Source organism: Phaenicophaeus curvirostris, chromosome 3 (assembly GCF_032191515.1).
Source record: "Phaenicophaeus curvirostris isolate KB17595 chromosome 3, BPBGC_Pcur_1.0, whole genome shotgun sequence".
NCBI lineage: Eukaryota > Metazoa > Chordata > Aves > Cuculiformes > Cuculidae > Phaenicophaeus > Phaenicophaeus curvirostris.
This window is the reverse complement of record NC_091394.1, coordinates 7,012,844-7,073,791: the sequence shown is the minus strand read 5'-3', so window position 1 is coordinate 7,073,791 and position 60,948 is coordinate 7,012,844. Positions and strand designations below refer to the sequence as shown.

At 45.3% G+C, this 60,948-nt stretch overlaps 1 protein-coding gene across 1 annotated transcript; it reads right to left on the bottom strand.

Moving 5' to 3' along the window:
* Positions 1-12,731: 12,731 nt before the first annotated feature.
* NR4A3 (nuclear receptor subfamily 4 group A member 3) lies at positions 12,732-42,377 on the bottom strand. Its single transcript, XM_069853305.1, has 8 exons — positions 41,999-42,377; positions 39,690-39,821; positions 35,688-36,571; positions 33,232-33,361; positions 32,109-32,281; positions 26,515-26,714; positions 25,129-25,307; positions 12,732-15,705 (listed from the first exon to the last, which is right to left on the bottom strand). Exons 3-8 carry the CDS (start codon positions 36,567-36,569, stop codon positions 15,443-15,445), a joined length of 1,827 nt encoding a protein of 608 aa, XP_069709406.1. The 5' UTR covers positions 36,570-36,571; positions 39,690-39,821; positions 41,999-42,377; the 3' UTR covers positions 12,732-15,442.
* Between the last annotated feature and the right edge of the window lie 18,571 nt (positions 42,378-60,948).

Sequence of the window (60,948 nt, the reverse complement as noted above, 5' to 3'; positions counted from 1 at the left end):
ATGAAAAAAATTAAAAATAGATACAGAAACTTGATTTTTAAGTGACACACCCCCAAAACTGATGGTGCTTAGAACGCCTGTAGCACTTGAAACAAATTGCAAGTGCGATGCATATCAGGATAAACCTCAGAATTTTCCCAGATAGCTTGAAAAGTCTGGAAAAAGAGATCGATGCCTACTTAGGCATCTGTTTGCCATATGTTTTCACTAAGGAAATAAAATAAAATGTTAGAAAATCCGCAAGAAGTGAAATGTAGGAGGCACCAAACTAAAAATAGCAAGGCTTACATGGAGACTGGACAGCTGGGTCTTCATGGGCTTGAAGTGGAGTATAGTTAATGCAGTTTTTACTAAGTGCTTCTGAAGCGTGGTGGTATGGGTCCTCATAGAAGCCATATCTGGTCCATAGATTTCCACCAGTTCCAGAATATGGAAAGAATAGATCTCCCACAGACTGGTACAGGGCAGACTAGAAACATAAATGAGCTCAAAGTTATATGTGTGTGAGATGCAGGTGTCAGATGTAAAGGGAGACACGACGACACCAGTGAACTATCATGAGATAACCCTAGGAAACGAGAGTGTCAGTGTCTACTAACTGCTACAGACCACTAGCAGTGAAATAAAGATAAAATCTGTGTGCTCAGCTAAATGGGGAACGACTAGAAAGACAAAGTAGCCCAAGGGAAAATTTGCTGAAGAGAGACTTGCATGGAAATTATGTGAACAAAGAAAAAGGAAACTTGGAGAAACAAGTGGGAAACATTGTGGAAATCCGAAGGTAAATATGTAAAGGAAGCTGCATAACTATGGAAAAGCAGTACACAAAGCCTATTAAACCTAATAAAAGCTAATAAACATATGTCCTTCAGAAGATGAACAACCCATGATATTTAATTATTACTGTGGCTATTGACATTATTGCTCAGCTCCAGGTTTTGAGCTTTGAAACTGGAGTAGCTGTGTCAAAGCTAACGGAGACAGCAGTTTGCACCAGAGGGAGGGTTGGGTCTTACCTGTTTGTGTGGCACCTTTATCAAGCGGCTGTGAAAAGGTATCTCTGCTGGTGCCTGAAAACAGAGGAATCAGTTCAGTAGTGATACAGCATTAGCAGGGATGTTACTAGAACTGCATGAATCATTCCTTGAAAATGGACTATAGGATAATTCTAGCCTTTTGATTGTTATTCATAAATCATTCATGATCTTGATTCCTCAAGATAGACTCATTTTCAAAGTCCTCATCTGAAGATTTAGAATGAAAATATTGTCCAAGCCTGTGAGGTTTTTATCTTTGACCATTTGCTGCTTGTGATGTATAATTGGTCACTGCAATTGCATTGCAGTTTTTCTGCTCCATGGTTGATTATTGGAGTTTCGATACAGAACTAGAACATGATTACTGATGATTAGTCAACAGAACATAATCTAATTATGTGTGAATAGCCACATTTGTATGTGAGAACCCTGCTGAAGGCAGATATTCCTAATGCATTTATGCCAATAAAAATCAGAGATAAGGAATAAAAAGGACCGTGAAGTTGGCAAGGGAAGTTACATTCAGAATTCGAACACAATTCCATAAACTTTATTTTGCACCATTTTGTATCATCATTGACACATTTAGGAGTTCAAGAGCACCCTTCCTAGATCAGAATTATATTTGCAGTTTGATCTACAAAGTTGTCGTGAAAATATAGATCCTTGTCATTCAGTGCCAGAAGAAAAAAATGGTCAAGCGACTCAGGCTGACCTTGTGCGTGAAAATCATGAAGGTTCATCCTTAAACCAAGCCCCACAACCTCAGACACGCTGGAGCATTTCTGACTGCCAGAACAATGTTGTTAAGTTCCACCAAGGCTTGCATCCCCTGCCATCCTTGGCAAGTACTTAGCTACACCTGTTTCAGCTTAATTTTTGATGATCCATACGTGCTTCTCTAAGATCCTGCTCCGAAGCGAGTATTCAGTATCATTAAGACTTCATTTCTTACTTTCCAGTGTATGTCCTCACATCCCTCTACATTTTTTTTTAATATGCTCTTTTAATCAGGCAATTCAGATCACTACAAATTATCTGTTCTCCTTGTCTGCCATCCCACTTGTTTCTGTATTCTGTGCAGATTTAATCAGTGGGAACTGTGTAGCATTGACAAAATGATTCACTAACAGACTGTTAGGAACCAATTCCCAAGTTATGTCCTTTAAGTTCCACATAATATGATGTTCAAAATTCATGGTCAAATGGTTTGAAGACTCAGACCTATGAGTATAGTGTATGAACATAGGTATCTTTGTGAACCAGAGCTATGAACAAAAAGAAAATTGAAGAAAATTGAGAAGATTTTTTAAAAAAATACCCACATTCCATGAAATACTATTGATAATTATTAATTTCACCGTAAGCATTCGGTTCTACATTAGTGGGCTCCTAAGTGAAACTTCTCAATATATATCCAGGTTCAGTGTCTGACTAGAAGATCTGTATTTTCCTGGATCATGTCTCTATTCTTTTTTAATATTTGGAATACGCTGACAGTTCAAAGATCTTTGAGATTATTCCTGTTTTCTATGCTGCGTGTTTCCCTCTAAGCTGCTTGATCTGTACGTGTGTATAACTGCAGCTGACTCTGCATCATATTTTTCTTCATTCCAGATGCAAGGTTTTCTGTTCTATCTACAATATGTTATTGGGCAGATGTATCCTCTTTTTCTTCTGAAATCAGAAGAGAAATATTGACAAACTCATCTAACTTTTCTGAGCCTTTGTTCAAAATTATAATACCTGTTTCTAGCAGTGGAACAATATTTGGTGCAGAAATTTTTTACTCTAATGTGTTTCTTGTATGTTCCTTCTAATTATGTTGCCTATTGATCTTGTCCTATATAGCAGCTTTAAGCAGAGTATGCTTTTTAAAATTTGCAGTTTACTGCTATTCTCTTTTCTTACATTCTTTATACTTTGATTGCTAATGTTTCACTAACATTTCTGCATCTTCTATATTTCACTAATTCTTTCTTCCCCAGCGTGAATTCTTTTCTACTTGCAAATTTGTGGCACATTTTTTTTTATACTCACTAGAATGTTCTTGAACAATTTCCAGTTCCTATTAATATTTCCCACATTAAATTGATGTTCCTAGCTTGTTAAAGCAATAGGTTTTTTTAAGCTTGGACAAATTGTCTCTTTCTGTTTCTAACTGGTATCGCATTTGGTATCGCATTCAATGTGCATGAAGTAAATGCAAGAGGGTCGTGATTACCAGTAGCCAAATAGAGCAGGTTTTTACTATCTGAATGGGGTCCAGTAGCTAATGTGTCCACACTGGCTGCAAGATGCCTTGTGTTTAAAAAATATCATTTATTGTTTTGAGAAATGCTACTAAAATGATGTCATGTCCTGTATAACAGTGGTCTCCAAAGTGGTGCACCCCAGGGGATCTGGAAGATGATTTACTGGGACCCAGGAAGAAAATAGAGGACTTCATTAGTGCAGGTATATTGTTCATAAATAAATAATTATACATATATTGGGGTGCGTGCTTAAAAACCTTATAGTAGTATGGGTGCATGATCAAAGAAAATTGAAGACTACTGCTCAATAGGACACCTGGTAAGTGCACTCTTATGCTCCAGTGATCCAAAAAGCAAAATTAGTCCACACAGCCTGTTTCAAGTTCATCCCGGCCACTGTCAGGACGCTAGGCTAGATAGACCCTCACCTGGAACTGGCACAGGAGTCCTTATACAGTCTTAATACATTAAATTAAAACCTTCTGTGACTGTGAACTCTCTGTAGCTTTCTAACAATGCATCATTTTTGATTAATTTTTTTCCCTCTTCTATCCTTACTGAATTACATTTTTTAAATGAATATGAATCTCTATTCTAGTAGTGAGTATTGAAAATCTCACATACGACATTTTCTTTTTTTTTTTTTACCTCTTACTCTGATCATAATCACTATACAGACAGTTACAGTAACATCTCACATTATGCCATGCAGGTTTGTGAGACCAGTTTGGACTCCACTGGCTGGATGGTGACAGCTCTTCACAGCAGGGAGGAGGGCTGCAATTTGAAATTCAAAGCAGTAGTCCACTTCCAAAAAAAATTTCTAGGTTTAAAACCAATATTGAACTAATAACTAGACTGTTCTTTTAGGGCAGCCTGTTAGAAACAGCACCCTTTTCAGACTCGTGTGTCTTTCTTTAAGTTCAGAACACACAGTAACTTTTGGATGATTTGCTTTTTAGACCATCTTAACATGCATCCTAGCCCTGTGAACCTGATGGATTTTGCAGTCCTGGCTGAGTCTGATCAAAGCTGACATCTGTGGGTTTCTATGATGGCTGTAGGAAGAAAGTACTAAATATAAGTCAGGTTAGAGTCTCCCCAAGCTATCTGATAATTGTTAGTCTGAAAGCACCGTTTTGGAAAAGTGTGCTGACTCATGGCATAAGAAAGGAAGGATCTATTCTTAAAGCAGTAAGGTAGTATGGTGGGATCTTGATTTATTTCTTAACTTTTCCATAGTCCACATGTGCCAGAGCAAATCATAGAATCATAGAATCATAGAATCACCAGGGTGGAAAAGACCCACCGGATCATCAAGTCCAACCGTTCCTATCAAACACTAAACCATGCCCCTCAGCACCTCATCCACCCGTCCCTTAAACCCCTCCAGGGAAGGTGAATCAACCCCCTCCCTGGGCAGCCTCTGCCAGTGCCCAATGACCCTTTCCATGAAAAATTTGTTCCTAATGTTCAGCCTAAACCTCCTCTGGCAGAGCTTGAGGCCATTCCCTCTCGTCCTGTCCCCTGTCACTTGGGAGAAGAGGCCAGCTCCCTCCTCTCTACAACCTCCTTTCAGGTAGTTGAAGAGAGAAAACTGTTGCCCCTTGTCCTGTCACTACAGGCCTTCATAACATTCTCTCTCTGTTTTTCTTACAAGCCTCCCTTATAGCCTGAAAGGCTGCAGTTGGGTCACCCTTCTCTTCTACGTACTGGAAACTTCAAGTCTCTCAGCTTTTCCTCTTAAGAGAGGTGTTCCATCCCTCTGGTTATTTTTGTGTCCCTCCTCTAGGCCTGCTCCAGTATGTCCACATCTTTTTTTGTGCCAGGAGCCCCAGAGCTGGATGCCGTACTCCAGGCAGGGTCTCACAGGAGCAGAGACAAGACCCCAGCTGGGGAAAGCAGGTTAGTTTTCACCTAGGTGAGTTTCCTGCTCTGTTTCTTCTCCCATCCACACGATCTGTGCCACTGGCCTAAGGAAGATGAGGCGGTGCAGAGGCGAGGAGCAGGCAGGAATAGCGTGACTGCTGCTTAGAGAAGTTTTGCTTTATGCCACCGTGTCACGTCTGCGAAGCTGCGGCCTAAACCACGTGGCAGCCCAGGCCAAACCAGGCCTTGTTTCACCTGAGCTGGAAGAATAAAGCGCTGTGGAAAACTGGGAAAGGCTAACACTGAATCACGTTTTCCACTGTATTTATTTGATTTCTGTGATGCTGACCCTGAGAGGCCAGCAGCTCCGTTCTGCAGCCTTTTCAGGTCGTGTTAAGAACCCTGCCTCGTGGAAAGAGAAGCTGCTTTGGAGGCATGAAGTAAAACAAGCTTTCTTACTAAAATCTCATGTTTTCTAAGAGAATTTGAAGATTTCAGTTAAGATCACGATGTCTACTTTTTAGTTTCTGAGATTCAGCCATCCTTGATAACTTATTTTGAAAAGTCCTTCACTAAAAGCTATCACTTAGGTCTAAAGCGGATGCAATTCTCTGTCTGAACGTGTGATGGATCCTGATTCTTTTTCCACACACTGAACTGTGTCATCTTGCCCAGTCAATGGAAATACTTAGAATCATAGAATCATAAAATAACCAGGTTGGAAAAGACCCGCCGGATCATCAAGTCCAACCATTCCTATCAAACACTAAACCGTGTCCCTTAGCACCTTGTCCACCCGTCCCTTAAACCCCTCCAGGCAAGGTGACTCAACCACCTCCCTGGGCAGCCTGTTCCAGTTCCCAATGACCCTTTCTGCTTCCCTCAAGAGATCAACTCAAAACAGAGCATCTGCACTTCTGTAAAATTTGAACCCAGAGCCCCCCCCACCCCTCTGGCATTTTATTTTCACGACTTAAATTTGTTCCCCAACTCCTTAGTGTCAAATAGGCAGAAATCCACTAGGTTTTCCTTTAGAAGTCAGATGAAAAGCAGATGTCTGTTCTGGATATTGCACAGTTCTGTACGGGGAAACTTCATGTAATAAAATCACTGTGTGGAAATTCATGACTGTGGCTCAGTTCGCAAAGTTTATGAAGAGCCCTGCCATGAGTCTGATTATGCCTTTTGAAATTAAGGGTAGGGGGAACAAAGCAAAGTCATGAAACTAAAGTCCCAGCTGCTGGAGGGGGCTGGGTTCAAATTTCTCAAAAGCATTAGGACTAAGTTTTAAAACTGATTCTTGGAGTGTACAGCAGTAGGAAGTGTCATCAAAAACTGGGCAAGCTGGCACAGCTTTCCTCAAAAAAAGGGAAGCAAAATGTGCACTTAGGAGGCAACAGTTTTTTTCAATAAAAGCTTTCTTTAGATGTTCATGTTAGCTTGTCTTAGCATTTGTTGGAATACAAGGCTTCTTTCAGTGGTTCACTTTCAACTTGACTCTCTAAGCTAAATCCTTTGTTTGCTTTTTTAATGCCCTATACTATTTATTTGAATAAGCACTCCTTATCAAGTATAATAATTCTGCCCTGGTTTCAATCAAAATCTCATAAAAAGATTCAATAATTTACCATCACAATAAACTCTTAATTTCTTCCTTCCTTATGAGGCATTTTTCTGTCATTTAAGAGTCTTTTTCCTCTCCCAAAATGTAGGGAAAGAAGATGGTGGTCAGACTCAAAATTTATTATTCAAATACTAGTCTTCTGTTAATAATATACAAAATCCTTTCTAAATTAGGGACAAACAACATAACTTTACCCATAACCAAAAAAAGAAGGCTCCAGTTAGTACATTATTTTTATTTCTAGTCATTTACGGTGGCTTATACTACGAATATCCTCTAACAGGTCTGATTTGTCATTTTCCTTTCCAAATACAGGGCAATACTGGCATCTTTTCTCTTCTGCTTTTATTTGGATACCTTTGTTATTGGGAAGGTGGTTTGACAATGTCTGGGATTCATTCTTAAGTCTGCAGAGTAGGAATCTTTTTCTTTGTTCAGTAGACATGCCTTTTCTTACCCTGAACATGCCCGATGAAGTAAAACCTCCCCTCTTGCTGGTGATGCTGTCGTGAGTTTGCTGTCTTTCTTTGTTAGCAAATTAATACATTTTTCTTTGAGAGAGTCTCAGGAGTTCACTGCCAGCATGAAGCTTGATAAGCCTTGTCAGTAAATTAGGGTACTAACCCAATTGGATAACTGTAATACGCAATTGGTATAGAATCATTGACTCATAGAATGGTTTGGTTTGGAAGGGACTATTAAAGGTCGTCTAAAACAACCCCCCTGCCATGGGCAGGGACACCTCCCTGTAGATAAGGCTGCTCAAAGCCTTATCTAACCTGACCTTGAACTCCTCTTCTCTGGGCAACCTATTCCAGTGCCTCACCATCCTCGTGGTAAAGAATTTCTTCCTAATGTCTAATCTAAATTTACCCTATTTGGTTTAAAACCTTTGAAACCCCTTGTCCTATCACATTTCCCGATAAGAAGTCCCTCCTCATCCTTCTTGTAGGCACCCTTAAAGTACTGGGAGACCACAATAAGGACTCGCTAGGTCCCACTCTAGGCTAAACAACCCAAATGCTCTCAGCCTGTCGTCATACGGGAGGTGCTCCCGTACCCTGATCATTTTCGTGGCCCTTTTCTTGACCCACTCAAACAGGTCCCTGTCTTTTTTATACCAGATGTCCCACAACTGGCTGGAGGACTCTAGATGGCATCTCACCAGAGTGGAGTAGAAGGGCAGAATCACTTTCCTCAATCTACTGGCCATGCTTCTTTTGGTGCAGCCCAGGATACGACTGGCTTTCTGGGCTGCGAGGGCACATTGCTGGCCCGTATTCTGTTTTTCATCCACCAGTACCGCTGAGTCCTTCTCCACAGGGCTGCTCTCTATTGACCCATCGCCCAGCATCTATCCGATAGCCCTGACCCAGGTGCTAGACCTTCCACTTGGCCTCGTTAAACTTCATGAGGTTCGCATGGACCCACCTCTCCATATTATTACATGGTAAATTAAATCTCTATAAATAGATATACTTGAATTAAAATATTTCACATGATCTTTGGACATTCACAGAACTTAAGCTACTGTGAACAGAAGGCTTGTACTCTGCCTTGAGCAAGATTTAGCATCTACCTTTAAAAGTATCTTGCCTGGGATGATGCAACTGAGCCTCCGTACGTTTCCTTCACTACTTTTGCACATGCTGGCATAGAAACCAGCTGGTTGTACTGAAACTTGGATTAATTTGAAGTGTAAGAACTGGAGCTTAGCACAAATGCAGGTAGGGACTGCAGTTACTTCTTAACTGGTTGTGTGCGGAGGTGTAAGGAAGGTGGCTGTAAAGCAGAGAAGGTATCAACTGAATCCTGAAGACATGGGCTACAAAAAACTGTATGAGTACTAAAGAACTCAGTTGTTAAAGTGAGGTATAATGAGAAATGGATAAAAGAGGGAAAATTATATGGGACTCTACTGAAAACATTCCAAGTTGCCAACCCTAATTAATGTTTGTGAAATCCCTGACTGTTGCCATGGCAATAAATGTGATACTACAAATGCAGCATTCTGACTTCTTCACAGGATCAAGAGAAGTTGGAAAGGAACAAATCCCTGTGTAAACATCAATATCGTCAATTAATTAGGAGACACAGCAAGATAAATAATAAGACCCCATGAAAGGTAAATTAATTTCTGTTTTCTGTCTTCCATGTTTGAAAGTTTCCTCAGTATCAAACCATCTCTATAATTCACTTTTGTGCTACAGCAGAGCTTAATCACAGACCACAGTGGACGTTATTGTGGAAGGTGTTTTTTAATACATTACTTAGCAGGTTAAAGGCTTAGAATTATTTGAGATATTTTAGCTACTTAAGCACATTTCTTTCTTAAATGTCATTTAGCTTGTTAATTTATTTATTTGAGATAAAATTCCACCTGAACAAGCCTAGGATTCTCTGTTGTTTTAAGAAAAAGTGAGAAACTATTTAAAATGGAGCAGATCATCTTGAGTGCCACCACATGGCACATACAGGACATCCAGGGGATCAGGCCCAGTCAGCATGGGTCTATCAATGATCTGAACAAGAGGACCAAGTGCTCCCTTGGGAAGCTTGCACTTCACTGAGGTGGGAGGGATTGTCAACCTGCTTGAGGGTAGGAAGGCTCCACAGAGGGATCTGGACAGTCTGGATCAATGGACTGAGGCCAATTGTACGAGATTCAACAAGGATAAGTGCTGGGTCCTGCACTTGGGCCACAGCAACTCCATGCGGTGATACAGGCTTGGGGAAGAGTAGCTGGAAAGCTGCCCAGCAGAAAAGGACCTGGGGATGTTGGTCAACAGCCAGCTGAACATGAGCCAGCAGTGGCCAAGAAGTCCAACAGAATCCTGTTTGAATCAGAAACAGAGTGGCCAGCAGGACTGGGGAAGGGATTGCCTCCTTGTACTTGGTGCTGGTGAAGCTGCACCTCAAATACTGTGTTCAGGTTTGGGCCCCTCAGGACAAGAAGGACATTGAAGTGCTAGAGTGCATCCAGAGAAGTGCAATGAAGCTGGTGAAGGGTCTGGAGAACAAGTCTTGTTAGCAGTAGCTGAGGGAACCGGATCTGTTTAGCCTGGAGAAAAGGAGGCTGAGGGGAGGCCTTATCGCTCTCTACAACTGCCTGAAAGGAGGTTGTAGCAAGGCAGCTTTTGACCTATTCTTCCAAGTAACAAGGGATAGAACAAGAGGAAATGGCCTCAAGTTGCACCAGAGGAGGTTTAGATTGGATATTAGGAAATATTGCTTCACCAATATGGTTGTCAAGCGCTGGCACAGGCTGCCCAGAATAGTGGTTGTGTCACCATCCCTGGAGATATTTAGAAGTTGTGTAGATGTGGCACTTCAGGAACATGTTTTAGTGGTGGAGTTGGCTGTGCTAGGTTAAGGGCTGAACTCAATCATAAAGGTCTTTTCCAGCCTAAATGATTCTTTGATTCTATAATTTTCTGAAAGTGTTAAACAATAGGGAAAAAGCAGCATTTTTCCCCATGGTCTTGTCTCTTGCACAACTTGGGAGTCTAGTGCTTGACTTTAAAGTAGTTCCACTATACATATGTAAGTATCTTGCAATATACATCATATCTAATTACAGTTGGATTCCTACCCTTCTCTTTAAAGAAAATGCTTTTGTGAGTTTAGGTCAGAATCTTGATCTTGTCTGACTTTCACAGTCATGTCGTATCTTCATGTATTCAAACTTCTGTAATTAAAAGCAGCCAGAACATTCCATACTATGAATATCGATATAAAGGTGTCATGTTAAAAAAGAAAACAGAAGAAAAATTTCTGGAAGTGTTTCCATACAGTAAACAAATTTCTTTTTTTTTTTTATTTGACAAATCACTGTATTGATAACTCTCACAAATGTATGTCCAGAATATAGTCCTCAAATATGTCATCCACTTCTAAGAATTTGATTGACTCCTCATTTACTCAATTACTGCATCAATAGTTTGGCATTTTGTTGAATGTAATCTTTTTTTATCCATTAGTATTTATTTTTTAATCCATATCTTGAAATATTCCCAATAGTGAGTTGCATTAATTCAATAACGAACGGCTACATATCTCTTCTCTAAATACTGTCTAGTTTGTATCACAGCTTAGTTCCAAACACGTGATTGACCGGGATTTTGAATAGTCTCATGGATGACTTATATATGCAGGGTAAACAAGCAACTTGAACACATGGCTTACATTGAATTTGTCAATGCTTTTAGCCTGTTTGCATAAAATTTGATACAGTGGCAGCATAAATTGCCCAGGGAAAGAAAAGGAAAACAAAATAAGAGCATTCACTGGACGCTAGCTCAGTAAACAGAAGTTTTTATGCCTGACTCTGTGGCTGAAATGCTATTTGCCCTTGGGCATGGCACTCTGCTCCTTTAACCTGTTTACCCTCTTTTGTTTTCTTCTGTCTGTTTGGACTGGAGCTTCTCCCGGGTGGGTACTGGAGGTGCTAATTAGGATAGCTAGCAAAATGGGGTCCTGATCTCTGTTGTGGCCTCTAGGTGCTGCTATAATACAAATAATTAATGAAAAGGCATGTTTCATAACATCCACAGAGGGAGTTGCCAATTTTTGCCAGAGCCATGCTTAATTTTACACAATTAAACCTCTCTCTCTCCCACATAACTAAAATTTTTACCTTTGTATATTGGACAAATGAACCTGAATGTGAATGGTAAAGGCTGGAAAGCTGTAGAAAGGCATTTGACTCACCTCTAGTTCAAGTTGCTCTTTCTGGGCTGCCTTGGTGCCAGTCTCCTGACCAAGGATGGTCTCTACTAGAGGAACCGCTACCACACTCCTGGCTCAGGCCAACCTTCCAACGGAGGAGTCAATCCTTGGGCATCACCTGCTTTGCGAGGACTCTGCCACTGATGTGGTTTAGGAGTGGACCTAAGGCACATTTAGTGCAGGTGATCTAGATCAGGACACAGTTCTGTTCCCATGTCTAAGGATCCAACTTACAGCCCCTGAATTAATTACAGTTTGAGATACTTGCAAGTTTAGTGAGGATAAGCTTTTCCACGCATGGTGAAAATTCAGACCCTGGTGCACGTTGGTCGCAAGATCTGTGTGTTTTGCCTAACAAGGGACTACAATACAAAATGTATTGCCATTTTCAATTTAATTTGAAAAATAAGGCATAGGGAAAAAGCAGCCTTTTGTTTCGTTACATTTCCAAAGAGGGAGCTGCCAGTCCTGCAGCCCACCAGAGCACATCATTTGATGTAACCTCCAGCTGAGCAGTTCCTGCAGAGGAACAGCTCTCGCGAAGCTGTGCCCGAGCCATCGGTGCTAATGACAATACCTGGAAGAGTGGCAGGTGCCTCTCGAAACTCCATTTGTAGAAAATGCATTTGTAGCCAAACATTTGTGTCCTCTGGCAGGGGATAAGTGATCCCTCCTACAAGGCAGAGGCATGGTAAGGAAAGGTACTAGATGCACATTTAAAGAAAATGCTGCAGGTGCCTGCAGGATCGATGTCTTACCAGGATTTACTGACACAAAGGGGCAGAGGATGTTCTCTTTCCAGCCAGACGTAGGTGCTATACGGGATCATGAGCCCTACAGCTTTCCCCTCCCTCCCTTGTGGCCATCATAATTTGTGAGTTAATTATAATCCCTTCCCAGCATGGAGAAGGAGGCAGGTAAGGGGCAGGTAGTCTCTCAGCTCTGGTCTCTTCAACCTCTGGACATCTGTGGTCCAGCTCTCAATATCTAATTGAGATTGTAGAGCCAGATACTGCAGGTCTTATTATATTTATGTAAAAGCTGTTTTAATCGAAAGACTAGCCATTAAATTGCCAGTGTTCTTAAGCATGCTTCACCAATTTTTCCACTTTTAAGACTCAAGTAGACAATTTTTTTAAATGTTTTATAAATGATAAAAAATTCACATCAGATTTTAACAGAATTAAGCATACTTATTCAACACACATGGGGCCTCTGAAAAAAATGTTATTCAATTTAATAATTTTAATTTACATTGTATATGTACAAGAGCATTTCTTTCAACCCACAGGTTAACACCACAAAAAAAAAAAGGAAAAAAACAAACCCCAAAGTACTGCGGTTAGCAGAGTGAAGAAATTCTTTAAACACTGTTGTCTGAAATAAAAGCAAGGCACTCTCCCTTAACACCTGATATATTCCTGAATTCTGCCTAGACAAAGGCATGTTCACACTGAGAGAGCTCTAAGGAAAGTAGTAGATTTATTCTGCATTAACTCTTTCTTTTACCACTGTGACCTGTCACTGGCTGTACTCTAGGATGAATCTGTGTATCGAAGTTGACGTGAAGGACAATTCCACAGATGATGGGATTTGGGAGAGTATCACAGTTAGGACTAGCTATGGAAGACTGGAGGACACCAGCTACATGAAATCTCACATGGGGCTCTAGACCTGCTACCTCCCACTCACATCCCACTTAATAAATAAACCTTGCTCAACAAAAACCCAATTTTACTGTACTATGCTGATTCACCCGAAAAGTCTTTGTAAGGGCCCACTCGCAAGAAGCGCCTGCAAGCCCTCATCTGGTTGGTGCTCAGCACCTGGCAGGATTCGTCCCTAGATAAAAGTCATTTTTCAAGGGACCTTGTGTCTTACACAAGGAGACAAAAGTAAACATACTTTTGGATTTTCTGTCTGTATGTTTTTGTATGCGCACATGTGTATGACTGTGTATATATATATACGTATATATATATATTTAGTATATACAAAAGCAAATTCAGTCAAAATATATTTGTCTTGCTGGTCAGGCTTGTTACAGCAACCTACAAGAAACATTAGCTTCTCTGATATTTACTTATGCTATTATGCTTGCACATAAGCTTAAAAGTCAATACAAAAAGCAATACTTTTCCAAATATTATCTGCAGGTAAACCGGAAATATTAACTATAGTGATTAGAAGTCTGTTTCCCTATTGACACTACTATAAATCTTGATATAAGAATAATTTTCTCATAAAAGCACATCCAAACATAGTAAGTGATAAAATACCAGATTACTATTTGAAAACCATACAGTGACTTGATATCTGGGTTATCCTTTGCAGCAATTAGGCAATTCATTTGGCATCTGTTTGATTGTATAATTTAATTTCCATATAAACAGCATAGTTTAAAAAAAGACAAAAGCTAGAATGTTTAAAGCTAACAAAAGATACAGTGACATCAGGTTGACATTCAAAAATTTCCTTAGCAAAATGACCAACAAAATTTTGACTTAATACAGTGCATATAAAGATTTTTTTAGAACTAAATTTTTAAATATTATTTGAATTTAGCAAAACATGAGCAAGATTTTAATATCAAAGTGCTAAACAGTACTGCCTTAGAAGTCACTGCAAATAAACTGTAAAATAACTCTGCTTGTGATTTGACAGGTATTTTATATACAAATGGTTAATAAAAAGACACGCGCACACACACGCACACATATATAGTTATATACATATATATATACACACATTATATATATGTATATAGTTTTCCAACTGGTGTATCTGAGTCAGTGTGAACACCCCATTTTGTTATCATGTGTAACAGGGCTCCCATGAGCTGGCAGTCATTGCAATAAATACAGGCAAAGCCATTACAATATACCATGCATACAAACATTTATACAAATAAAGACACTATGCAACAAATTATTTCATATTAATATGGCATCAACAGTATAAACATACAAAAAGGAGTACGAACACGGAATGTTTAAACGCAGCTCACTATATCCTTCCTAGCACTTACATTCATACTATTTTACAAGACTTGCTTGTTCTTGAAAACCATCTTCTGTCCGTTTACTAACTAGTCACTTAGGTTAGAAGTCCAAAACTGAACTATCCCTGATGCTGACCCTGTATGCTCCTATCACCACTTACTTGGATTTCCTTAGCTAAGGAACAACTGAGCCACAATTGCTCCCGTGTCTTCCACATACATTTGTCAAGAAGTCGCGCTACATGGAATCAAGTTTGGAAAACTCTGTCAGGTAAGTTAGTGCATGTAATTTTTCTCACTCGATTTCTTCTGTCTGTTTTCATAGTAAAATAAATTAGTTAATAAACAAGACTTAGTAAGACAGCACTTTAAAAAATTGCACTTGAACATGGGAGCTAACAGCCATTGTCATTTTGCTATATTTGATTTGTATGAAATGTTCAATTGAATGTACTTTGCTAAAAAAGTGAATTTTTGTTTAGATTGTGCTGATGTATGTGCCCTTAATGCAGGAAGTATGCTAAAGGTACCCTCACAAAACACATACCGCCCTGGCAAACAACAATTCGCTGTTCTTGTTTTCAAACACAGCCTCTACAATTTTATTCCTCATATACCGTGAGGTGTTAAACAACAGATTTAAAACAGTCATGTTAACTTTTTACTGCTGCTGGGATAGCATTGTCCAAAAGTGCCATATTAGCCATTTGAAAAAACCCAAATCACACAAAAGAAAACAAAGAACACAACCCCAAACCAGTAAGCCAGTAAGTTTCAGGCCTCAGGTTGTAAGGACAAAGCGCCAGAAAAGACCTCGTTTTAGACCTGGAGCTGCTTTTCTGTTAAGTGAGGGCAGAAATGTTAGCTGTAAGTCACGTTCCATTTGCCTGCTCTGGTGGGCATTTGCCTTTCAGGAGGGTGGTTTGACTCAGAAAGGTAAGGTGTCCAGAAACAGCCTATCGATAATGGAAGGGGCTGGCACCAAATCTTCCAGTTTCAGGTAAAAGATGCGCTGCAGTCCCAGTGTGCAGAGAGAACGCAAGTCAGCCAGAACACCCAGCACCTTCGGCTCTGCAGACTCGAGCGGTTGTCCTTTGTTTTGGCAACTGAAAGTTAAGTGATCTTTCAAACTGCTTGTGATCTTGTTGCATAGCTCTTCCACTTTCTTTGGTTCTTTTAATCCATGTCGTTCTGCAAAGCCAGAGAAAAGACACACATCAGTGTACCTACCAACAACTGAAAGAACTCGTTTTCTTCGGTATAACCCAAATCCGTACTCTGGTACTCAAAGCAAAAAATGCTTTGAAAGTGTAAAATTTCTCAGAGCAGTTGGGGTTATACGATGCCAGTAAACCTTTCTGCCACAGAAATTAAGAGATGGCAACCCCCTCTTCTCTTTAGTTGCTAAAGCTGGCATCAGAGACGCTCAATTATGATTGAAATTCTAGTACAAGGAGTCCAAGCATCCTGCGTATCTCACATAATTTTCATGATACGTGACAGAATTAATTGGGTGATTTTCCAGCAAAACTATCACAGGAGGTGTTTTGGAGATTTCCGTGCTTCCCCACCAGTTGTGAATGCTCAATAACTATGGCAACCATTATTTATTCAGTGAATTCAAGTGGCGATCGATATCCTTAGCCAGCTCCATCAGCGCTGGGCCTAGAATTCCACCAGGAATTTTCAGACACTCTTATAAGAAACTAAAGGCACCTTACTACCCTTTGTTATTTTGATCAGCTGCTGCTTTTTAGTTTATTCATCTTTAAAAGGTCTAAGATAAAAGAAGCCTGAAAGTTAACTATTCTGCTTTGAGTGAGCAATGCCTAAAGTGAGAAGGGAGCTGTGCTACCCACTGCTGATACCTCAGCATTCCTGAAAGGACAGAAAGCTGGGGTTTGACCCCCTCCAAAAAGCCTTTCAAAATGCTACAACCGTGTGAACCGCATCCACAGTTCTTTAAGCATAAGCAGAATGAACCAGATCTGTGATTCATTAAAAGCAGTCTCTTTACTGGTATATGAAGAAAGAAAATTTTGTGCTGTTTGCTATCAAGACTTAGTGGATAAATTCATATAACATTTCAGAACAAATCATTTGACGGTGTTTTCATTTGCCTTTGAAATTCACAGGCAAGGAAGAACTCGCTTAACAGCAAAGTCATTCTCATTTACACACTAAGAGTAATACCGGATAGGGCAGCGTAAGAAAATACAGGTTAAATTAATTTTAACCAACTAGATACAAAAGCAGTGACAGTAGAGGACAAGGAGTGACTAATTGTGGCAGATTTCACGTCTGATGCATTTGAGTTGTCTGCCTCCCCTGGCATCCTGCCCCATCCCTGGCAGCCACGTGCCATATTCTGCCCATCACGCCCAAGCCTTGTTCCTCTGCTCTGGGAGAAGCGGGTAATAGATACTTTCTCTGTCCATCCCCTAGCGAACAGTGGAAAGAGCACAGTCTTCTTTATTTCCAGAAGCAGGCATAATGTCTGTGCAAGAAGCCGGGCACGTGTATATAAAGTCCTTGCTGCTCCCCTTGCCTCCTGCTTTGGCTAGATGTTCTTGACAAACCAATACAACAGATGGAATTCAATGAAGGCAGTTGGAAATGTAAAGGTCTGATTTTCCACTGATATTCACCCATTTTACAGCTTTTTTCAGCTTTATTTACTTAGGCAGAGGGAGCTCCTGAAGAACACTAGTTTGGGATCAGAATCAGAGATGTGCAGCCATGAACATCTCTAGTCAGAAGTGATTGTGCTCTATCATTTAAGCACCACCAGTCTGCCCTGTTGCTTCAGAGCAACGCTCATCCAAGCAGTAACATCTGCTTCAGACATCTTTATCACCTTGCAGGAATTAAAAACCCTAGGTATTCTAAATGCCTTGTTTACGTTAAAACACGAGAAGTCAATGAATATTTAAAGCCTTTCCAGTAAATGGTGTATAGTCTAATTATGTAAGCCTTAACTACACAGGTCACTGAGAGTAAATACTTAGGCAGATTCTGCCATTAAAAATCTTGGCAGATAAATATTTTATACAGATTTAAAAAGCTGTAGGGCTTTTTTTTAACCACTAGCCCACTGAGAGAATCGGCAGGACATTAAATTAATCTTGCGGTCTTTGAAGAGTTCCCATCTTTTAATCTGTGTTGAGGTTGTCTCCTCGCTGTGTAAGTGAAGGTATCTTTATAGACTCAGGAAGGAGAAATACTAGAATGGATGCAAAAGCTGACTACAAATTAGCAGAGCACATTTTTAAACCAGTGCCTCAGTAGGTGTGCACCTTGCTGCAGAGTACGGAAAACTATCTCTGGCTCTGGAGTATACAGCCACATGGTTAAATTTCCAGTCAGAACTAAGCAGTCTTTGTCTCACACTGACAAGTTCAGAAGGTTTCATGAACAAATTGATGCAAAATACAACACATGCACAGATTATAATATTAGTAGCCTTACTTTAAATAATAAAATAATGGAAATTCAGAATGATTAGATATTCTGCCCTTAAGTCATTCTACAGTGCTATAATATTAAAATAGTCTCTCTTACAAACCAGACTGTCCTCTCCTGCTTGAATTGCCATACAATGGCCTTTGCCGCTAGCAAATCTCTTCAAAAGTAATTTCTCACACCTCAAACTGCCTCACTGGAAGAAAGGCTTTTCTGGCTTCAACTCCTAAGTCATCCCTTGTAGACCCATCGAAAGTCAGAGCCATCTACGTGGAAGCCCTTTTGCTAGTAAGGGGCATTGCATGCACTGGCCATTTGGTCTAATTTTCTAAAAGATTTATATTTAATATTTAGTGTTCAAATAGCAGGAACCACATTTTCTTGACTTTTCCACAGAACTGGTCTCATTTGGGCAAAGAAAAACCCACAGCCTTTCTCACTCAACCTTAAACCTTAAGCCTAAGCACAAGGCACCTGTGGTGAGCGTCTGCGCTGGCGCTCAAGCTGATATCCTCTAATCATTTGTTGTCTTCCACAGGATGTTCTTATCCACAGCCAAGATTTATCCCAAGAAGGACAGCTAGTCAAAACCAATAGATTTTCTCTAACTGATTGAGAAGGTGTGTAAATATTATTGTATTCAGACTTTCTTATAATGATAATTAAAAAGGCACCAAGTAAAGTGAATATAGGATTTCTCAGCCTTGTGTTTTAGGATACCATTGATTTTTGTAAGAAAAATGGTGATTTAGGGCAAAGATGCTCTCCATAAGCCTGTCAAAATGATTCATTGGAAGTCTTGCCTCTAAAGCTCTGCAAACTTAGCAACTGAACCTGGCAAACTGAACACAGCAAGTTTTTTACACCTTTCTCCTTTTCCCAGGAATGTCAATGCAATTTTATGCTATAATTACACTGATCAGCAACCACTTGATAGCAAGAAAGTAAATTAGCAGGAAAAACTGTCATCAGGTGTGCTAGTCCTTCTTTCCATAATCTCTAACATGGGATAGACTGAGTGCTGCCTTTATGAGAAACATCTCTCAAAGAGTGCAAGTACTTCAAAGACCTTGAGTATCTCAAAAGACCCTTGAGCTCTGGGCTCTGTATCAGGGTGATCACTTTTAACCTTAATTTATTGTGAGGTGTCAGTCCAATCAGAAAAGCAAAAGATCTGTGTTGCAGACTTAAAGTAGGTCTCGTTTGTCTTGGTTTCAATATAGTTATCCGGTTTTCTCTTCTCCCTTCACAGTCCTCTTCCCCTTCTATAACTCAAATAAACGTGAGGCTCTGTCGCCTACAGCCTTCTGCTTGTCTCGTGCACACCCTGTTATGCAGAGACTGCAACTCAGTCTCCTTTCCTGTTGCCTTCTGGCCCTGCCTGACCTTCAGCCACTTCACAAGGGTGCCCAAGCGAGGAGCATGGACTTCTCAAGCTCCTAACATCAGTGGAAGGGTGGGAATTTTTGGAAGATGATCATGATTTTAGGTGGATGAATCATATCCTGAAGGTGCCCTATAATCTCCATCAGCTCTGCAAGGTACCAAAAGTCAGATAAGCTGAATGACCACAGCGAACATCACGGTTTGCTCCATCCTTTAAGAAAACCACAATGTAGCACAGAAACTACCAGTTGCTGTAGGAGAGAAGAGTTCTTGCCTTAGCAAAAGGGTGGGAGGGGAGAAGCAGGAGTGAGTACTTCACTTCAACGCTGACAATATTTCCCTCAGCAAAGTGGCAGGGGGAAGACAGACAATGCAATCTGGAGGGTTGGGGTTTTTTTTGCTTAACTGGCTCTCCTACACTCCTCCAGTCTGCCACCTGCTCGTATGTAGACCCAGCACATGAAGCACCCACTCCAGAGGATCCTGGCAACAGGACTGAAGGATATTTGCTGCTGAAGAGTAGGTGAGCCTCCCTTCCATAGGGAAGTTGGACAAACTCATCTTCAGAAAAGAAGTGCAGCACCCAGACACTTCTTAACCAGACCAGACTCCTTACTATTTCTTAGCATGACTGATGGTGCTGAAACTTGTGTTTGCAAACTGGAACAGAAAGCCCAACAGCAGGAAAACAAACACAAACTCATAATTAATTGAAACCTCACAATATTCTTCAGTGCTCTGGTACCAGTCTAACAAAGCATTAAAGTTGTGAATAAGTCCAATATATACAGCGGCTCTGGGCTGGTGTGTAATACACTTAAAATAAAACATATGCTGAAAGAGCTTGGCTGAACGAGGGCTAGAACGCTCTGTGCTCAGCAGCATCCCACTGGCAGTGTCCAGTGGGCAAAACAATAATATTTTGATGTGGACAGAGAAAGGAAGAAGCAGAGGGGAAAGGAGAAATGACAAGAGGGAGGGAGAGACAAAAACACTAGCAGTTTTAAAGCAGGCAGGGCTTCAAGGCTAAATTAGAGTGTGCCCTTGAGACGATCTGCATTGGGGTCTCAATCTGTATATTCTGACACTGTTAGAAAAAACTCAATGCAGAGCATTACAAATGATCTTTTGGGAAGTTAAGGAAGCATTTTCAAGAACAGGCTGAGCCAATAGCTGGTCTACTCTGCAAAGGTTCATCATCAACATTACCCAGTTCAGCATAGAGTGCTTGTGCAGCAACACTAAACTGATAGGAATCACCCATGTGGAACAAAGGACAGAACTTATCCCAAGATGACCAGCATTTTATTTCCATACTGGTGCTTTTCTTTAGCTCATTAGATCCTACATCCCAACAGAGCGAGTGATCCAAAGAAAAGAAGAGGACAAAACGCATTTCTTGCTTTCATAGGGATGTGGGGATGAGTGTCATGCGTTGTTTCCTAACTATTTTCTTCTGGCTGATGCTTAGAGCATCGCTGATGTTCTCTAGAGGAAGTTGTGTCCAGCCCTTCTTAACCAACTGAAGGAGGTAAAAAAAGAGAAGAGAGACAGAGAGAGGAAGATCCTAAAGGACTATCTTAAAGAAAAAAAGATGCGTTTGGGCAAAAGTTAACTGTTTGCAAGCCACCCACAATAAACAACACACCACTTCTTTTACTCTGGGTGCTCTTTCAAGCTGATATCCTATCTGAAAGGACTTGAAAACTCAGCAGCAATCCGACATGATGGTTTTCCTTCTGGAAAACATACTGCAAATTCCCAGGAAACATAAAATAAACAGAAAAAGCACAAATATATGGACTTTCTCATGGATTGTACAAAGCAAAATATTACAAAATCTTTTCCTGTTTATTTTACGCTGTGTATTACTCAAAGCAAGCAATGAATTAGCAAGCATTGTGATACTCACTAAGTCTCCTGCCCTTTTCTTCAAAATTACTGAAGAGAATGAATAATCACATATGCCTATAACCACGCATCCTATGCCGGGTTCTGCAGCTGTGGTTGAAATAGGACGTGGAGCTTTGGAGCTTCAGATAAGTTAGCAGGGTTAGTTAGAGGGCACTGGAACTACTGGGGTTATTACTGGGAGCTGACTTGACATCCCAAAACGAGAGAACAGCCTTCAGTATCTTGGGACAATGGGAAGAGCAGAATGTCTTTTAGTCTCCAACACTAATTTTTGCATTTATTCCCTCTTCCTTCACTGGGAGAGAGACCTTAATTCTCTCTGTCACTCTCGCCGAACAGAAAGAAAACATGTGTAAGAGAGTAACAACTTCTTACTCTTCTTCAGCAATACTGCCAATGACTAGAGGGTTTGTTTCCAAAGAGCATGTCTTTGGGCTACAGAGCACACTCATGAAATCAAGAAGAACAAACAGATTGTTATTTCCAGGATTGTTTTCCTTTAACTGGAGAGACAATTCTTGAATTTGGCGCTACCTAAGAAACCACATATACAGCATCAAAACAATCTATAACTATTATAGAACACTAGGTTGTTGCCTTTTTTTTTTTTTTTCTTGTTTGAACCATCAAGTCATGCAAAGTTGACAAATGCAAAATAAGAACTGGAGCAATTTGTGTAATAATGAAGAAAATTTTGCTCAATTCAGAATTTCAGGTTTGCAATGTCGCTAATAAAAGCGAACAGCTAGATTCACAAAACAGAGCTTTCCAGCCTCTTCTGCTCCTGCAATGACATGGATATCCATCTGGGACATGGGAGATTCAGGGTCAGATTCTCTTCCTGTTGGAATCAGACCAGGGACTGGGCCTTGGGGGTCCCTCTGAGCTTATCCTCAAATAATCAGACGTAACAGCCAGTCTGCAGCCCGTGAAATATGTCAAATAGCCACAACACAAAAAGAACAGTGATACTCAATAGCCATATATCCTGTGTTCCTGGAAAAGGTCATTCTCTCTTGCTCTGACTCACAAAAAATGGCTTGAAAAAGAGTTTGCTAACCATCCATTTCCTCCAACATTCCACTTCAGGAGAGAAGAATCCCTTCTCCAGAAACAAAGAATAGTACCTAAAACATCCACCTAACCCTAGCCAAACCTCAAAACAATGCTTAAAATTGCTCAGCAGATTTCCGATTTCCAAAGTTTACCTTTATCATTTTTTCTCTTTTGGTGGCACTAGCTGAAAACCAGCACATGGCTTGTCTTGCTCAAACTGTAGGGATAAGACAAGAAGCCATTTCTCATGGGATGCCACGTGAGAAGCAAATCTCAGGGCTTTGCTGAATATAAAATGTCAATATACTATCACTGAGAAAGTCTGAAAAGATTTCTGTCCATCAGCATTTTGTGCTGTAGTGCTGTCTTAGCCATAATTACCCCATTTCCTCTTCCAGTTTTTTTAAATATTGTTCAACATTATACAATTCTATCCATTTTCAGGTGACCAGCTTTCTGGCAGAGGTCCCTAAGCTAGCTAGCTGCCCTTGGAGATCCGAAACCTGTGAATATAAATCACTAGACACGGGAGCTTCAGTCTAATTTAGATCGCATGAAAGCGTACTCTGCCCTTACGGCCGAATTAGCAGAGATATACTGGCCTTATAAAATAAAAGAAGCAGAAAACTACAGTAATTTTAGGCACCATGTCATACAGGTGAGAAAAATCAAGAATAGTTGGACAAATACAGACAATCTTAAAGCTTTTATGGACAGAAACAGTGTTCTTTTAAAGGCAATGGTCACTTTCATTTGTTTAGAAACTTTGGGAAGACGTGCACAATGTAACCAACTCCTGAAAGGATTAATATCAAGGAAAGGAAGAAATGTGGGGCATTTTCAACTCAAAGCTTTTTCTGTTAAGTAACTTAGGGTGACCTGGGACAGACGCTGGACAACTTTGACTCTTTATGCCAAACACAAGTAAACGCTGCCGAATTGAACAAAGAATTATCACAATAAAACAGGGCATGGGTTTGTAAGGAGAATAACCTTTCTTCCTATACAATAGCTTTTACTATATTCACTTAGAGAGCTTGCTGGGGATCCTGTTAATTTACCTGCATCCCATCCAGTCTGCAGGAAAATAATCAAGAACAAGCTATCTGTGTCTATCTGAAAAGGTTATGTCTAATATACAGTAAATAATCTAAATCAATGATATGTGCTCTGTATAGATGAGCATATATGCCTGTATGTAAATATATATGGAGAGAGAGACAGCACTTGTCCTTGATTTATAGATATTTAAATGCACACAGATACATATCTTCATTGTATATGTATATAGGTATGTATATACATACACATATATATGTATTAATAATAAGTATGCATATACATGTGTCAGTGGATGTTTACACACAGGAGTAAAAAAAAATAAGTTGGAAATGTTAATTGTCACTTTAATATCTCACACAAAGCAACTCCAACGAGTTATTCTGGACTTAAAAGTTTTATGAAAGTAACTAGAATATTGACCTTAAAGTACCCTTTCCAACTGCAGAAAAACTGAACAGAAATAAATGAAGAAACTGAAAATACTTTTCTTAAGAAACAGTTACACATACACACTCAGCTTTCACCAAAATGCAGGAAGAAAGCATATGGTGCAAACTCTGAAGCCAAAATGTTGGCCCCATACGTTGGCCCCATGTCAGTGGGAACTGGCCTATTTTAGTTTTTATATTTGCCATTGAGCATTTTATCTCAGTGTTTCCCTAGCATCATCTCATCTTAGATAAAACGAAGTACGCGGCTGATGCTGTTGAGGCCACTGCCTGCAAACTGGTGAACGCTTGAAACACAGAAGGAAATCAATATCCATCTCAGTGAAGCTTATAGCATCCCTGGGAAGATCCAGCTCAAGGCATGCTGAAGCCCTGTCTCACACTGACAACACAGTTGTCTCTTTATACTACCAGCTTTTCTGAAATGATTGTGAGGCTCTCTGTAGAGATGACTGCTGCTCTGACTTCTGCTGTATGGCTGTCAGACATCCTTACTCCCCACCCTTCCTGCTCCCATCAGCCATGCCTCTTCAATTGCAAGAAGCCCAAGGTGTGTGCTGCGTCCTTGAAGGGGCTTTATTGCTTCAGGAATGAGAAAATCACACTCTCTAAGGTTACGATCCCCAGTTTGTACACACTGGCCAGATTCAGCAGATTCTGACATCAGTTTCCTGCTGTTCACCCCACCAGGCAGAAGGGGTGATATGGCCACATACACACACAAAAGGTTCTGTACTACTGCAGAAGAGGATTTTTTTTCTTACTATTCTGCATTTTTATTTCTCAAAAAAGCAATACACCGAATACCTATAGTAGCTTGGCTACCAAAAGCAGCCTGCCTGCATTCAGGAAGCACTCCTTCTGGTCTAGCTATATTGCTGATGAGCTATATTAGCCGTACAGCCTCTAGCTCTCAAGCCACCTTGATATTAGCATTCCTACACAGAAGACCTACTTCTGGTCATTTCATTAGGCTTTTCTGGAAATTCTGCAAGAATTTTGAACATTTCTGTAGAAGCTTCACAATCTGCTTGGAAGTGGTGTGCTTTTTAGAGGCTGTTTCAAGAAAACAATGGTACCATGAAGAAACAGAGATACGTTACATTTTAATAGGGGTATCCAATAGCCTAATGTTTGCCCAAAATTTCACTGTGGTCATTCCAATGCTTAAAACATCATACTCACTTTCCTGTGAATATAGCTAAGTTAACGGAAATTGCTTGAATCTACACATTAAAGCAAAGCACGAGACTCCGAAGCTTTCTATTACCAAAGGAGCACTTACCTGTAATCATAGTTAGAGCTGATAAACTTGCTAAGGCTGGGATATCAAGGTTAAGGCTCTTTAAGTTTAAGGAAAAGTCTTTAATAGAGTCGAGCCACTCCCCAAATCCACGAAGGCACTGAAGTCTATGAAGCACGAGTCCATTGCAGAATACAAACTTATCCTCAGCAGTATCAGACCTCGAATAAAAATAATTGAAAAAATTATAAATGCGTCTTCTACTTTACAGCAAAACGCATAACTCGTATTGAAGTGTCTGTCATTTAAAATCCAAGGCATATTATCCTGAGACATATGTGGGCATTCACGTTTGACAATATGCTTCTCCCTTGGGGCCAAAGTACAATAAACAAGCTTCTATGATTGCTTACTTGGTAGAGTTATAAGCCTGAGGTTAGCTGTAGCATGTGGTGTAGACTGTCTAATTAGTTAAGATTTTGGTCCTGCCCAAAGGCATAAACAGAGAAGACATTTTACATTAAATACTGTTATGTTTGAACCAAAGGAATACTAAGTGAGTGCATTTTGAAATAGAAAACTAACAAAAACCAGAGAAAGAAGCTCTCAGCATTTATTTAGCCTCATCTGCATTTTTCAGATTGTAAAAATCGATAAGGAAAAAACAATGGAAAATCCACACAATAATGTGCCACAATACACATAATATCATAAACTCTTTTATATGAAAACCTGTGTGTAAGAGAGATATTACAGTCAAGCTCTCCTCTCCTTCCCTTCCCCACTGCCAATATCCCTGTTAAAAAAAAGCATGCAAAGCTCATTTTCAACCTAAAGAAACAAGGACATAATTCAAATCACCAGTTTGGAATTTCTCCAGTCCCTGAAAGTGTTTTTGGTAAAGTGTCTTAACTAGTGTCAGACTGACAAATAGCACCTCACTCTATTAAACGACTTGGTATTAAGAAGAAAAACAATCTGAAAAGGATTTTAAAGCTTCTTCATCCCTTTCAAAAACAGATGACAAAGATGTGCATGCACAAAAGAAGGGGTGAAAGGAAAAAGGTTTCATACTGAAGGTGCTTTTTGGTAGTTTTTGCTGTTAAGTATGAAGCAAACTTGCTCAAATATAATCTGGCGATCAATTTTGATTACTATGGAAGAAGAGGATGGGGTATAAAAAATAAAAAGAAGCACATTAGCAAGACCTATGCTCTCTTTTTAAATCTCTTGACTTTTTACACAACTTTCCTGTTGTGTAAAACAAATTAAACAGCATGTCCTTTGGATGCAGATACTGCTGATGTTTTGTGGGGGATTTTTGGTACAATTGACAATGTTCAAAGACAGCGCCATATTCATTCCTTAAAAATACTTAGATGGATGATTTTTCACATCAGCTGAAGAGGAAACGAAATAAATAGTTACCTGATGGAGAGTCTTAGTACAAACAGCTCCAAAAAAGCTGATTCTATGAGTAATGTCTGATCTTCTTTTGGGAGGTCAGTAAATCCTGGGATTTTTTCTGCCCAGCCTCTAGTTATGTCAATGGAGGCAGTCAGAAGATTATAGAACTGTTGTACATGTTCTGCATCTGTGCCTGCAGCAGCCTGATCAGTGGAACAGTACTAAAATGAAAGCCACAGAAAGCAACGTTACATGCATTTAAGGGCATTCTGTGAAACATATGACACGACTTGCCCGACAACATTTCCTTCTGTGGCCAAGCTGGTATTATTATCAAAGGCATAATAAGTAGGTTCACGTCTATCTACCTATTTGGCTACCTACAGGCATTTTGCTATTCAGATGTATATTGCAAAATGATTTCTGCATGTTTAGAAATGATTAAAAATTTATAGATAAAATATAATATCACATTTTTACAAATAACTATATGCTATTAGTAAACAGAAACAGAAAACTGGTGGGTAGGATAATTTCCATCACAATAGAAGAGGAACACTATTTAACTTAGAACAATTAAACACTTTTCCCATTGATGAATTTGTCTCAGTATGTCCAAAATGCAGATTTCTTCCAAAACCTCTCAAACTGCATTTTATCTGACAGTGATAGAGACATGTAAGATAAATCATGTTTTATCTGACACGTGCAGCATCGCCTCATTTGAATACAGAATTGGTTCAAAGTAAAACAGCTGCCCCATATCACCTCTTATCCTTCAAATAGAAATATTTAAGTTTCAGGGGAACCTATTATCCTGCTTATGTGGCCATAACTCTTCCAGACAACAATTTGACAGGCTCAGCTTGCTCAGCTTCCCTGTGACCCTCTGACAGCTCCCTCCCTGCTGTCTTCTTCTTCCTCACCAGTGGATCCCTGTCTCCGCTGTCTCTCTCAGCAGAAAATACAACAGGAGTCTTTTTCTGGCTCCGTTCGATTCTGGGCTTGGAAAATGCTGCTGGTCTTTTGAGCAGGACCTGAATGATTTGGGATTTGTGGTAATAAGAACCTTGCCATAAGGCACCTGGTAGGTTATTTCTGGGAGAGACTTCATACCCACCCTGTCTCTGGGACTCAGCCAAGGGAAGGTTGAGGTGGTCTCTATGGCTGAAAGAAACGTACATGCCCTTTGGAAACAACTTTCCACACGCAGTTAGGGCTTGAGTCCAGCAACCTAAAGGTCTCCTTAGCAACTCCCCAAGCCAGAGTGGCAGCAGAAAGACTCACATCTCTTTCCTGGCAGCCTGGGCAGACCTTATTACAGGTGTTCGACTTGAGCTGCAGATATTATCCAAGTCACTAACTGCAACACAAAAGTCCCATCTGCGCAGGAAAGAAAGAAGGGGCAGCAAGCAGAATTTCTTGGATAGGTGTCCTGTTCTCTCTCGGTCTTAGTTGGAACTGATTGCTGATGGTAGGTAAGGGATGAAGGACACAGTGTCAGACTGACTGACTGAGAGGAGAATCCCAGCAATGCTGGAGACCTCCTGCTGTATTTGGGGTATCGGTGCTAGCCCTGAATGACTTTGTTCTGCTTACCCAACATTAACTCCACAAGTTTCTCATGGTAAGCTCCACCTCACATCCCTAGTCAGCTAGGGAAACATGTGTGATCCGTCTTACAAAGTTTACGTGGAGACAAATTCTGCCCCTGCAGAAGGATCCCGTGACAGTGAGGCTGGTAGAGGCCAAGCTACGGAGAGGGAGGGTGGGGAGCAGCAGTAGAAAAATCCGTATATATCATCAATTATGTGCTCAGTCCTCATCTGGATGGAGCAGCTCAGGATGCTCAAGCAGCATGATCTAACTGCCCCTGGCACTGGACTGCGGCAAGAGGCACTGGAGTGACCAGTGGGTAGAAAAAGACCATAAGCTTTTTCAAAGACCTTGCAAGTTCTGGACCCTCTTAAAATGAAGCTGTGGAGCAAGCCAAGGTAGCATACGTCTTGACTCTGGGAGATGTGCTCTGCTGCACGGGGGCAGACCTATGACTCCTTCTTTCTACCTGGGGAAGCCAAACAGGCTGATGGAAACTCCTCCCTCACCACAGGTACTGTTAAAGCAAGGCACATTCTTGATCCTTTGAGCAGTAAAGAGGAAGGAATAGAAAAGGAAAAGAAAAAAAGCTACCACCCTAAGTTCATTCTAAATATAACTCATCACAAGTCAGCGTAACTATGACAGGTATTAATTTGTTCCCAATATTTATAAAACATTCCCTTGGCAAAAGCAAGGCAAAGTTTTAACATTTTCTAACAAAGCCGAATGCTGCATTACGTCACAGAACTATGAATGTTACTGTACAGTATATCCCACATGGGACACTTCATCAAACTGAATGCATCTAAGAAACCTGTAATCTCTATTTGCTGTTGTAGTTTAGCCCATGAGACCATTTTTAGAAGAAAGGTAAACAATTATACGGAATTGTATAATTTTTAGCTGCTATAATATGTCACTACTTGCTACAAAGATCTAGCACTTACAAAGACTAGCTTAAATAAAATTTTATTTACTTGTAACAGACCTGTGAGTATATAAGTAGCCATAAACAATTTGTGTGGTTCTGTTTTACACATGAAAATCTGTGGGGTTTTCCACAATTATTTAGTTAAGAAGAGGTGATGTTTGACCTAACTTCTGACCAAGACAGCTGGTAAGCTGGTAAACCCCCATGATCAGGAGACCATGGTCCAGAAGAGCTCTGATCTGTGTTTCTTAACCTGCCCCGTGCAAACTGGAGGCATGCCAGGAGAAAGCCAGAAGACAAAGCTCTGCTTTACTCCCTTCGTCAGAGCTCCTTTGAGAATTAAATGAAAACTGACTGTTACTTGAGGAGGAGTGCACGTGTAGCAAGCAACATTAACTAGTACAGTGCAGCTGAAGAGATTCGCAAAGTCTGATGTCGGGGAGCCTGATAGCATGACCCAGCTCTACCCTTTGCGTGCTTTCATCAGACCTTCAACTGCTACAGCTGGAAAAATTTAACAGTAACTTCTCTGCACAGAGAAGAAGCTACGGGGACATGATTTAGTAGTAGACAGGTACAGTTGGAGTTCATGATCTCTAAGGTCTTTTTCAACCTAACGATTCCATGATTCTATGCTTGTTTTCAAAAGTCATGATATCTGCTTAATTTTTGGCCGGGGAAATGTGTGTGGGGGGGATTATCAGCTGAATGCTGTACTCTCCCTCCAAAAAGACAACACTTCTGTTTGAGTTGGTAGCTATTCCAGAAGAAAACGGACAGCAAGACATAGGGTCTGTGTCTCAGCTCACTTACTTAGAAGCATAAACTCGTGGAATTGTACCAGTAAAACAGGTGTAAGACCAGACTGCAGCCCTTGGCCTTTAAGGAGTTCATAAACCAAATTCTCTTCCTAGGAATCGCTTTTGGAAACCAAGTACCTAAATATACCATTGCCATGAACTGGTAAGTTAAAACCAGTGCTAAAATGAAAAGTAGCCATGTTCTGAACAGAACTGGATCCGATCTGTTTTGGTTTATAATGCACAGCTTGTGTAATATTTTTTTTGAGCTCGTTGTTTGGTTTTAGGTTTTTTTTTATGTATAGTGGTTTTTTTTGCAGGAAGGGGTACATGCTCCTCCCTGAAACTCTTATCAATACTTTCAAGACGGCCAAGATATTACGGCTTGTAAACATAAGACTGTGATAAACATGAAGATTGTGTCTGCACAAGTGTTAGGACTGACTACAAAGCCAGGTTTCCAGATCAACTCATTTGTGGTGCGCGGCAGGGTCACAGCCTAACTGAACATGCCATAAATTAGTCTTTACAGGCATAGAATTATTCTTCAAATGGCTTTTTTAGCATTGCAGTATGTTTACTGTACATTTCATTTAGTTAGTCTCAGTTTTTGCAGACCATTTGTTTCTGATCTCCCTTAACTTTTCAAAATAAGCATAAGGTTTATAAAAAACATAAGAACCTATTGATTTCTCTTAGCATTTTTTTGTCATTTCAGTACTGCTGAGCATAACAGATTATTATATATTTTACTGTCAAGAAAAACCTGGATATTAATATGTTCTAACAACAATCATACTTAATCTTTTAGCTACAAAGGCTAAATTAATTTATTGTCAATCATCTGCTTCCTGTAATGTCCAAGAGAATTGCTCAACAATTAGATCTATTTCATTACAAGAGAAATAATTACTGCATGAAAAAGAAAAAAGTAATATAAAAATAGAGTATTCATTCAGGTTTCTGTATATGCAAAAGATCTTTTTATCGCTACATAAATAAATACATAAGGTTAGGTGCTGCTTTCATGGCCTGGGTTATTAAACGCCTGTAATTCTGTGGAACCCAGCAGATTTCTGTCAAAGGGCACACCTCAGCATTTGCAGAATGACCCCCCTGAGACATTCTGGGTAAGTTAAATTACATGTAAATATGGCTTATGCCTTCTCCCCCTAAAAGGCTGTCAGATACTGAACAGCTAGATTCTTAATAATAATTTGGAAAATTACATGAATGTATACTTACAGAGTAGCTTGAAGGAAAGATGTTACACCATGCTTAAAATGGCTAAATTATATAATATGCAAGTATATTCTAAAACAAAATAACGTACTGTTTTTCATAATCACAACCAAATATGTTTTAGTATTAAATATTTCTTAGCAACAAGTGATAAATGGCCAATGCATATGTTGTTTGAGTACAATTATTTTTTTACAGTCTCAGACTTAATCTTTTTTCATTAAGGGGAAGGAATTTGTTTTTCCTTAGCTGTATTTTTTTCTTTTCCTATATCAACCTGTCTAAAAATGTATTTAAGAAGCCATTTCAATGCTGTATTTTAACAACTATATAAGTTTTCTAAGCTTTCAAAATATTCCATGAAGATTTAAATGGAGAATATGATACATGAAAGAACAAGGCTGCAAAAAGGTATAATCTCCGCTAAAGCTTTGCTGAGATAAATTTTTAGAAATTTTATTTCAAAAGGTTTGGTTTACAAATGTGAATTTTACTGAAGAAATATTTATGCTGAGGTCTCCAAAGCCAGACCCTGGTCCCATTTAAACAGAGGCAAAATTCCTATTTATTTCGATAGAAATGGTCCTATCCATCCAGTGTTACTTTACACAACCCCTATATCTGAATATTAGGGGAGTCCTATTAGATTTTAGCCTTCGTAACCTGGCAATTAACATACTGGACACAGGAGCACTGTTCCTAAGTTGGGTAAATTAATCAATCATATCACTATTGCTAGTGGTTTGGCACAGCCTTTTGCAAAAAGAATGCTCTATTTATCCACACATTTTTGCTTTCACTCACCCATGGAACATACTGCTGATAATTTTGTGACTGAGATCCTCATGATGGCTACTTACTAATTTCTACTGTACCTCCTTTCCACTCATTGTCCACCTACCATGAAAAGACATGGCTGGCTGGGCAAATTTCTACCTTCATCCAAATTTCCCATTTTATTCCTTTTTAGAAAGCTGGCTGGTAAGCAGAAATGCAGCTGATGAACCATTTCTATGTAGAAAACAAAAGAAAGCAAGACATACTCTTGAATAGTCAAGCTCCCTGGGCGTGGAGTCGGTTAAAGCTCGAACGAGGGCGTTCATCATGCTGATGGGAGGAGAAGGCGGGGAGGGCTGAGAGGGTTCTTGCTGTAAGGGGCTCTTTGGTTTGGAAGGCAGCCGACCTCTTCTCCCTTTCAGGCTGTCGGTACGGACAACTAGGTAAAAAAAAAAAAAAATAGGGAATCAGTTGTGAAGATACCAGCAAGCGAAAGATGAGAATGAACACCTGCTTTTCTTATGGTGGCTAGCCCAGTGAAAATAAGAGCATTCTCCAGTTTCAGCACATGCTTTTGATGCCTTTTATTGCAAAAGAACAGAAATGGTACCAAAATTGTGTCACAACTGTGAATGTAAGCAGCAATGTAGCTGCTTACTTAAAGCCCAGTCGTGTTCCTAGTGTTTACACATTGTTTGCAGCACATCTATGTGCCCATGCATGCGCGTCCATGGGCGCACACAGACACTCTCTGCTGAAAGAAAACTGAATCTGAAATACTCCTACTACTGGTGCAACTTTTAAATGGCAGAGTCACTCAATTCAAATTAATTCTAGTCTTCTTGCAGCATTTGAAAATACATGGTCCTGCTATATAGGTTATATTATCCATGTTGGTAATTGCAGTGGGACTGCTCACACGATACTACTCACATACTTAAATATTTGCAGAATTGGGACTAATGAGCTCATCCCGTTTCCATTTAAATTAATTGCAAATTTACAATCAGCTTTTGGGAGCAACGCAAGATGCTATGTCAAAATGCACACAATGCACTGCAGCCCCCCTCGGTGAGATAACAGGGGGAAGCCAACAGCATTATCGAGCAACGTTCAAAGTTAATAAAGGAGATATTTTGACCAGTGTCAAATTATCCTCTCGTGACCTTGCTGTTCTTGAACTCTGAGCTCTAAAGTCTAAATATGATAACACCAGCGAAGAAAAGAAAATCAATATATTATTACACAGATGCACATATTTTGGGGTAAGTTATGAATCCCATCAGTGTAAAAATTCATTGTAAAGACACCCGTGGCGCCCCTCCCCGCCCCCTAATTCATTAAATGTAATATTTCAGTGTCTGGCATGACAATGGCAATAGTCCTTACCTTCTTTAACCATGCCGACGCTGAGACACTTCTGAAACCGGCAGTATTGGCATCTGTTACGACGTCTCTTGTCCACTGGACAGTTTTTATTTGCCAGACAAACATATTTTGCATTTTTCTGAACTGTTCTCTGTGAAGATGCAACACAAAAATAGCAAACTGATCATTTCTACAACAACTTAGAACCTGACAAAATGTGTTTTAATTACAACATGAAAAGCGACAGTGCAATTCATATAATTAGATAAAATTAATTTCCTAACACACTAGCCTCCAGGAAAAACAATTTTATTAGTGTTAGCTGCTGACAATGAAAATCATCTAGGATTGTTCTGAAGCAAGTCTCTGGAGACAGGCAACTTTGAATGATAAAATCATATCTGAAATTACCAGGTCATCGCATCTACCTTTGGGGATTAGATTATCTCCGCTTTTAATATCCCTTTGGGAACAATTTTCTACTTGGTTCATTCCCTTGATTATTGCTGACCTTATTAAAATAAAATCAAAACGATCTGCGATGTACTTCTTTTGCTATCGCTATTGTTAGTCAAATACCACAATAACTGGTTTGTTTAGCCATTAAAACCACCAGGGAGAAAAGTAAAAATACCAGAAACCTCTACAAAATATGTTTAGTTAAATATTTTGGGGAAGCTAACCTGACCTGGGAAAAAATAGACAGAATTATACTGTAGTAATATACATTCAATGAAATGTAAAATGACCTTAAAACTATACAATAAATTTAAAATTTGTAAAAACCTGGTAAGCCTTAGCAGAATGTAACAAATATTGATGAAAAAAAATGTATTATGTGTTTCCATACTTAAAACCAAAGACATAAATAAATAACAAAGGAGAAAAAAAAAAGAGACATTAATAGGCAACACATCAGAACAGGAATAAATTTATCAGCTCAACATGCAAAATTAAATCTTTTACTGCAATAAAATAAATGTAAAATTGTTGTTTCATAATTTTTTTCAAATAACAGTCTCAATGTATTAAATATAAAAGAGGCAGCAAATATTGGTCATTGTGCTTCACAGCTAAAAGCTGTTCAGTTCTGCAGAATAAGCTCTAAATACTGCTCCCAGTCAAGGATGTGCTACTGATTTCCACAGGGGCAGGATTGGGCCCCTGAAGAGCTGCCACTTCCAGGTTATTTGTGTTTCCTTTACTAATTATATTTGAATAACAAATGAGTTTTACAGGAGATGTGTATTTTACCATGCCGTCAAACGATTATTATCAAGCAACATTAGCAGATCTGTGTACAATAAAACAAACGTTATAAGCCCTCCCCACCAACTCCTTTTGGGCTATTTTTGTTCCCATCCTATCTTTTACCAGAGCAGGGGCACGACTGTTATCTTTGCAGGAAGGAATATCCCAAATCAACCCCAAACACATCAAATCTCAAACCTGCTGCCCAGAACCCTTAAAAGTCTATCCCAAGTTCTCCACTTTTTACAAGCTAATCCCGAAAATAATACTGGAATCTAAACTCAAGTATGTTGAAAAGAAATTATGAAGCGCTCAAACCTAAGAGCAGAAAGAGGGTATTCAAATCTTAAAAACATAAGCACAGAGCTTCCTCTGAGAAACTGCTGTGTGTAAGTTATTCATGCTGCTGTTCAGCTGCAAAACCTTCTCTGTTACAGAGTGGGCACCAGGACCCTGTGCAGTGCTCAAAGTCACTGCTCTGCAAGCAGCTTTCCTCTGGTGGGGACTCACTGGGCTCCTGAACTGGAGAGTAACCACAAGGCAGCAACCAAAGAAAATTAAGTGTTTGGGTCTGTCCCACATATGAAACCAGTTTCCTCCCAGCACTCACCCGACAGCCCTCCTCACTCCAGCCGGCCCAGGGTTACAAATGGCACCGCTGACATCAAGCATGTGGACTTGTACATTTTTCCTTATTTTAAATCAAGGTTTTATCGGAATGAGAGATTGAGCAAATCCCAAGTTGGATGTATTCCAGGTGTGTTTTGCCACGGAATAAATGCAGTTTATAGCCCAGAGAGGGGTGACCCCTGCTCCATTAAGAGATGCTGGCAGAGCCGGGACCATAGAATCATAGAATCACCAGGTTGGAAGAGACCCACCGGATCATCGAGTCCAACTGTTCCTATCAAACACTAAACCATGTCCCTCAGCACCTCGTCCACCCGTGCCTTAAACACCTCCAGGGAAGGTGACTCAACCCCCTCCCTGGGCAGCCTCTGCCAGTGATGTGGTTTGCTCAGGCTCATACGAGAGTGGCTGATCCTTTTATCCTACAGAGGGCTCGCTTTGGCCTTCTTCAAACACTTTGGCTGGGTGTTCAGGGGCTCTAAACCCCAACACAAAGTCCTTGAACCCCCCGGCGAGGACCAGGAGTGTGTTGGGGCAGGTGGGGAAGGAGGGGAAGCTGGGGAAGTGGGAAGGGGAGCGAACCGTCGAGCTCTCACCTTGAAAAAGCCCTTGCAGCCCTCGCACGTCCGTACCCCGTAGTGCTGGCAGGCGGCATTATCCCCACAAACGGCGCAGGTGCCCTCCCCGGACGAGGAGCTCCTGCTGGGTGGAGACGGGAGGCCGCTGCTGCCGCCGCCACTGCTCTCGCCCATCAGGCTGGAGGTGGCTGCGTTGAGGCCGAGCGGTGAGAAGGCTAAGGTGGCTGGTCTTTTGGCCAGGTGAAGCCCGTAGGAATGGCTCTCCATGGACGCCTGGCTGGCGGCGGGTCTGTCGGAGCCCAGGGGCAGGCTGAGGGAGGCAGGGTCGTAGCACATGTGGGCCGCAGCCGGCGTGTGGGGAGGCGAGTGCTTGAAGTGGAAGAGGGGGAAGCGCGGAGGCACGGTCTTCATGGGGGCAGCATCCATCAGGTGGCCAGGAGGCAGGCAGGTCTGCGTGGGCTGCAGAGGGGGCTCATCCCACAGGCTCTGGTGAGGGGGGAAGCCGGGCGTGGTGGGCGTGGAGGGGGGAGATTGCTTGAAGTACATGGAAGTGCTGGGCATCCCCTCGTCCGTGGAGGGTGGCAGCGAGGGCTGGTATGGGGAGAGACGGGTGTCTTCCATCTTTATGAGGGGCCTCTGGCCGGAGGAGGCAGACTGCATTTGGTAGAGGCAGGAAGGCTTGAGCTCGTAGCTGCCAGAGTAACCCTCCATAAAGGTGCTGAAGCTGGGAAGGGAGGTGGTGGCAGTGGCAGTGATCTCGGTGCTGCTCAGCTCCATGGTCAGCTTGGCATAGTCAGGGTTCATGATCTCCGAGCTGTACTCCGAGCCATAGGCGTAGGTCTGAGCCGCATAATTCGAACCGGGTGGTGAAGGGCTATACTGCGCTTGCACACAGGGCATATCTGCAAGGGCAAAAGGGGGACATCAGCAACAAGTCCAGCACGCTGCGGCCGTGGCCCAAGCCCTCACAAACGTCTTTCCTACAAGCTTTCCAACATTTCACGGAGCTCAGTTAACACACCCGACTCCCATTCTCGCCTGGAAAGGGGACATATAAATTAGCCTCCAGTCTTTGCCTTTCAACAAGAAATACGCGTCCGGGATCGACTAAGCATTAGGTATTTGGAAGCCTGTTCTCATCTAGTCATGGGAGGAACTCAAATTTATACCAGTGTCAGTGAGAGAAGAATCCGTCTCGAGCTGCCCTACGTCTGCTGCTTAATATACATAAGTGTCAATGAGAATTAGATAAGCAGAATGAAAACAGTTTATGGCTCTAAATCTATCTCGGTGCGCGTGCAAGCGTGCCGTAATATTTTCATGATGGGTAAATGAGATTATCAAATGCATAATATTAAAAATTTTATTTATTTTAGAAGAAGCAGCATCTGCAGCACGTGGCAGAGGGACAACTCAAATCACAGTGTTTGCCACTTAGGACTTGCAAACACCAATTTTGCTTACTCAACTCTGGGCTTTTGAAGCATAATTCTGGTCAGCTAATAATTTAAGGTTGGTGTCTAACTAGTAGTTTTAGGGCTTATAACGTTCTCCTAAAAATAAGCAGGGGATACAACATATCCTTAAATTTGCAAAAATGTAAGAGGAAGTTGGATTTCTGTTTTCATGGGGAAGCAAAGTTGAGGATTCTAATATAATTGCTTTTAGCCATTAGTCATAAAAATTAATGTGGTTCTCTGATAACTGGGATAGTTGAAGCAACACAGTGCCTGGCAATAAAGATTTGATTTTGGGTCCAATTCTGCAATCCATTTGAGGTTTGCCTGACTAAATGCTGTAAGATTCTAGCCCAATATTTGCAACCCAAACTAAAAGTGTGTGACGTGTTCTAGTTTCACAATAGGGGACTAAGATCCACAGGTTAGCACAAATCCTTTAAAAAAAGAAAAGAACAATAAAAATGGAGAAAATGTATATCAAAACTAAGTGCAGTTCATCTCTCCTTAATCATAGTAACTTACATTCCGAAAGCACTTGAGAAAATTAATACTAAAAAAGAAAAAAAAAACCCACTGTTCAAAGTAATGGGGTTTTCCCCAGTATTTAACAACTCCTTCAGCTACAATTTTAAAAATTTCATTTGAGCCTGTCATGCAGGAATTCAAATTATTTGTGTTAAATCAACTTTTAATTCTTTCCTGCCTGCTTTGCAGATAAATATATTTAAACTAAGCACCAGATTTCAATTACCATACGTCACAAACCATTCAGATCTTTCTTCTTCTCCAGAAAACATTAAAAACGAGAAAAAAAATAGTGCTGTTTTCTGAAATTAAGACTTTCTTGCTTGTAAATCCAAATACTTGAAGGAAAGAAGCAGAGCAACTCTTCCACAAGCCTTTCCTCCCTGTGTTCTTTACACAGTTTTCTAACATTCCCTTTTTCTCCTACCAATTTATGTCCATGCCATTCCACGTACACACATTTCATGGCAAGTCCTATTATTATCATTTGTTAGTTTAAGGGCTGCCTGTTATAACGTAGTGACAAATGCTGAAAAGGGAAAGAAATCCTTCCCCACACCTTGTACTCAGAACTGACTGAGGAACAACTGAATGAGCAGACAGAGAATGTCACGAGCAGATGTGTTGATGCACAGCCCTATGGAGGAAAAAGGCTTTTTTTGCTAGCTCAGAAAATGAGCAGGAGTTCAGGCAAACAGATCATTATGCTTTATTCCTGCTTTTTTTTTTTTTTTCCCCGGAGCATAACGGGTTTATGTCACTGAATTCTGTGCGAAGTGGAGTAAGAAAATAGAAGTCTAAAAAAAAGTCTGACCTGAGGACAGAAAAAATATCCCTAACCTAAAGGTCTGGTCTGCTTTGCGGGACTCCTCCTACCTCATCCTTTGCCAGCACACTCGACTGACTAATTCTAACCCCTACTTTTCCACTTATTAATTACCCTGCAAAGCAAATAAGCTGGGATTTTCTTTTCTTTACCCAACATCATTAAAAAAAGAAAAAAAAAAAGCAGCCCCACAGGAGGCGCATTGAAGAGCAACCTGTCATCAAAGCCCAAATGAATGGGTAGAAAAAATCAGGATAGGGGAATCCAGAGCTATTAGCTTATTATTTTGCTGTCTTTGCGAGAGCTCCACATAAGGGATCATAGAATTATAGAATAACCAGGTTGGAAGAGACCCACTGGATCATCGAGTCCAACCATTCCTATCAATCACTAACCCATGTCCCTCAGCACCTCGTCCACCCGTCCCTTAAACCCCTCCAGGGAAGGTGACTCGACCCCCTCCCTGGGCAGCCTCTGCCAGTGCCCAATGACCCTTTCTGTGAAAATTTTTTTCCTAGTGTCCAACCTGAACCTCCCCTGGCGGAGCTTGAGGCCATTCCCTCTCGTCCTGTCCCCTGTCACTTGGGAGAAGAGGCCAGCACCCTCCTCTCCACAACCTCCTTTCAGTTTAACGCCAGGGAAAGGTGGGCTTCTCGCAGGGACACTGACATCCCACTCATTTTCCCCTTAAAAGCTGACCCGTCTTTGATTAGGGGCTCACAACCCGCACAGCATCGCTAAAAGCTCAGTGAAACGCGGGCGCTGCCCCGATCCTTTTAAGATGTAAACACCCTGCGGCCCCGCTACGGGTGATGCCGAAGGGATCTGGGAAGGGCAGGAGGTCCCGCATCCCCCCCCGGCACCCGCATCCCGAGCATCACCTGCATCCCGAGCATCACCTGCCTCCCGAGCACCACCTGCCTCCCGAGCATCACTTGCATCCCAGGCATCACTCGTATCCTGAGCATCACTCGTATCCTGAGCATCACTCGTATCCTGAGCATCACTCGCATCCCGAGCATCACCCGCATCCCGAGCATCACCTGCATCCCGAGCATCACCCGCATCCCGTGCATCACCCGCATCCTGAGCATCACTCGCATCCCGAGCATCACCTGCATCCCGAGCATCACTCACATCAACCGCATCGCTCTCACCGCGCTCACCCCCCGCATCCCCCCCTCCCCTCCCGCCGGCGCCGGGGCTCACCTGGCGGGTATCTTGCGCGCTGAATGGTGGGGCTGGAGGTGCGACCGGAGGCGGCGGGCGGCGGCGGCGGCGGGGTGGGAGCCGGCTGGGACCTCTCTGGCCGCGGCGGGGGGCGCTCTTCCGACCCGGGCTCTGCCGAGAAGCGCGGTCAGGAGGGTGGCAGGGAAAAGGGGAGACCCCCATCCCCACGCCTACCCCCCCCCCCCCCGCATCCCCCGGTGCGGCGCGGCGAGAAGGAAGGCAAAGACACCCCCTCCCCCCCGCCCCCGCCTCGCCCCGCGGGTGGGAAAGGGGGGTCCGGGGGTGGGATGCTCGTCACACAAAAGGCGGAGAGAGCACCGCGGTGGAGCCGCCGGTTCGCTCTCCGGGAAGGCGAGGGGAGAGCCCCGCGCGTCCGCTCCCCCGTGGGAACTTTCTATTTCTAAGCCGGGGAGGGAGGCGGCCAGCGGCGGGCTGGAAGTTTCTATGGAAGGTACCGGCCCGGCCAGCCTGCGGCATCTCCGAGCCCCGCGGGACGCCCCGCGGCCACCAGCGCGGGGGATACGCGGGGGATGCGCCCCCGGGCAGCTCTTTCGCCCGCTCCTCGCGGTTAGGTCGTTTTGGTTTTGTTCTGTCTTATTTTAACCTTCCCCCCGCCCAGCTCCCGGGATGATGGGTGATGATCCCGAGCTCATCCCTCTCTCTCTCTCCCCCGCGGGTTTTGTTCCCCCCAGCGCCCCGGGGCTCCTCTCTCTCCACCCCCCCCTCCCCGTGCCCTGAGCCGCCGGTTACCTAGAGACACTCGCTGCGCTTTTAACCACGCAAAACCCCCTCCGGGCTGCAGCCGCCCGAGCCAGGAGCGCAGAGCCGCGAGGGCTGTAAATTAGGAGGAAATAACCACCCTTGTCAAAGCTCTTTTCTTCCTCCGTGCACTTTACATTCAGCCCCGAGTGACACCCCTCCCCACCCTGTAATACGAGGAGGAAACCGTGAAACACTCCATTGTGATTGTGACTTCTTCAGGCGAGTTTCGAAACCTTCATTTACCCGGGAGGGACCGCGGAGGGGGAAGCTTCATTGAATTAAAAAAAAAAAAAAAAAGTTTCCAGCTCCATTTCCACCGCTGGTTAGCTCGCGATATTTTTTTTCTTTTTTTTTTTTCTTTTTTTTTTTTTTCTGGAGGGGAAGGAGGGATCGCTCCGAGCCGCAGAGTCACTCCAGCAAATGTCCAGGAGCTCGCCTGGGATTCACCTCCGAAGAAACCGTCTGGTCTGCTTTAATCCATTGTTGTTTTTTTTTTTTTTACCGGGGCCTGATTCCAGCATGCAGCGGTCTCCACGGAGGAGAGAAAAATAGGGCGAAGAATGTAATCGAATGAAGCGGCTTGGATAAAAGTTAGCGATTCATTCTCAAACTTTTTTTTTTTCCTTTTCCCTTGGAAAAAAAAAAAAAATCCGATCCCAACACACCAACCTCCCTACTAGAAAACAGCGTTTTCCGCCTTTTTCCCTGGGAAGTATCCTCGCATGGATGAAAAAAAAAAAAAAATGTTGAATAAGAGCGTTATTAAATAGCCGCGCGCAGGTGCGCTGCATCTCCACCCGGGACAGAGTATCGCGATAGCGCCGTCCCGACAACCTCGACATAGCAGGACAAGCCAGCGAGCGAGCTTTTTCTCCTTTTTCCAAGGCTGAAATTCCCCTCGCACCCACCGGAGCGAGAAGCGGGGAGCGGGGCGGCCCGGGACCCCGCAGCCCCCGGGGCTCCGCTCGGGACCCCCCGAGGGGGAAAGGGGCACATCGAGAGGGCAAGAAGTGCCGAGAAAAGAAAGATCCCGTCTCGTTTCCACGCTGTGTGTCCCCTGCCAGCAATTACCTTTCGGGGGGGAGCTCCCAAAGCGAGATCAGATCAACCTGCGGCTCCAAGTTGCGCGAACAAACCCACCTCATTTCCCGAGCGCGGCTAAAAGCAGGAGGCGAGTGACTCCCATTCATCCCCGGCGCTGCGCCGGCAGCATCATTTCCATGACAACAACAACGAGCAGAAATCCCTCGGTACCACCGGCTCCCTCTCCTCCCTGGGCGAGGGGCACGGGGCGGGGATGCGGAGCCGGCCAGGAGCCGTGCGGGAAAAGAGCATCCACGGGCTGGTTAGAGGAGGAGGAGGAGGAGAAGGGGGGGTGGGAAGCGGAGGGAAAAGTTTCGTGGAGAGCCCGTAGCGGCAGCGGCGCCGCCCGCATCTCCCGAGCATCCACCCCGGCGCCGCAACTTTCCCGGCGCGGGGACGCGGTCCCCGGTCCCTCCGCCGCTCCCGTTCGCTCGGATACGTACTCGGTTGCTGTGGAGGTTCCGTCTTTACATCTACTTCGTCGGCGCCCGCTTCCTTAAAGGCGCGTGTGGGCTCCGTCCAGCGGCGCGACCCGAGACGCGAAAACCCGGAGGCTCCCGGCGGCCGCAGGTCCGGACGGCGCGTTATCCCGAGGCATGGAAAAAAGATTCCCGGAGCCCGAGGAGCCGGGAGCCCGTCCCCGGGCGGAGGGAGGGAGGGACGGAGGGACGGACGGACGGAGGGAGCGAGGGCTGCGGAGCGGCCGCCGCGCCGCCTCTTTGTGCGTGTGTGCGAGCGGCGGGACCCGCGCCCGCGTCCCGGAGCGAGCGCCCCGCGTGTGTCTGCGCGGAGAGAGGGGAGCGAGGCGCCTCTCTGCGCTGCTGCTCTCCCGCTCCCTCTCTCTGAACGTCATTTATGTGAGAGGAGCCCTAGCGGCCTCTCCATAGAGCGGCTGGAATGCGAAACGTCAATAGTGACGCCATGGGAGCCTGACGCTACTGACCCCCCCCCCCACCCCCCCCCCCGTCTTCTCCAACCAGCTCCCTCCTCCCCGCGCCCGCCCGCCCCGGTGTGTGAGCCGCGCTCCCGCCGCACCGAGCCCGGCAGAGCCCGGCAGAGCCCAACCGAGCCCAACCGAGCCCGGCAGAGCCGAGCCGGGGCCCCCGCTCCGCACCGCCGCCTGCCCGGGCGGCCGCCTCGGGGCTGGCTGCGCGGAGAGGCGCCCCCGACACGCGCTGGGGCTGCTGCTGCTCTTCTACTACTACTATTGTTGTTATTATTATTTTTATTATTGCTATTATTATTATTATTATTATTATTATTATTAAGAACAACGACAGCGACCGTGTTGTGCTGTTTCGCACACGCAGCAAGTCTTTACTGGAGCGCTTCAAGGGGAAAAGAGCTCGGCTTGCTTAGTTAGTGGCACTTGCCGGAGGAATTATTAAAGGTTTCGAGTTTCTTGTACTTTCTCTCCCCCTTCTTTTTACTTTTTCCTCTTTCCTTTCCCCTCCCCTCTTTTTCTCTTCTGTCTCCCTTTTTCTTTTTCTTTTCTTTTCCTTTGCCTCCTTTTTTTCACTTTTTTCTTTCCCCTTTCCCTCCCCACTTCCTTTTCCCTTTTTTCTTCCCACCCTTCCCCCTTTTTCTTTTCTCTCTTGTCTTTTCCTTTCTTTCTTTTCTGTTTTTTTTCTTTTCCTTTATTTCCCTCTTCCTTTTCCTTTATTTCTCTCTTCTTTTTCCTTTATTTCTTTTCCTTTTTCCTGTTCCTTTCTTTCCCTTTTTCTTGTCCTTCTTTTCCTCTTCCTTTTCTTTTCCCCTTTTTCTGTTCCTTTCTTTTCCCCTTTTTATTTTCCTTTCTTTCCCCCTTTTTCTTTTCTTTCTTTCCCCCTTTTTCTTTTCTTTCTTTCCCCTTTTTATTTTCCTTTTTTCTTTCTTTCTTTCTCTTTCTTTCTTTCTTTCTTTTTCTTTCCTTCCCCTTTTTCTTTTCCTTTCTTTCTTTTCCTCTTCCTTTTCTCCTTTTTCTGTACCTTTTCTTTCTTTCTTTCTTTCTTTCTTTCTTTCTTTCTTTCTTTCTTTCTTTCTTTCTTTCTTTTTCTTTCTTTCTTTTTCTTTCTTTCTTTCTCTTCCTTCCTTTTCTTTCTTTCTTTTATTTTTTTCCTCCCCCTTTTTTTTCCCCCCTTTTTTTTTCTTCTCCCTTTTTTTTTCTTCTCCCTTTTTTTATCCCCCCTCCTCTTTTTCCCCCCCTTTCCCCTCGCGCAGGAGCAGAGACCAGGCTGCGAAAAGGCGCCGCTCTGAGCGGGGCACCGGGGCGAGCGGCCCGGAGAGCGTCCTCGCTCCCTCCTGCGTCTGTCTGTCTGTCTGTGTGTCTGTCCGTGTGTCCGTCCCGGTCAGCGTTTACACCGGCAGCCGGGCCGCTCGCTACTGCGCGGGGCTCGGCGACAGGAGATGTTGGGGGGGGGGTGACACACACACAGGGGGAGGGTGGGACGGCACCGAGTCGCCCCGCTCGCTCCGCCCGCGCGGAGCCGGGATCCCCCCCTCTCCCCTCCCGTCCCCTCCCCGCGGGGGAACCCGCCGGGCTCCCCGCGGGCGGCCCCCCCCCCCCGCCTTCAACCTCCCCAACACCCCCCCCCCCGGCGGGGCCAATGGGCGCCCCCACGTCAGGCGGCCCCGCGCGGCCGCGGCCAATCCACGCACAGGACGCGGCGGGCCCCGCGCCGAGGGGCGGGGCGGGGCGGGCTGACGCACGGCAGCTGCGTCATTGACGCAAGCGGCGCTGCTAAATTTAGCCGGCGGGGCCCGCGCGGCCCGGCGGGGACGCGGCCCGGCGGGCGCGCGCGCGACGCTATTTTTGGGCCGGTGCCTTTCCCGCCCCCCCCTCCTCCCCCCCCCCGCTCTTCCCCTTCTCCACCGGGTTGTGATCCGGCCAAACCAAATATAGACGCAGGCGGGTATTTATAGCGCCGGCGAGTCCCATTGTCGTGGGGACGCGCCCCCGCCCGGCTTCCTCTGCGCAGGGGGGTGGAGTGCGGGGACCCGGCCCGCCGCGGCTCCGCGGAGCGGGGCAGGCGCTGCCGGCTCCGGCTGCCCCCGCGGCCCCCCGAGAGGACGCTCCCGCTCGGGGCGACCCCCTCGGAGCAGCGTGCGCTGCCGGCCCCGCTATCGCAGCTCATCCCGATCTCAGGCTCATTTCATCCCCGTCGTTCCCATCCCCATTTCCAGCCACATCATCTCCATCAGCCCCATCCCAAACTCCATCATCCCCATCTCAATTTCCATCCCCATCGTCTCCATCATCTCCACCATCCCCACCATCCCCATCTCCATCATCCCAATCATCCCCATCTCCATCCCCGTCATCCCCATCATCCCCATCCCCATCATCACCACCATCCCCATCTCCATCATCCCCATCCCAATTTCCATCACCTCCATCCCCATCATCCTCATCCCAATTTCCATGCCCATCATCTCCACCATCCCCATCATGCCCATCTCCATCATCCCAGTCATACACATACCCATCTCCATCCCCATCATCTCTATCCCCATCATCCCCATCATCCCCCTTATCTCCATCATCCCCTTCTCCATCATCCCTATTCCTGTTTCAATCACCTCCATCCCCATCATCCCCATCCCAATTTCCATCCCCATCATCTCCATCACCCCGATCAGCTCCATTATCCCCATCTCCATCATCCCAATCATCCCCATCATCCCCATCATGCCCATCTCCATCATCCCAATCATCCATATCCCCATCTCCATCCCCATCATCGCCATTGTCCCCATCTCCATTGTCCCCATCCCTATCATCTCCATCATCCCCATCATGCCCATCTCCATCATCCCAATCATCCATATCCCCATCTCCATCTCCATCCCCATCCCCATCATCCTCATCCCAATTTCCATCACCTCCATCCCCATCATCCTCATCCCAATTTCTATGCCCATCATCTCCACCATCCCCATCTCCATCATCCCAGTCATACACATGCCCATCATCATCATCTCCATCATCCCCATCCCCATCATGCCCATCCCCATCATCCCAATCATCCACATCCTTATCACCATCTCCATCATCCCCATCATCATCCCCATCCCCATCATCCCAATCATCCCCATCCCTATCTCCATCATCCCCATCATCATCCCCATCCCCATCATCCCAATCATCCCCATCCCTATCACCATCTCCATCATCCCCATCATGCCCATCTCCATCATCTCCATCATCCCCATCCCCATCATCCTATCCCACCTTTCCCCCTCATCCCATTGTCCATCCCCATCCCCCCCATCCCCATCCCCACCCCCCGCCCCGCCCGCTCGCGGTGGCCCCGGGGCTGGGGGGGGTGTGTTGGTGCAGAGCCCAGGATTCCCCTTCGCCCCGTGTTTCCGCGGCGGGGACACCCCCTCCTGACGCAACGGAGCGGGGCCGGGGCGGCGGCGGCGCTGACCTCACGGCAGAAGCGGCGGCTGCCCGGGAGCCCTTCCCCCCCCTCCCCCCCGTTCCCCGCCCCCCCCGGGCTGTTGAGTAAGCGCCGGGAGAAGTGAAAATGCCGTGACGGGCCGGTGCGCTCATCCCCGGGGCCGGCGGGCCGCGAGCAGGGAGATTCCCTTTGATGCCGCTGCCGGCGTGGGCGGCCGAGGGCAGGGGAGGAGGGAGGGTGGCACTTTCCGCCCGCCGCCGCTCCCCCCCCCCCGCCCCGGGCACCGGCCCTGATAAAAATACTCCGTTTTCCGTGCTGTCATTTCTCCTCTGCGCCTCGGCCCCTCTGCTGGGAAAAAGGGACCCCGCGCCCCCTCGGGGGAGCTGCCCCCCGGAGGATAAAGTGCCCCCCGTCACCCTGAAAGTCGCAGCCCCGCGCCGAGAGCAGAAAATGGGGGTGCTGCGAGGCCAAGCCTAGAAAACGTATTGCTCCCCCCCCCCAGCCCTCTGTACTCCACGCAACTTTGCAGCTTCTTCAAGCTGTTCTTCTCCCCCACGGCGTGAAAATATCATCACGTGAGAATCAATCATAGAATCATAGAATAACCAGGTTGGAAAAGACCCACTGGATCATCGACTCCAACGGTTCCTATCAAACACTAAACCATGTCCCTCAGCATCTTATCCACCTGTGCCTTAAACACCTCCAGGGAAGGTGACTCAACCCCCTCCCTGGGCAGCCTCTGCCAGTGCCCAATGACCCTTTCTATGAAAAATTTTTTCCTAATGTCCAGCTTGAACCTCCCCTGGTGGAGCTTGAGGTCATTCCCTCTCGTCCTGTCCCCTGTCACTTGGGAGAAGAGCCCAGCTCCCTCCTCTCCACAACCTCCTTTCAGGTAGTTGTAGAGAGCAATGAGGTCTCCCCTCAGCCTCCTCTTCTCCAGGCTAAACACCCCCAGCTCTCTCAGCCGTTCCTCATAAGACCTGCTCTCCAGCCCCCTCACCAGCTTTGTTGCTCTTCTCTGGACTCACTCCAGAGCCTCAACATCCTTCTTGTGGGGAGGGGCCCTAAAAAAAAAAAAAAAATCACACCCACCCCAACAACGTTTTGAAAGGCTTTAAACTAATGGTTAAGGTCCTATTTAAAGATCCACAACACAGGAAATGGGATATTTGGGGAAAACGGTTAGAAAGTGGAGTTGAGAGGTTAGAAAGTGGAGTTGAGAGTGCTACGCGCTTCACGGAGATGTGGGTGCTCTCTCATCACCCGACCGGAGGCAGTTTCTTTTGGGGAGAGCACAGCCTGCTCTTTTGCAGTTAATTATGGAACGAGAGGTCAATTACTACATGCTGCGTGCTTCCCAAGCGCTGAAAAGGAAGCTCTTTGTGCAAGGAACTCCCAATCCGAGGATAAACACTAGGGTGGAAGGAAAGATAAGAGGATGGGAACAACGTGAGGCAGATTGTCAAGCCGGTGCGTATGTGTCGGCTTGATTCGCTGGAGGTGGTGATGCAGGAGTGAGGGCCAGAAAAATGTTGTTCCTGGGGGTTATTGGATAGCTCTGAATAATCAAACCAGGCACTGGATGCTGTGCAACAAGGGGAGGAAGCCTGTGGGAATACCAGGGAGGCCTTGGGAGAAATAAAGCTCCAGGAGGTGGGGAAGGCTGTTGAGGGGCATTTGCGGGGTGATGCCAGCGCTGGGGAAGCCGAAAGTTATGCAGGAGCACTGGGAGCAAACAGCGTGGTGAGGCTGAGGGGTTCACAGCCAGCGCCCACCCATGCGTTTGCATTTATGGCCAAGGGACTTGATGACAATGCCTTATCAGAATTTGTGGTTGACTTCTCCAAGACAAGAGCTTGTGCGGTCCAGGCCAGTCTTCAGGCTGCAAATTTCTGTGACCAAGGCAATGAAAATGTCACTGGTTTTAGACTTTTACTGCAGCATTTGAATACCCAAGTCAAAAAACACAATTCAGAAATCCTAACTGCCTGGCATCTAAATTCAGTAGTCCCATTCAATACTACCATTTGGATGGTCACCTAGTCCAACCTCCTACTCAAGGAATACTCCCCTGTATTACCTACACAGTTCCCTGTCTTCCTCCAGGATACAGAAACCAACTGTTCTTCTACCTAAATGATACCTTCTAGGAAAACCCCAAAAGAGGAGTCAGTTGGTGTACCCAAATTGCGCGATAGCTCTGCGGTTTCAGCCCTTAGACAGAAAAGACAACATCCAGATTCATACAGTTTGGGGCAGGGGCATGAGGGTGGGGGATAGGGACAGTCAACCTACATTCCCTATCTCCCAGGAGACTGCTGTAATCCCTGCATCATTCTGGGTGGCATCTCACCCACTTGTTTGAAGTGGTGAAACCACATTCAGGCGTGTGTGCAAGCACTGTAGCCTAGTGCTTCAAGCTGTCTGCTGGAATGGAGGAGAGCTGCCTATCCATTCCTACTCCAAGGATGGCTTGTGTATTTTGTTAAACACCTGTACCATAAAAATACTGCCATGGCCTTAGGCGAATTTTCATTCTTGCCAGATTAATCCCTTCCGATTGAACGTGGTTTCTATAGCAAAAGCTCTCGTTCCCTTCCGTACCTTCCTAGACAGCCAATACCCTGGTGGTGAGGCCATTCTCTCAAGTAATGGTTGGTGTGGATTTGAGTCTCTCTAAGCAGAGAAAGGAGCTGAATCCCAGACCTTCTGTTTTCTAGGGAGTGCTGCAATGGACAAAGCTACAATGCCAAAAGAAGGTAGCACACATCATCTTCCAGCTGTATCTTTGAAAAAGCCCATAGGTGAGCATTTTCAAGATAGGGTTCTGATACCCTGAAACTTCCTGCAGTAGTCCCAAGCTAGTCCTTGCCCCAAAGGGGTGGGATTTGGGATGTGCCCCCTGTCAACTTGTTGCAGGTAGTCTGTTTTGCAGGCATGCAAAGAGTTAGATGATTTATTTGTATTTCTGCATTTCTTTCTGGGGATGGGGCACTAAAGAAGACACTGCAGTTTTTAATTTGGTCACACAAAACCTTGTGGGATTAAGTCTGGGGTCAGAGTCCTACCCTTCATAGGCAGAACTTCCTGCCGTTCAGAAAACAAATCTAGCAGGTTCTGGTGCTGATCGAGGTGACCGAAGGCTTGAAAACAGGATGTGATTCTGGTCAAAAGGACACTTAGCTGACTCTAGATAGCCTGGAACAGCAGCTCTGCCTTGGCTGCCATACACAGTTAGGCCAGCAAGTCTCAGTGTGTGAGGTTGCATGCTATGGTAGGTGCTCAGGACACCCAATTTATCACTGCTGTGTTTCCAAGCTGAATGAGGAACTCATCCCACCTCCTGTGCTTCTCCCAGTGGGAAACAAAGGTGCCCTTGCCATACAGAAGTCACAGTGGGAAGGAGGGGAAACTCTATCTTAGCCTTTGGCGGTGTGTTTGGCAGGTGTGGTGACCCTGACAAAACTGAGTCCTAGCCCTGACTTAATTAACTTTTGGTATAATCTAGCCTGCTGTCATACTTTCACGGTGAAAAGTTTGTATTTTCTTTTCCCGACTAGTTAAAGAAATGGATGAGTGGTTTATGCTCAGATTTTCCAAGTGGCTATCACTGGATCGAGGCCATACATTGGAAATTTTTGCCTCAAAGGAAGAAATTTTGAGAAAGATTCAAATGATTCAAACCCAGTCTTTTATGAATGTTAGAAATATGCGCAGTATGCTTTGTTCACAATAGCTCTTTTTCCCAGACAGAAGCTCCACCAACTGGTGGAATTGCCCTGGAATTCTGCAATACCACAGATGGGGAGGCTTGAATATTCCTGGACTGACTCAGCCTGTTCACTTTGCCTGGCTTGTAAGACAATAGGCAATCCTTTCTTGCTCGTGGAGATCCAGAATTAAAAGTAAAGAAGGTTACATATTAACGAACGGAACGACTTCCCTCTTGGACAAACCCAGAGATCGAACTGTGATCACATTAAGCAGAGAGGCTGTTGAGAGTATAATTCCTACTGCCCATATAAGAGCTGATTAGGAATGGGAGAAGCCAGGACCAGACAAGGTTCAGACATGCAAGCATAGCAGATTATTAAATAAGGAGATGAAGAAGCATTCAGAGGGTTCTTAATTTAAGTACATTCATTATGTAATAATGAAGCAGCTTTAAACTGGATTTATCATGGATATACAAGAATTACATTTTGCATGGCCATGATTCTTTCAGAAGGACAATTTTATTTGATTATGTTCACTTAGAGAAAAGTGTGTGTGTGTGTAAAAGCTCAAGGCCATCTTATCCTGGGCAAAGATCTTGAAGAGAGTAACCTTTACTACAGAGATGGATTTTAATGAAGGATCAAGGCCATGGGGCTAGATTGCAAATGCCAAAAGTTAGTAATTCCCCCCTCTACCTTTTAATTAATAAAATGATAGCAATTGTTATTATTATTTTGTAAATTCTTTTCCCACAACTTCCTTCTGAGCCCTTTATTTCTAAATTTAATTCTTGACTAGAGTGTCAGTCTCTCTTTACTTACCACATGGAGTACTACAAAAACGCAACTGTATCACTGTAAAGAAAATAATCATTTATACCAGATAATTATTTAGGCTTGTTCAGCAAGAATGGCCGTTCTGGCAGACTAATACATTCTGTTCGTGTTGACAAGGGATAGCTCCTCAGAAGCATCAACTTGTTATTTATTTACTTTTCTTAACATCTTTCTATAAGCAGAACCTTTTAAATTCCATCTGTTCTTATTACCTCGTCTTTCCAGTTACACTGTTTGTTTTACTCCTAATGATCTCTTAACCATTTACCAATGTTACAAGGCACTGTGTTTCATTTACCGTCTCTCTCACCTCTTCTTGGACTGCATTTTCTATCCTTCCTACTATTTCTCTGTCCATTTCTCTCCCTTCTCGTTACTGTGCTACCTGAACTACCCATTCCCAAAACCCACTGGGCAGGAGTTCCTTGGATAGGGTGGGATGAAGGGTTCAAGAGAGGACAGTGGGAGAGTTCAGCTGCCAAGGCAACCCACAGTCTAGGTTTTGCTTCGTCTTGTCCTGGCTTGTGTCTTTGCACAACTCTATTCACCTCTGCCCGCTTCTTTTCCCCATCTGTAAAATTAGAACAGGGGACAAAGGCACTGAAATGAAACAAAGTTACTGTTATTGTTTATGTCTTACTAATGCACAAGCCCTGAGACTCCCTCAATGGCAATAATTCCTTTTTTTTTCTTACATAAAGGAATGAATAATTTACCCCAGAAGATCTGAGCTATTTCTTTTGAGCTTATCGCATCTTAAAGATCAGGAGTGGGCCCTAGTATCACGTCACAGGTTAAGAGAGTTGAAGTATCAGCTTTCTTCAATTATGACTAAAACTTCTGGCATCTCTGAATCAGTTGAGACACACCGTTAGAGTGAGCTGATGAAATCAGTTCCATTTCCGCCCCCTGCGCCGTGTATGAAAGACCAAACCGTGTTGCGTGCACTCTAGGCCTGAACTCTAGCTCCGGTCGCAGGGTGATGAGCTCAGAGTCTCGTCTTCAGCCTTGTGAAAATCATCTTGAAATCCAAACTTGAGTGAAACTGGCAAGTCATGGTGCCCGAGCCCGTAGCGGGCTGGAAATGTCCTACCTGGAACTACGTTATGCATGCTCCTCTGTGCAGCCCTCTAGAGATGGTAGGAGCGAGCAGTGCCAAAACAGACTTAACAAGCAAAAGGAGCAAAGTGCGCCGAGTGCAGGTGTGTTGCTGTTGAACCAGCGAAGGGAAGCTGAGCTGTTCCTCTTCTTCCACAGAGAAGGAGCAGGCTGCCATTCCTGCAGGAGAAGCTGTGGGGAAAGCAAGAGAGGATGCTAGTGCCTCACACTCTCCAGGGAAGCATTTGAGCTTTGAAATGTGCCGTGGAAAGTTGGTCTTGAAAGTTAAAACAAAAGAGAAACTGAATTCCTGACTTTGTTCCCTGCTGTTTCAAGGAGGCAAGGAACTTGGCAGTCTCACCTGGTTATAATTGTACGCTGTACAAGAACTTACAGGTGGAGGGCTGTATGATGTGGTTCAAATGGCAAAAATACAAAACATCAAGAAGTGAAAGTCAAAACCATCTAAATACAGCTTTAGAAAACAACCATTGCTGCTTGTGGGGCACCTAGAGCAGTGATCCAAAATTACAGAAAGGCTGCATGTCTCAAGGATGGAGACGAGGGGGAGAATGACAGGGAAAAGAGATTCCACCCCTAGCCTTCTGCTTGCTTAAGTTATCCTCCCTTGGGTGTTTGAGCTTCGCAAAGGCAAACAGGAAGCACTGCAGTGGAACTGAAAACCAGTGGAGCTGCTTGCTGCTGTAGCAGAAGGTGCATCTGTTTTTCTAGTAAAAGGAGCTCCCCGTTTTCAAAGTAGCAAAGTCACGATAGATTCTCTCTAATACCTGTGACTCTGAAAGAAAAGACCAGCAGATGTCTTCACAAAGATGATTTAAAGTCAGCATCATTCTGCATAGTTTTGGCTGATTTCAATGCTCTGCCTTACAGGAAGGGAACAGAACATTGTGCAGCAGGAGAATTAACGTTTGAGCAATCTCCTGGGTTCTTTTTTTACTAGGACATATTTGTACTTTTATAAGTAATTTGTTGGTGATGATGAGGCAAAAGCTTTGTCATGTTGCAGTTAAATTTGGCAATAGAAACCAATGCATAATTAGAAGTTCCGGGCAATTTAATGAACAAATTTCATTCCTATTTTCTCTTTCCTTCACCAAAGCTTTCATGTGCTGAGTGCTAGAATAACTCTGGTGTTTTCACCCTACCAAAATGTCCCACAGATCACTCTGCACATTTGTGGTTCCATGCAAAAGGGGAAAAAAAGCTTCCTGCCATCTGTTCTGAATTAGATATCTTTTCCGATTATATTTCCCTGCTTTATTGTTATAAAATAATAACTTAAATTTGCAGTATTTGTACCCTTAGGAGTTTAGGCAGTTCCTTTTATTTTCCATGCTGCTCTTATTAAATTAAGACAAAGAAACAGTACCCTGTTTTCAGTAAACAGATAACACTTCCGAGCTTCACCCTTGTTATCATTCCTTTTCCTAGCATGGCATTTTCCCTCTAATGATAAGAACCCGAAACGGAATCACAAATAGGCTTTTATTAAAAATCATGCAATTTCACGATCGCTTCCTTTCGCGCTGTTCAATTGCCTTTTTAATTGCTTTGCTGTATTACAAGCATTTCCAGAGGGCTCCACGTTAACTCCAGGTTTTGTCACATCAGCACAGTCCATTAAATTCCATTAATTTTTCATTTGTGCTGATAAGCGTGCAAGGAATACGCTGCTTTTAGGTTTTTAAACTTCACTGGGGCTGAGCCCGCTTCACCAGCTACCAAGTGAAATGCACTTGCTTCTGTTTACCCTGTCACACATGGCTAGCGGTGAAATCCAGCCAGGATTAAGGAACTGGCTATTCCCAAGGGAGCAGCTGCAAGCTCTCGGTTGGACTGGATGATCTTAGAGGTCTTTTCCAACCTTAATGGCTCCGTGTCCAGTTCTGGAATCCCCGACATAAGAAGGATATGGAGCTGTTGGAACAGGTCCAGAGGAGGGCCACAAAGATCATAGAATCACAGAATCATCAGGTTGGAAAAGACCCACCGGATCATCGAGTCCAACCATTCCTATCAAACACTAAACCATGTCCCTCAGCACCTCGTCCACCCGTCCCTTAAACCCCTCCAGGGAAGGTGACTCAACCCCCTCCCTGGGCAGCCTCTGCCAGTGCCCAATGACCCTTTCTATGAAAAATTTTTTCCTAATGTCCAGCTTGAACCTCCCCTGGTGGAGCTTGAGGCCATTCCCTCTTGTCCTGTGCCCTGTCACTTGGGAGAAGAGCCCAGCTCCCTCCTCTCCACAACCTCCTTTCAGGTAGTTGTAGAGAGCAATGAGGTCTCCCCTCAGCCTCCTCTTCTCCAGGCTAAACACCCCCAGCTCTCTCAGCCGTTCCCCATAAGGCCTGTTCTCCAGCCCCCTCACCAGCTTCGTTGCTCTTCTCTGGACTCGCTCCAGAGCCTCAACATCCTTCTTGTGGTGAGGGGCCCAGAACTGAACGCAGGATTCGAGGAGCGGTCTCACCAGTGCCGAGTACAGAGGGAGAATAACCTCTCTGGACCTGCTGGTCACACCGTGTCTGATAGATGATTAGAGGGCTGCAGCACTTCTGCTATGAGGACAGGCTGAGACCTGGGGTTGCTCAGCCTGGAGAAGAGAAGGCTGCGGGGAGATCTTATAGTGACCTTCCAGTACCAGAAGGGGCTACACGAAAGCTGGGGAGGGACTGTCTGCAAAGGCTTGTAGGACAGGGGGAATGGCTTTAAATTGGAGAGGGGCAGACTTAGACCAGACAGTAGGAGAAACTTTTCACGGTGCGGGCGGCGAGGCCCTGGCCCAGGTTGCCCAGGGAAGCTGCGGCTGCCCCGTCCCTGGGGGTGTTCAAAGCCAGGCTGGATGAGGCTTTGAGCAGCCTGGGCTGGTGGGAGGTGTCCCTGCCCAGGGCAGGGGGGTTGGCACTGTGTGATCTTTAAAGTCCCTTCCAACCCAAACCATTCTAAACCGCTTACCCTCCCCTCACCCCCCCCCCCCCCCCACACCCCGGGGGCAGGTGACGGCGCGGCGGCACGCGCGCCCGGTCCCGTGACGCCGCCCGCGGGGCCCCGCGCGGCCGCCCAGCTGAGCGCCGCGTGACGCCGCCGCCGGCGCCAGCAGGTGTCCCCGTGCCACCCCCGCCCCCCCCTCGCCATCCCCCCGGGGCACCCCCGGGAGGTTCCCCCGCGCGGGCACCGAGCCGCCGCCCCGCCCCGCCCGGCGGGTCCCGGGGGAAGCGGCGCAAGGAGGAGACCCCCGGCGGCTGCCTCCGCGCGGTTGGGAAAGGGCCTTTGGAGGTCCCGGGAAAGGAGCTCTAGGATCGTCCGGTCCAACCGGCGGCCCCCGGCTTAAACCGCGTCCCCGGGCGCCGCGGCTGCGCGCTTTGCGAACGCCTCCGCGGATGGAGGCCCCACCGCCTCCCCGGGCAGCCTGTTCCAGTGCTTCACCGCTCTTGCAGTAAATAAGTTTTTCATAGAATCATAGAATAACCAGGTTGGAAGAGACCCACCGGATCATCGAGTCCAACCGTTCCTATCAAACACTAAACCATGTCCCTCAGCACCTCGTCCACCCGTGCCTTAAACACCTCCAGGGAAGGTGACTCGACCACCTACCTCCCTGGGCAGCCTCTGCCAGTGCCCAATGACCCTTTCTGTGAAAATTATTTTCCTAGTGTCCAACCTGAACCTCCCCTGGCGGAGCTTGAGGCCATTCCCTCTTGTCCTGTCCCCTGTCACTTGGGAGAAGAGGCCAGCTCCCTCCTCTCCACAACCTCCTTTCAGGTAGTTGTAGAGAGCAATGAGGTCTCCCCTCAGCCTCCTCTTCTCCAGGCTAAACACCCCCAGCTCTCTCAGCCGCTCCTCATAAGGCCTGTTCTCCAGCCCCCTCACCAGCTTCGTTGCTCTTCTCTGGACTCTCTCCAGAGCCTCAACATCCTTCTTGTGGTGAGGGGCCCAGAACTGAACACAGGATTCGAGGAGCGGTCTCACCAGTGCCGAGTCCAGAGGGAGAAGAACCTCCCTGGACCTGCTGGTCACACCGTTTCTGATCCAAGCCAAGATGCCATTGGCCTTCTTGGCCACCTGGGCCACTGCTGGCTCATGTTCAGTCGCTGTCAACCAACACCCCCAGGTCCCTCTCCTCCAGGCAGCTTTCTAGACAGACTTCTCCTAGTCTGTAGCACTGCAACAGTGCTACAACATCCAAACAACATCCAGACTTTGGATGTTTTCGCACCATCCAAAGCTGACACCACATGAGGCCGTTTGCGCTCACCCCATCACTTGTCGTTTGGGAGAAGAGACCAGCACCCAGCTCCCTAGAACCTCCCTTCAGGCAGTTGTAGAGAGTGATGAGGCCTCCCCTCTTCTCTCCAGGCCGAATAACCCAGTCCCCTCAGCTGCTCCTTGTAAGACTTACGTTCCAGACCCTTAACCAGCTTCATTTCCCACATCTGGACATGCTCCAGCACCTCAATGCCCTTCTCCGCTACGCTGGAGGAAAGGGTTTTAAAGCCTACCCTCCTGTGACTGCTTCCTTGGAACAACCTGTTCCTTAATCCTAGAGAACCTATTGCCTGGGCGGGTGGCGATGCCCATTCTAGCATGAACAGGTTCTCCTGTGCCGGCCTTGTCTTCAGAGCGGGGAGAACTCGGGAGATGCCTCTTTGCAAGCGCCGTGAGAAAGAAATGGGACCTCACGCTGTGAGGCAGCACCTGGGCGGCCACCGTCAATTGCAACATGTCCTCAGCACCCACTCCCCACGACGCTGGGGCCAAGGGGCATAGGGAGAGTCATAGAATAACTTGGGTTAGAAGGGACCCTAAAGATCATCCAGTTCCAACCCCCCTGCCATGGGCAGGGAAACCTCCCACCAGACCAGGTTGCTCGGAGCCCCATCCAACCCGGCCTTGAACCCCTCCAAGGATGGGGCAGCCACAACTTCCCTGGGCAACCTGTGCCAGCACTTCACCATCCTCACCGTGAAGAATTTCCTCCTAATGCCTAATCTAAATCTTACCCTGCTCCAATTTAAAGCCATTCCCCCTCGTCCTACTGTTAAAAGTAGTGACTATTAAAAAAAAAAGTGTAATATTTTCATTTAGGCTGAAACAGAGTTCAAGTTTCATCTAAGTAATTGTATTTTTTAAAGTTAGACAGAATGTCCCTCTGATAGCAGTTTGGGCTTTTTTCAGTGCTTTTCCGGACACTGTTCATTCTTTGGAGATTTTAACATCTTGTGTGAAGTGTGATCTGTGCCGAACAGATATGTCTTTTTCTGCAATCACCTGTTTGGAGTCTTTCCCTATCTCAAATGCAAGGTCAAGCAGAGATGGCTCCAAATTCACAAGAGTTTTGGCTGTTGTTTAGTTCATGAGAATGTTAAAATTAGTCCTTGCAAAGAAATAGAATACGCGTAAGATTTCTGGGAAAATTTAAACATATGCACCTAAGTGGGAAATACATTCTGTGCCAGCTCCTGTCTCGTTGCACAATTGATGGGGATCGCTCCCTCGTGTCACCCAGGCCTGATAAAGGGTGCTTGCTTTCTTAAACTCCAAAACAAGTCTTAAGAGAGTTTATTTGCTGGCGTTTTTTGGTATCGCTATCACTACATGCTGTTACATAAGCCCCTCCCCAGCTTTCCTGCTGGCCCCCTTCAGGTACTGGAATCGTAGAATGGTTTGGGTTGGAAGGGACCTTAGGGATCATCTAGCTGTGTGAGTGGTGGGAAATGGAGTTAACTCCAGCTGGAGGCCAGTGACAAGTGGGGTTCCCCAGGGCTCAGTGCTGGGTCCAGCCCTGTTCAATGTCTTCATCAATGACCTGGATGAAGGCATCGAGTGCACCCTTAGCAAGTTTGCAGATGACACTAAGCTGGGTGGAAGTGTCGATCTGCTGGAGGGTCGGGAGGCTCTGCAAAGGGATCTGAACAGGCTGGACCCCTGGGCTGAGTCCAATGGCATGAGGTTTAACAAGGCCAAATGCCGGGTCCTGCACTTGGGGCACAACAACCCTGTGCAGCTACAGACTAGGAGAAGTCTGTCTAGAAAGCTGCCTGGAGGAGAAGGACCTGGGGGTGTTGGTTGACAGCGACTGAACATGAGCCAGCAGTGGCCCAGGTGGCCAAGAAGGCCAATGGCATCTTGGCTTGGATCAGAAACGGTGTGACCAGCAGGTCCAGGGAGGTTCTTCTCCCTCTGGACTCGGCACTGGTGAGACCGCTCCTCAAATCCTGGGGTCAGTTCTGGGCCCCTCAGCACAAGAAGGATGTTGAGGCTCTGGAGCGAGTCCAGAGAAGAGCAACAAAGCTGGAGAAGGGGCTGGAGAACAGGCCTTATGAGGAACGGCTGAGAGAGCTGGGGGTGTTTAGCCTGGAGAAGAGGAGGCTGAGGGGAGACCTCATTGCTCTCTACAACTACCTGAAAGGAGGTGGTAGAGAGGAGGGAGCTGGCCTCTTCTCCCAAGTGACAGGGGACAGGACAAGAGGGAATGGCCTCAAGCTCCGCCAGGGGAGATTTAGGCTGGACATTAGGAAAAAATTCTTCACAGAAAGGGTCATTGGGCACTGGCAGAGGCTGCCCAGGGAGGGGGTTGAATCCCCTTCCCTGGAGGGGTTTAAGGCACGGGTGGATGAGGTGCTGAGGGACATGGTTTAGTGTTTGATAGGAATGGTTGGACTCGACGATCCAGTGGGTCTCTTCCAACCTGGTTATTCTGTGATTCTATGATTTCCCACCAGCCCAGGCTGCCCAAGGCTGCATCCAAGGAATTTCTTCCTAATGTCTAGTCTAAATCTTCCCCCTCTCCAGTTTAAAGCCATTACCCCACGTCCTGTCCTTCCACGCCCTGTAAGCTCCCTCCCTAGCCATCCTCTAGTCTCTTCAGGCCCTGGAAGGCTGCTCCACGGCCGGGACCGAGCAGCGACCCCACTTCCCGGAAGCCCCGGGGGGGGCTCTGTGTGTCTGTGTGGGTGTGTGGCTCTTACACTGTTATTTTTCCGTTGGGTTTTTCCCGGGTTGGGGGGAGCAGAGGGAGCCCCGGGGGGGGCGCGCCCGCGCGCGGCGGCGGAGGGGGCGTGGCCTACGGAGGCGCGCGCGCGCGCCTCCGTAGGCCACGCCCCCTCCGCCGCCGCGCGCGCGCGCGCGCTGACGAGCGCCTCTCCTTCCTCCTCCTCCTCACCCCTTTCCCTTCCACCGCCTTCTCCCCAGCTATAAATAGCTCGCGCCGTGCGTGTGTCACGTTCCCATTACGTGCGGCTGACGCTGACGCACGGGGGGGGGGCGGGCGGGCGGGCGGCGGCGCGCTCCGTGACGTCAGCACGTATCCGGCCAATCTATAAATACACTTCCGGCGTCGGGTGCCAGGGCCCGCGCGGGGTGAGGCCTTCGCGCCGCTGCCGCCGCCCGCTCCCTCTCCCCGGGGGAGCCCCCCCAACCCCGGCCCCCGTTTCCTCGCCGCGGGGGCCTCGCCGCGGTCCCAGTTGAGCCCTGAGCGACGGGGGACGCCCGGGGGGCCGCGGGCAGGCCCAGGCCTCCGGCTGTTGGGAGCTGGGGGGGCAGGAGGGAGGGGGCAGGCCTGCTGTGCCAGCGCTTGGTTGCTGTTGATAGTAATGGTTGGAGTCGATGATCCAGTGGGTCTCTTCCAACCTGGTTATTCTCTAATTCCTATCATTCTCGCAGAGTTCATCTCAGCTGGGTAGTGGAAGCAGCCTCAGTAACTGTTGTCTGGTGCCCAGGCCTCAGCCCTGTTGAAGAGAGGAGCTGCAGGCCAAGGGTCGCCTCTCCTGAGAGAAGGCATTGGCATGGCCTCTCTCTATAACTACCTGAAAGGAGGTTGTGGAGAGGAGGGTGCTGGCCTCTTCTCCCAAGTGACAAGGGAACAGGACAAGAGGGAATGGCCTCAAGCCCTGCCACGGGATGTTTAGGCTGGACATTAGGAAAAAATTCTTCACAGAAAGGGTCATTGGACACTGGAACGGGCTGCCCAGGGAGGTGGTTGAGACACCTTCCCTGGAGGTGTATAAGGCACAGGGGGACGAGGTGCTAAGGGGCATGGTTTAGTGTTTGATAGGAATGGTTGGACTCGATGATCCGGTGGGTCTCTTCCAACCTGGTTATTCTATGATTCTATGGCAGGTGGTGCAGCCTTTTCTCCCTCTCCTCTCACCTGGCTGCGTGGCAGGTCCTGAGCTGTGGCTGAGGTGGTGGCGCAGCACGGTTTGCTCTGTGTATCTTAATACTTGTAATTACTTGCCTATTGCTAAGGCAGTGGGCTTTTTGGTGAAGGCGGGGGGGGCTGTGGAATGGTGTTCCTGTAAGGTTCTTCTCAGTTGGGAGTGGTAGCAGCCTCAGGAACTGCACTCAGGTGCCTGCGTCTCAGCCCTGTGGAGTAGGGGAGCTGCATGCCAAAGGGCGCTCCTCTTGAAAGGAGTGAATGGCATTGGAACAGGGGATGACGCAGGCCTTTTCTTCCTTTCCTTTCACCTGGCTGCATGGCAAGTCCTGAGTTTCAGTTGTTTGCAGCCACGTGCTTTAAATCATTGTTTTCAAGTGCTGACTGTGAGTAAGTCAGTAGTTGCTTTGTAGTTGGCTCAAGTCCATGTGCAGTAGAGATGGAGCGTGTAGCAGAAGTGGTAACTTCAATGATGCTGCTGTACTCCTAGTCTGAGAGCCGTATCCCAGATAAAGTTTCAGGGAATCTGTATGTTTTTTACCTAGTTGTTAGGAATACAGGTAATATATTCCCTGCTACACAACAGGTATCTCCTTGGTTTAACTGCCACAGTCTCCTAGGATGTATGCAATGCTTCTTTTGGATCCTTTTAGGTTGAGGAGGGAAGCGAATGTAGCTCTCTCTCAGACTGGGCGAGTGCTCTAGCTAGTAGTCTGCTGTGTAACAGTGGCTGTGATGCCTCATCTTGATGTCATCAGTACATATTGGGCCCCTCAGGACTAGGGGTGTAATAAGATAATTCATTTTGCAAACAGCTGGGCTGGCTGAAAATGCAACTTTTCCCCCAGTGATTTGGTGCCTTTCCTCTGCCAGAGTTACCGCCCCCACAGCACTTGAGTTGATGTTGGATAAGTGAGCAGCTGGGTGAACTGTACTAATTTTGCCTGAAGCACGCTACGGAGGATTTGTTGTGATCTCTTACCGGCAGAGGTTTGGACTCAGTTATCTGTGGCACATAGATGATGACACTGTTATGTGGAAATAAGACATGCACCGAACGCAGTGATGTTTGAGAAGGGATACCTGCCTCTTATTTTAAGCATTGAGAGGTACCTTGTGGATCTCTAGGATTAAGGTGGGTAAGCAAATGCTCAGGTCAGTTGAGGAGATGGCACCTCTGGATC

Coding starts and splice junctions, on each gene's coding strand:
- NR4A3 (XM_069853305.1), bottom strand. CDS start 36,569: ATGCCCTGTGTGCAAGCGCAGTATAGCCCTTCACCACCCGGTTCGAAT. Junction 33,362..35,687: donor GCTGCAAGGGCTTTTTCAAG/GTGAGAGCTCGA, acceptor GCATCTTCACAG/AGAACAGTTCAGAAAAATGC. Junction 25,308..26,514: donor GTACTAAGACTCTCCATCAG/GTAACTATTTAT, acceptor TTTTTATTCGAG/GTCTGATACTGCTGAGGATA.